Genomic DNA, 72,089 nt, shown 5'->3' on the forward strand with positions numbered 1-72,089 from the left:
CAATTACAGGCTTTTGTTTTAAATTCTCCCTCTCCCAAACCTCCAGCCACACTATCCTCACCGCAGATAGTTTTGGAGATTTAGCTGGAACCACCTCCTCTCTCACCTCCTACAGTTTTAAGTTCCCCCAAAATGCACATGCCTTTCTGTCTTAAAACCCTTCCCCCCCTTTCACCGCACTACCTCTTGGGAACAGCCAATATGGTAGCAAGTTGTGCTTTCCAGTTGCTCCCCCACTGCTTTGCTCCCAGCTTCCCCCAACTCCACAACCGGGGCAATGCTGAGGCCACAAAAGCTCTCACCCTGTCGGCACGGGTTAGAGCCAAACCACCCACCTCCATACATTCCCCCTTACCTTCTCCTTCTACCTCTGCTTTATTCCACTCCATCTCCTCCTCCTCCCCAAGCTCCACCAGCTGTTCCCCATCTCCAGGATCAGACCTCATCTCCCAATCAGTCATTCCCCCCTCCCCCTCCTGAGAGTTCAGCTGACCCTGCACTGGCTTCTGGGGAGTGTAGTTTTTCTCCTGCATTACAGCTTTCCCTGGCAGTTTGATCCCTAGAGGGCGCCCTGCTCTCCTAGCTGGGCTGAATGACCGGGGATGATGCCGGCTGAAAGAACCACTATCCCCTCTCCCTCGTACCAGCCCTCCAGAGTGCTCACACATGCAAGGTTCCGCATTAGGAGTTACGGACCAAGAAAGGGATCTGGGTGTCGTCGTCGATAATACGCTGAAACCTTCTGCTCAGTGTGCTGCTGTGGCTCGGAAAGCGAATAGAGTGTTGGATATTATTAGGAAAGGTATGGAAAACAGGTGTGAGGATGTTATAATGCCGTTATATCGCTCCATGGTGCGACCGCACCTTGAGTATTGTGTTCAATTCTGGTCGCCGCATCTCAAGAAAGATATAGTGGAATTGGAAAAGGTGCAGCGAAGGGCGATGAAAATGATAGCGGGGATGGGACGACTTCCCTATGAAGAAAGCCTAAGGAGGCTAGGGATTTTCAGCTTGGAGAAGAGACGGCTGAGGGGAGACATGATAGAGGTAAAATGAACCGAGCTTATCGTCTTTCCACCAAAACCCACTTCTCCTCTTCCTCCACTTTCTATCTCAGTTGATAACACCCTCATCCTCCCCGTCTCATCTGCCCGCAACCTCGGAATCATCTTTGACTCCTCTCTCTCCTTCTCTGTGCATATCCAGCAGATAGCCAAGACCTGTCGCTTCTTCCTCTTTAACATCAGCAAAATTCGCCCTTTCCTCTCTGAACACACCACCCGAACTCTCGTCCACGCTCTCATTACCTCTCGCCTGGACTACTGCAACTTACTCCTCACCGGCCTCCCACTTAGCCATCTATCCCCCCTTTAATCTGTTCAGAACTCTGCTGCACGTCTTATATTCCGCCAGAACCGATATACTCATATCACCCCTCTCCTCAGGTCACTTCACTGGCTTCCGATCAGATACCGCATTCAATTCAAGCTTCTCCTTCTTACCTACAAATGCACTCAGTCTGCAGCCCCTCATTACCTCTCTACCCTCATCTCCCCTTACGTTCCCGCCCGTAACCTCCATTCACAGGATAAATCCCTCCTCTCAGTACCCTTCTCCACCACCGCCAACTCCAGGCTCCGCTCATTCTGCCTCGCCTCACCCTATGCTTGGAACAACCTTCCTGAGCCCTTACGCCAAGCCCCCTCCCTGCCCATCTTCAAGTCTTTGCTTAAAGCCCACCTCTTCAAAGCTGCGTTCGGCACCTAACCCTTACCGTTCAGTGAATCCAGACTGCCCCAATTTGACTGCCCCTATCGGACCAACCGTTCACTTGTCTATTAAATTGTAAGCTCTTTGAGCAGGGACTGTCTCTCTTTGTTAAATTGTACAGCGCTGCGTATCCCTAGTAGCGCTCTAGAAATATTAAGTAGTAGTAGTAGTATATAAAATAATGAGTGGAGTGGAACAGGTGGATGTGAAGCGTCTGTTCACGCTTTCCAAAAATACTAGGACTAGGGGGCATGCGATGAAACTACAGGGTAGTAAATTTAAAACAAATCGGAGAAACTTTTTCTTCACCCAACGCATAATTAAACTCTGGAATTCGTTGCCGGAGAACGTGGTGAAGGCGGTTAGCTTGGCAGAGTTTAAAGGGGGTTAGACGGTTTCCTAAAGGACAAGTCCATAAACCGCTACTAAATGGACTTGGGAAAAATCCACAATTCCGGGAATAACATATATAGAATGTTTGTACTTTTGGGAAGCTTGCCAGGTGCCCTTGGCCTGGATTGGCCGCTGTCGTGGACAGGATGCTGGGCTCGATGGACCCTTGGTCTTTTCCCAGTGTGGCATTACTTATGTATGTACTTATGAGGTGGGTGTGACCGGCGGGCTGGATCACTCAGCGGAGGAGTTTAGAGACCAAGAGGAGCAGAGGAGCCTGGATGGCCACGTGGTTAAGATGGCGGTACGGGAAGCAAAGGGAGTTCTGGAGGAGGAAGCAGTTGGGAGTGAGATCCCTGTGGTGTTTGAGGTCAGTTAGCAGAGGCAGAAGCGGGGTTCTAAAAGCTGTTCAAACAAGGATGTAGGAGCAGAGGAGTTGATGAGGGCTGGCCAACTGGAGGAGAGAGAACTGAGGTTGGAGGTCTCGGAGAATAAAGCTGTAAAAGCATGGTTCCAGGATTTGAAGGAAGACTTTGCAGGAGTTCGGAGGGACATTCATATGGCATTGAGAGACATACATGCTGAATTGAGAGACCTGGGATCTCGAGTGGGCGAGGTGGAGGAGGAGGTAGAGACCCTCAAGAAAGAAATGGGTTCAGTGAGGCAAGTGCTCACTGATGGACAGGATGATCTCCAAAGTGTCAAGGAGCAGTTGGAAGACCTGGAAAACAGGTCCCGAAGGAATAACTTGCGCTTTAAGGGGATCCCTGAGTTGAATCTTTTTGTTAATTGCCCAGCAGTGATCCAGGAACTGTGTGAGTTTATTTTGAACCCAGATCAGAAGAGTGAAAGGCTGGACTTGCAAATTCAGAGAGCTCATAGAGCGGCAGGGACACAGCGTGACTTTGTTCAGGCATATTGTGGTCTGCTTTGCAGACTTCCCCACAAAGGAGAAGATTTTGGCCAAGGCGAGACAGCAAGGAGAAATTAAGTGAAAGAATTGCAGGATCGGGTATTTCAAGATTTGGCTTGGAGTACATTACAGAAGCGCAGATCCTTTAGGGAAGTTACTGTCTTTATGTGAGCTAAGGGGATCCGTTATCGGTGGCTGTTTCCTTTTGCCATGTGGCTAACGGTGGAAGGCAAATCACGAAGGATCAAGACCTCATATGAGGCGTGGCCCGCGTTGAAGGCTTTAGGATGTAAAGGAGTTCCGGATCAGCCAGTGTCGGATGAGCGGGTTAAGGAACCTGGAGTGGTCACGAAATGGCAGAAGGTGGTGATGCGAGGGAAGACAACTTCGAAGCCCATTTTGTGAAGTGCAGGGTAGTGGAGAAGAGCAGCAAATAACTGACATCCAGAAAAGAGGACTGGGGTAGAATAAATGGGCTGGTTTGGAGGGTCTTAGGAAGGACTGTGGTGTGTGTGTGTGGGGGGGGGGGTAGAGTGAGACGAGTTGCTTGAGGGGGGCAGATATGGGAGGGAGGGAGAGGGGAAGATAGGGGACACTAAATAGTAACATTGTAGATGACGGCAGAAAAAGACCTTCACGGTCCACCCAGTCTGCCCAACAAGATAAACTCATATGTGCCATGTTTTGTGTATACCTTACCTTGATTTGTACCTGTCTTTTTCAGGGCACAGACCGTATAAGTCTGCCCAGCACTATCCCCACCTCCCAACCACCAGCCCTGCCTCCCACCACCGGCTAAGCTTCTGGGGATCCCTTCCTTCTGAGCAGGATTCCTTTATGTTTATCCCACGCATGTTTGAATTCCGTTACCGTTTTCATCTCCACCACCTCCCACGGGAGTGCATTCCAAGCATCCACTCTCTCTGTGAAAAAATACTTCCTAACATTTTTCTTGAGTCTGCCCCCCTTCAATCTCATTTCATGTCCTCTAATTCTACCGCCTTCCCCTCTCCGGAAAAGGTTCGTTTGCGGATTAATACCTTTCAAATATTTGAACATCTGTATCATATCACCCCTGTTTCTCCTCTCCTCCAGGGTATACATGTTCAGGTCAACAAGTCTCTCCTCATACGTCTTGCAACGCAAATCCCATACCATTCTCGCAGCTTTTCTTTGCACCGTTTTTTTAACATCCTTCGCAAGATACGGCCTCCAAAACTGAACACAATACTCCAGGTGGGGCCTCACCAAAGTCTTATACAGGGGTATTAAAACCACTTTTCTTCTGCTGGTCACACCTCTCTCTATACAGCCTAGCAATCTTCTAGCTACGGTCACCGCCTTGTCACACTGTTTCGTCGCCTTCAGGTCCTCAGATACTATCACCCCAAGATCCCTCTCCGCATCTGTACCTATCAGACTCTCACCGCCTAACACATACGTCTCCCATTGATTTCTACTCCCTAAGTGCATCACTTGCATTTCTTCGCATTGAATTTTAATTGACAAACCTGAGACCATTCTTCTAGCTTCCGCAGATCTTTTTTCATGCTTTCCACTCCCTCCAGGGTATCCACTCTGTTGCAAATCTTGGTGTCATCCGCAAGAAGGCAAACTTTACCTTGTAAGCCTTTGGCAATATCACTCACAAATATATTGAATAGAATCTGCCCCAGCACCGATCCCTGAGGCACTCCACTACTCACCTTTCCCTCCTCTGAGCGAACTCCATTTACCACCACCCTCTGGTGTCTGCCCATCAACCAGTTCCTAATCCAGTTCGCCAAGGGATTGAGTTATTAATGGGGGGAGTGTTAGGCCCTGGGTCTGCGTATCATTTCCTTGGTTATGGCGGGTCTGCGGGTCTGATATTAGTGGAGGGACGGGTGTGGGGGTGGGGAGGGTAGTGTGGGGGGCAGGCAGGAGAAACAGGGTTTGGTAGTAGGTACTTGGAATGTGGATCAAATTCACTTCAGATCACCCGACCTTCAAGAAGCGACTCAAGACCTTCCTTTTTGGCAGTGCATACGCCACGAGCCCTACAGGTGCCACCCCCTTTTAGCCCACGGCTCACTCTGTGATAATTTATCACCTCCCCTCTCTTCCTGTTCCTCCTCAGTTATTTCTTTCTCCCACTTGTGACCTTGTCTACTGTACTTTGTACTATTGTACTATTGTTTGCTTGTTAACTATTGTACGCCACATTAAGCCTGCCCATGGGCGGGAATATTGTGGGATATAAATGTCAAAAATAAATAAATAAACAATCACGGAAAACATAGTAGAGTGTTTAAAGAATTAGCGAGATTGAATTGGGAGGTTACATTTCTGCAAGAGACGCACCTGAGACCAAGAGACACTCATATATTACGTCGTACACAGTATCAAGATGTGGTGACACATCAGGTGGTGGGGGGGGGGGAAGGGTGGGGGGTATAGCTATCTTAATTAGACAAAATTGTGGGTTTGTAACTAGACATGTGTTTAGGGACAAGGAAGGGAGATGTCTGGCCCTTAGAATCTGGTTAGAGGGTAAAGAAATAACGCTGATTAATATTTATGCACCAAATGGGAACCAGAGGGTTTTTTTTCAAAAGTTACAGAAGGAGTTGTTGGGATTTGCTGGAGGTCATATAGTGGTGGGGGGTGATTTCAATTTGGGCCCTGATGCCAGGCTGGACCACTCAAAAGGGGGAGGTTTTCACAGTGGACAGGGGATAACATAGTAACATAGTAGATGACGGCAGAAAAAGACCTGCACGGTCCATCCAGTCTGCCCAACAAGATAACTCATATGTGCTACTTTTTGTGTATACCCTACTTTGATTTGTACCTGTGCTCTAAGTCTGCCCAGCACTATCCCCACCTCCCAACCACCAGTCCCACCTCCCGCCACCGGCTCTGGCACAGACCATATAAGCCTGCCCAGCACTATCCCCGCCTCCCAACCACCAGTCCTGTCTCCCACCACTGGCTCTGGCACATGGTACGAAAAGTCTTCAAAACCGATGAGCATGAGACTATCTGTCTTCCCTGCGCACCTGAGCGGTCTATATTTGCATCAAATACTAAATTCATATCACCTGCTATGATCAACAGGAGGTGTCCATATCGCTGACACTCGGCCAATAAACGTGGATAAAATGTTTTATCAAAAACCACTGGCGCATAAACTGCCACCAATAGCATGTTTTTCCCCTACATATTGACCTACTGAATCTTTGAATAAGAGTTTTGATTGATATGCCAATGATTTATGGAATAGTATGGCCACTCCTCCTCTACGGCCTGCTGCTGGGGAACTAAACACCTCCCCCACCCACTGTCTTTGCAATTTTAAGTGTTCTTCCGCCGACAGCCTAGTCTCCTGTAGGCAGACTATATTTGCTGTATGTCGTTTTAAAGCAGCTAAAATTTTTGTTCTTTTCATGGAGGATGTTATGGCCCCCACATTCCATGAGACAACACGTATCGTCTGACTTGATGACTTAGCCAGGATCCCAGTGCCAATTCAGAACAGGATCATGTACATTCCACTCCTGCCCCGGGGTGCACAGCTTCCCCCCAGGGTTATCAGCACATTCACATACCACAGCCACAGCATGTTCCAACCAATTCGTATATCTTAATATATCCTTCCCCTCCCTCTTCTTATCTATCTCTTTTCCCATCCCCGCTTCCTTCCTGCCTCTGTCCCCTCCCTCCTCCCCCCTTCCCAAAAGCTTCCTATCTAGGCCATCCATCCTGCAAGCAGGTGGATAGAGAGTCCACACTTATATGCTTAAGGCCCCGCGCCCCCCACTCCCACAAACGCCACAAATGCTCAAATTATTCTGCTCATGCACAAGAACAACCTCTGAGGTTTACAGAAAACTAAATTAACATTGTTTTGTCCAAATAACATTACCAATGCTGTCCATGTTAATTTTGCCATTCCTTTAGGAGTCCGTGTTTTGATCTTTGCTTATTTCTGCTATGCACATTTTTGCATCTTCCAGCTTGTCAAATGATTTCCACCGTCCGTTTACTTGCATTTTCAAGATTGCAGGATAGAGTAACATAAATTTAGCCTTGTGCTGACTACAAACTGGGCCAAATTTGTCTCCGACGCTCTTCCAGTGCGACTGAATAATCCTGAAAAATTTGTATTTTGTGTCCATCGTATTCCAAGTTCTCGTGCTTCTGGAGGTATCCACGTAATATCTCAACTTTATGAATGTAATTATGCAACTTTACAATAGATATATCTAAGGTTAAGTTTTTTGAGCTCCTCAGTTGTCCTCTAATCCTCAAAGGCGGTAACAATTGGCCTACCATGTATTGACTTTGAGTCCAGAATAAATGAGGGCTGTGCATTTTCTGCTCTACTAAAATTTTATTTCTGAATACCCAACTATATTTTGGACAGAGTTTCGAGAGGTTGCATGGCCATAGGTGCCAACTCCGAGGGTGCTGTGGGTGCTCGAGCACCCCCAATATTTTGGGACCCGAGGCCAGGAGCAACCCCCCACAAGTGCCTGCGCGGCGCATCTCTCTCCTGTGCTGACCCCGACCGCGACGCCAACATGGACGCATTATCTTTGGTACTCAGCGGCAGCTCCTGTCACCTTCTGGCCTCCCTCGCTCTCCCCTGTGCTGACCACGATGCTGTTGACGGAAGGGCGCTGATTCTCTCTCTCTTCTTCTGCTCTGCCTCTAGCTAGTACATCGGCTGCCGTCGTCGATACTGTAACTTCTCTCTCCTGTGGCCCGCCCCCTTCAGAGGTAACTTCCTTCTTCTGCAAGGGCGGGTCACAGTAGAGGGAAGTGGAAGGCACTCACGTCTCACTTGGAGGAGTCAGAAGCGTGGTCACCCGTGATAGCTTCACTTACCTAAATAGTAAGTAGTACCCGCCTTGTCCTACTTCAGATTTTCAGATGATTGTGCAGAGCCTGGTGTTGATGAGGATTGATTACTGTAATCCATTACATTTGGGGACGTCAACTGCAACGTTCCAGGCTCTGCAGGTCATCCATAATACAGCACATGTTTGATTATAGGAGTGCCGAGATCTGCACATATCACTCCAGTTTTGAAAAAGCTTCACTGGCTAGTCTATCTTTATGAGAGATGGCAAGCTTTTTGTTGACACTGTTCCATTTGTCGGACCCATCGGCAGGTGTGGGATTGGGGCTGGCACACGAGCTTTGCCTTTTCCCCGTCCCAACATCTCCTGCAGGCTTTGGCACATGAGGGTTACCCAGTAGATTCCTTTTTGGAGAAGCTCAATTTGTAGCCTATTATCCTATAAGAAAATGTCTATTGAAAAGTATGAGTAGTTTCATTGGCATCAATTTTGATAATGCTGGGAAAGAAAGAGGGGGGAAAGAAAGAGAGTAATGCAGCTGGCTACCAGTGACATATAATATGAGGGGGAATGGTGGATTAATTTTATTTTTATTTATTTGTTGCATTTGTATCCCACCTTATCCCACCTCTTTGCAGGCTCAAAGTGGCTTACAATACATCATGAGTAGTGGAAAAATGTTAGTAAATAAACATTTAGTATAGCAGGATCTTGGTCAGCATGATGATAATAAAACAAAGTAATAGTATACAGCAGATATTAAGAAACAGTTCTGAATATAGATGGGCGAGTTGTGCATATTCACATTGGTTGATCTTTGTGGTATGCTTTATTAAAGAGATGGGTCTTCAGTAATATGCGGAAGTTCGTTCTTTCGTAGATCGATTTCAAGCTGTGCGGCAGTGCGTTCCAGAACTGTGTGCTCAGGTAGGTAAAGTTTGACGCATGCATTAGTTTGTATTTCATTCCTTTGCAGCTGGGGAAATGCAGATCAAGGACTGTGCGGGATGATCTTTTGGCATTCCTAGGTGGTAGGTCTATCAGGTCAGACATGTAAGCTGGTGCGTCTCCATGGATAATTTTGTGAACTAGTGAACATATTTTGAACGTGATGCGTTCCTTAAGTGGGAGCCAGTGTAATTTTTCTTGTAAGGGCTTGGCACTTTCAAATTTTGGTTTGCCAAATATGAGTCTAGCTGCAGTGTTCTGGGCTGTCTGGAGTTTCTTGATTATTTGTTCTTTGCAGCCGGTATATAGTGCGTTGCAATAGTCTAGATGGTTGAGCACCATTGATTGTACCAGGTTGTGGAAAACACTCCTTGGGAAGAAAGGTCTTATTATTTTTAATTTCCACATTGAGTGGAACATCTTTTTGGTTGTGTTTTTTGCGTGGTTCTCTAGTGTTAGGTGTCGATCAATGGTGACTCCAAGAATTTTTAGGGTTTCTGAATGATATTTTATGAATGAAATGGCCATTGCTGATTCAAAACTTCAGGTGGAGGGGGAACTACTGATTCTAGGGGATGCTGAGTTACAATGGGAGGAAAGTTTGGTATTGATGAATGGCAGTTCAGTGAGAAATAAAGTAGAATTACTGGTTGAAGATATTAAAGAAGGGGATTAGGGGATAGTGTGTATAACAAAGATGTGGTTGAATGAGAGGAATTTGGTACTGAAAACCAGTTTGACCTGAGGGTTTTGAGCGGTGAGAGATTTATAGGGATTATTTATAAGGATTTATTGGGGTTGGTGCAGCTATTAGAGCCAAAAGAATGTCCTTCAAATAATGGAAAAAGGACCCAAATGAAGACAATACGAAGCAACATAAACACTGGCAAGTTAGAAGCAAAGCATAAAGGCAGCTAAAAGAGAATGTGAAGAGAAACTCACCGCAGAGGCAAAAACTTAAAGTAACAAATATTCAGGTGTATCAGAAGCAGAAAGCCTGTGAGGAAATCCATGGGACCGTTAGATCATGAAGGAACAAAAGGGAGAACAAGGCCATAGCAGAGAGACTTAATGAATTCTTTGCTTTGGTCTTTATTGAAGAACATGTAAGCAGTGGCGTTCCTAGGGGGGTTGACACCCGGGGCGGATCGCCGATGCCCCCCCCCGGCGAAAGAACCCCCAATCCCCCGGCGAAAGAGCCCCCCGGGTGCACGCCGCTGGGGGGGTGCCGCGCGCCTGCCGGCTCTTCGTTTTCATGCTCCCTCTGCCCCGGAACAGGAAGTAACTTGTTCCGGGTCAAAGGGAGCATGAAAACGAAGAGCCGACAGGCACGTGGCACTCCCCCAGCGGCGTGCACCTGGGGCGGACCGCCCCCACCGTCCCCCCCTTGGTACGCCACTGCATGTAAGAGATATACTTGCACCAGAAATGGTTTTCAAGGGTGATAATGCAGAGGAACTTAAAGAAATCTCACTGAACCTGGAAGACGTACTGAGCCAAATCGACAAAATAAAGAGTAGTAAATCACCTGGACCAGATGGCTTGCATCCAAGGGTCCTGGAAGAACTCAAACATGAAATTGCTGATCTGCTGTTAGTAATCTGTAACCTGTCATTTAAATCATCCATAGTACCTGAAGATTGGATGGTGGCCAATGTAATGCCAATTTTTAAAAAGGATTCTAGGGGTGATCTGGGAAGTTATAGACCAGTAAGCCTGATATCTATGCCAGGTAAAATAGTGGAAACTATTATAAAGAATAAAATTATGGAACACATAAATAAACATTGTTTTAATGGGACAGAGCCAGCATGGTTTCAGCCAAGGGAATTCTTGCCTCACCAATTTGTTCTCTGTTGTTTTTTAAATCCGTGGATGAATAGTAAGTCATCCACAATATTGGGATTTAGTCGAGCTCTCCTTTTTTCCACTGTTCTTCCTGCAATAGAAAATGCCCTCTCCGAAGACGTGCTGGTAGCAGGAATGCACAGGATCCCCTGTGCAAGTTTTGCTAGTTTTGGCCAGCACTTTTCCTTATTTCTCCAAAATGATAAAACATCATTGTCAGCATCATCATCAGTAGAACATAAATAACTGTCAAATTTGTGAACAACAGCCTTCCGAGAAGATGTTCTATAAAAGTCGCTTAGAAAACTAATGCTGATATCCATCTTCCTTCGTTTGGAGAGGCCCAGCCCAGACTCTTCCACAGATGCAACACTTTCTGAAAGTGTGGATTGTGGAAGATCCCGAGATGTTGATGGACTTGAGTCTTCCATTTCAACTTCAAGCTGCTGGTATAACCTTCTCAAAGATTCTGTTGCCTATATTTTAACATCCTCGGTGTAGAAGGCAAGCAATGTTGTGTAGTGGATGGATCCGAAAATAAGTCTCAGTCAGGTTTTGGAAGTGCTCCTTCATGCTAGCAATAATGAATGAATCAATTGCAGTAAAATTCAGATGCTTCAACAACTGGGCACGTGTTGGAAGGATATTGCAGATTGTAGGGGTTTGATCAGCAGACCATACTTTTGTTGCTGTATCAAAGGCAGACAAGAGGTAAGTGATGTCATTTAACACGGCTTCATTCAAATCCAAAAGCAGCTTCTGCAGTTTTTTATAATTGAATTCAGTTGCCATTTGTTTAAGATGTGTTAAGTTTTTATTAATTGTGTCTAGCATTGTATAGATGCTGTTCCACCTAGTTGCCTGTTTAAGGCTAGTCTCAAGCTTCTGATGGATTCTTGAATGCTTGACATGTGTGACAATGTTTTTTGAAACCTTTATCAGACCACTTCAGTGGCGTAGCCAGAAGGCAATTTTTGGGTGGGCCAACAGGTTGGATGGGTGAGCACTAGAGTTGCCAACTTTTTTGAAAAAGAAAAAAACAGCAAACCTGATGCACCCATGCTCTGTCCCTACCCCACTCCCCATAACTTCAATGAGGGTTGCAGTGCAGGTTTCAGTGGCTGCAGGCCAATTGAGAGCTAAGGGAAGTACAATAGACTGCACTATTCAGCCCCACTGAGCCATGGTCCTCCAACACATATATGGTATTGAAGCCAAACACATTCTGCATCCAGAGAACCTCCTGGCTGTCCACCAACAATGGATACAGAGAACAGCAAGGACAATTCTCCATAAAACTCATCATATAAAGAAATTTTGTTTTCTAGTGTAATCTCAATTACAGACATATTATAAATTAACTTTAAAAAATCTATAAAACAAAAGTCACTCAGAACCTAGAGCAAATCTACCATGCCAACACTAACTTCCAAAAACAAAGATCCTACCTATGAAAAAGAAGCGCCTTAAATATTATAGTAGGGCCCTAAAATACAAATACATTTATCAGGAAAGCTGAACAAGCCAAATTACTACAGAATGCTACATGGAAACTTCATGCTAACAGAATACCTCAGTCACACACACAAGACACAAATGCCAAATACAGAATAAGTGACCACAAACTCTAGAAATATAAATTAAATGGAAACCCCAAGAAACTAGACCTTGCATGTAGTACAACACCAGAGAAACAAGAAAGAAAGGCATTTGCTCCTGTGCAAAATATAAAGATGGCACATGCCAGGGATGGTGTTAGGGGATGCAACTAGGGCAATTGTGCTTGGTTCCTTGGCCAGAGAAAGCCTGCATGCTGGAAGCTGAAGGCGCAGCCTGGTAATGGACTTTGGGGTCCTTTCCTAGATTTCTGTCCTGGACCCCAGCCATGTTTATCATCAACTTTGGCAAGATGTACACTCCAAATCCAACATATTATATTCACAACATTGAAAATAAAATATTTTTTATACCTTTTTGTTGTCTGGTCATTTTTTCTCAAATCATATTGATCCCAGTCTCTGGTTTCTGCTTCCCTCTGTCTTCTCTTAACTCACTTGCCAGGGTCTCCTATTTGACATTTCTTCTTTCTTCATGTCCATCATCCATCTCCCATCTCTGTTTTCCTATATTTCCTTGTTCAGTATCTCCCCTGTGTTCATATCCCCTCATCCATCATCATTCCTCTGTGCACCTATGCACCCCATGCCCAGCATATCCCTTCTGCGTTCCTATTCTCTCCCTTGTCTGGTATCTCTCCCCCCCCCCCCCCCCCCCGTGTCCATATACCCCCTCTCCAGTGTCCAGCATTTTCTCTCTATTCCATATCCCTGTTCCCCCCCCCCCCCCCCCCCTTGGTCAGGTATTACCCCTCTGTGCCTATGTGCCATCTCCATACAGCATCTCACATTTGTGTCCCTGTCCCCATGCTCCCACCATCTCCCTTCTGTATCTGTATACTTCCCTATGTCCCCTTTCTCCCTCCTCCACACCAATGTGTCCCTCTCCTCTCTGATCCCACCCCCTAACCAGCTTCTCTTCCTCTCTTTCCTTCCCCTTATGCATCTGGCTCTTTCTCCCTGCATCTCTCTCCCTCTGCATATCATCATCTGCATATCCAGCACCTCTCCTTCAGCCCCCCCCCCCCCACACACGTCCAGCATCTGTCTCCCTTTCATCAAGCCCCCCCTACATGTTCAGCACCTCTTTCCCTTTCATCCAGCCCCCATACATGTCCAGCACCTCTCCCCTTCACTTCAACCCTCTACATATCCAGCACTTCTCCCCTTTCCCTCCACCCCCCTGCATATCCAGCACCTCTCCCCTTCCTTCCACCCCCCTATATATCCAAAACCTCTCCCCTTCCTTCCAACCTCTCCCCTCTGCAAATCCCAAAACCTCTCTCCTTCCTTCCAACCTCCCCTCTGCAAATCCAAAACCTCTTCCATTCCCTCTGCAAATTCCAAAACCTCTCCCCTTCCTTCCAACCTCCCCTCTGCAAATCCCCAAACCTCTCTCCTTCTTTCCAACCTCCCCTCTGCAAATCCCAAAACCTCTCTCCTTCCTTCCTCCTCCCCTCTGCAAATCCAAAACCTCTCCCCTTCCTTCCAACCTCCCCTCTGCAAATCTCAAAACCTCTCTCCTTCCCTCCAACCTCCCCTCTGCAAATTCCAAAACCTCTCCCCTTCCTTCCAATCTCCCCTCTGCAAATCCCAAAACCTCTCTCCCTTCCCTCCAACCCTCTGCCCCTGGCAAGTCCAGCACCCTTCTGTTCCCTCCCCTCCCTGCCTCCCCTTACTTCTGGGCCAGCACGCAGCACCCCACTGACTTCCTCACCCTCTCCCACCCCTGCCTCAGCACTTCATTTAATGTTGTCGGCGCTGCAGTTACAATTTCCCACCCCCGCGGCGGCGCTTTACACTTTACCTGACAGCAACGCTACAGATGCAGCGCTGACGTCCGACATCCTGCTCCGGGGCCTTCCGCGTCCCGCCTCCGTAACAGGAAGTTACATCAGCGTGGAAGGCCCCGGAGCAGGACGTCGGACGTCAGCGCTGCATCTGTAGCGTTGCTGTCAGGTAACGTGTAAAGCGCCGCCGCGGGGGTGGGAAACTGTAACAGCAGCGCCGACAACATTAAATGAAGCGCTGCGGCAGGGGTGGGAGACGGTCACGGTAAGCATCTGCTTCTGGGCGGGCGCGCCTGAGCTAAACTGGGTGGGCCTGGGCCCATCCAGGCCCACCCGTAGCTACGCCCCTGGACCACTTACTTCTGCTGCTGCAGAATCAGAGGCAGAGCCATCATCCTTCAGTCCATGAACTAATACAAGGTTCAAGTTATGGCCAGCACACGATATCTACTGCTGATCCTTGAATGCAGCCTTCACCATAGGCGCCCAGTATAAGAGGCTTGGGGAGGCTAAGTCTCCCCAGCCGCAAGCCCCAAGCATCTCTCTCTCTTTCTCTCTCTCTCATCTCCCCGATGCAGCGTCTATCGTTGGTGTTAGAGCAGCAGAAAAAGCATTGCAGGCTGGGCTCCACCTCCGTGCTTTAGTTGTGTTTTGCCTTCTGTCTGTCTCTCAGCTCTGGCCCGCCCTCATTTCCTGTTTCCACAAGGGCGGGCCAGAGCTGAGAGACAGACAGAAGGCAAAACACAACTAAAGCACGGAGGCGGAGCCCAGCCTGCAATGCTTTTTCTGCTGCTCTAACACCAACGAGGTATGATAGATGACGTTTAAAATTTGCAGGAAGCCTGGAACTCGAAGGGAGGGGACCCTGGAACTGTCTGTGAGGGAGGGGGGACCCTGGAACTGTCTGTGAGGGGGGGGGACCTGGAACTGTCTTTGAGAGAGGGGGACCCTGGAACTGTCTGTGAGGGAGGGAGGACCCTGGAACTGTCTGTGAGTGAGTGAGTAAGGGAGGGGGGCCCTGGAACTGTCTTTGAGAGAGGGGGGACCCTGGAACTGTCTGTGGGAGGGAGGGGGACCCTGGAACTGTCTGTGAGGGAGGGAGGGAGGACCGTGGAACTGTCTGTGATGGGGGGACCTGGAACTGTCTGTGAGGGAGGGGGGAGGAAGGGGGACCCTGGAACTGTGCATCTGTGATATTTTGCATGCAAGTTTCAATTTTTCTAGTATTGCTGCATGCTGAGTCTGACTTCTTGAGGTAGCTTTTCAGTTCAGTATTTTGCCTTCATATCTGTTGTGTCATTTGTTTTTCATGTGTGATCAAGATGCAGTATTCTGCTAGCATGTAGTATTTGCAGCCCTTTTTGTTTTGTTTCACTAGGTTGTGCACTGGTGTTTTATAGCCCGGTGCAATTATAGGGCTGCCTTTCCACACATAAGGTAGTAGCTCGTCCTGTCCTTGGAATTAGTGCTGTTATGGTTTGGTAAGGTTATGAGTGTGTTTTTGCACAAGTTTGTGTATAGTGTTTTGCAGTGGAGAGATTGTGTGTTGGCCTTACTGAGGTAGCACCAAAACATCAGAAAGGTTGTAGAGCCTAAATCATGACACACTACCTCTTGAAAGATCTACATATGGTCGTTAATAAAAGGAGCTCATTGTGAACACTAGCCACCCTAAAAGGGTATTTTTTGGCTCTACATGAGAATTGTGATATTATGATCCCTTGTTTCATATTGTTGATGGTCTGCATTTTCCTTATGGTGGTATATTGGTGTATTAGGTCTGCCCAGTGTAATATTTATGGTACAGTAAGGTTATGAGTGTGTTCTTGCACAAAGTTGTGCATAGTGTTTTGCAGTTGAGCAATTGTGGTTAGTATATGCTTTGAGCAACCACTTTATTCTTTGACATATGATACATATCTAATATCTAAATTTAATAAAAGGTATTAATTGTGATTATTTTATTTTTACTTATTTTTTTCTGTGTGTTGTCAGACAATTATGGATGTAAGCCTCGCCCCTGGCCCCACCCCTAACCCCGCCACCTTCAGCCTCCCCAAACAGTTGGGCCACCGACCACCTATGGCCTTCACGTTAGCTCCATTGTCAGTCACATATATATTGTCCTGCCGGTAAGCCCCAAACTCTTCTAAAATGTCCTTTACTGTAGATCTGATATTTGTCCCAGTGTGATTTTCTAGCAGAGTTCTGGTGGCAAGGATTCTTGAGTTAAGATGATAATAGATGGTTCACAGTAGGCTCAGGCAGACTTTGTCATGTGACACAGAGGCATACACCCTCACAAGTGTTACCCCTACAGAATTCTTTTGCTCCATTAAAGCACTGTGAGGTTCCTAAAAATAGAACTGAGCCAGAAGAAACAGCAAAAGAAATTAAGGTGGAATAAAAAGATATGGAGGTACCCAAAGACAAAAAGCACACCCAAATAACAAATGTTGAAACACATACCAGGAAATGTAAATGGAAAGTGATGACCACAAATGCTCGCAGTCTAGGCAACAAAGTTCATGACCTTCAAGCCCTGATGTTGGAGGCAGAGTTAGACGTTGTTGCAATCACAGAGACGTGGCTCAATGGTTCCCATGAATAGGATGCAAACATACCAGGCTATAATCTGTTTAGGAAGGATAGAGAGGGTCGAAAAGGTGGAGGAGTAGCTCTGTATATGAGAAATGATATCACGGCGACCAAAATGACAGGGACCTGGGGAAAGGAAGAAGCGATATGGATCACCCTAAAAACAGAGGATAGAACCTCTGTCCAAGTGGGTGTTGTCTACAGACCTCCGACACAATTGGAGGAATTAGATAAAGACCTGATCGCAGATATTCAAAAGTTGGGAAACAAGAGAGAGAGGTGCTGTTGCTGGGAGATTTCAATCTGCCGGATGTAGATTGGAAGATTCTGTCTGCGGAATCAGAAAGAAGCAGAGAGATAGTGGATGCTTTCCAAAGTGTTTCGCTCAGACAAATGATGAGGGAATCCACGAGGGAGGGAGTGACGCTGGATCTGGTGCTCACAAATGGGGATAGCATGTCAAATGTCCAAGTGGGTGTCCACCTCGGCAGCAGTGACCATCAAACTGTTTGGTTTGATATAACAGCTAAAGTGGAGAGCAGCCATTCAAAACTCAAAGTTCTGGATTTCAAGAGTGCTGACTTCAGTAAAATGGGGGAATACCTGAGGAAGGAGATGGTGGGCTGGGAGGAAGTATGAGAAGTGGAAGGACAGTGGTCCAGGCTGAAAGAAGCTATAAATAGGGCCACAAACCTTTATGTAAGGAAAGTAAATAAAAGCAAGAGAAAAAGGAAACCGATATGGTTCTCCAAGCAAGTGGCTGAGAAAATAAAGGCTAAAGAGTTAGCGTTCCAGAAATACAGAAAAACTCAAGAAGAGGAACACGGGGAGGAATCCCGGAGGAAACTGAAAGAAGCCAAGAGAGAGAGATACGTCTGGTGAAAGCGCAAGCGGAAGAACAAATGGCTAGAAATGTAAGAAGGGGTGACAAAAATTTCTTCAGGTATATTAGTGAAAGGAGAATGACTAAAAACGGAATTGTGAGACTGAAAGATACTGCGACCCGCTATGTAGATAATGATGAAGAAAAAGCAAATTTGCTAAATAGATACTTTTGTTCTGTTTTCACAGAAGAAAATCCTGGAGAAGGATCGCGATGGACTGGAAAAAGTACAAATAAGAATGATATGGATAGAGCACCGTTCATGGAAGACAGCGTGTATGAACAACTTGAAAAGCTAAAGGTGGACAAAGCCATGGGACTGGACGGGATCCACACAGTTCCCCATAGGAGGCTCTTAAATAAACTGGATGGGCTGAAGATAGGACCCGAAGTGGTGAACTGGATTAGGAACTGGTTGACGGACAGGCGCCAGAAGGTGGTGGTGAATGGAATTCGCTCAGAGGAGGGAAAGGTGAGTAGTGGAGTGCCTCAAGGATCGGTGCTGGGGCCGATTCTGTTCAATATATTTGTGAGTGACATTGTCGAAGGGTTAGAAGGTAAAGTTTGCCTGATTCAATTCTCCTGTCACCCAATCAAAGAACTCAATGAGATTCGTTTGGCACGATTTCCCTTTGGTAAAACCATGTTGTTTCGGATCTTGCAACTTATTGGCTTCCAGGAAATTCACTATCCTTTCCTTCAGCATCGCTTCCATTACTTTTCCAATAACCGAAGTGAGGCTTACCGGCCTGTAGTTTCCAGCTTCTTCCCTATCATCACTTTTGTGAAGAGGGACCACATCCGCCGTTCTCCAATCCCTCGGAACCTCTCCCGTCTGCAAAGATATATTAAACAAATGTTTAAGAGGACCCGCCAGAACCTCTCTGAGCTCCCTCAATATCCTAGGGTGGATCCCATCCGGTCCCATGGCTTTGTCCACCTTTAGCTTTTCAAGTTCTTTATACATACTCTCGTCCGTGTACGGTGCTCTATCCACTTCAATCTCATTTGTACTTTTTTCAGTCCATCGCGGTCCTTCTCCAGGGTTTTCTTCTGTGAAAACAGAACAGAAGTATCTATTTAGCAAATTTGCTCTTTCTTCATTATTATCCACACAGCGGTTCGCAGTATCTTTCAGTTTCACTATTCCCTTTTTAGTCATTCTCCTTTCACTAATATACCTGAAGAAAATTTTGTCACCCCTTTTTACATTTCTAGCCATTTGTTCTTCCGCTTGCGCTTTCACCAGACGTATCTCTCTCTTGGCTTCTTTCAGTTTCCTCCGGGATTCCGCCCCGTGTTCCTCTTCTTGAGTTTTTCTGTATTTCTGGAACGCTAACTCTTTAGCCTTTATTTTCTCAGCCACTTGCTTGAAGAAAATTTTGCCACCCCTCCTTTCTAGCCATTTGTTCTTCCGTTTGCGCTTTCGCCAGACATATCTCTCTCTTGGCTTCTTTCAATTTCATCCGGTATTCCTCCTCGTGTTCCTTTTCTTGAGTTTTTTTGTATTTCTGGAACGCCAACTCTTTAGCCTTTATTTTCTCAGCCACTTGCTTGGAGAACCATCTCGGTTTCCTTTTTCTCTTGCTTTTATTTACTTTCCTTACATAAAAGTTCGTGGCCCTATTTATAGCTTCTTTCAGCCTGGACCACTGTCCTTCCACTTCTTGTATTTCCTCCCATCCCATCAGCTCCTTCTTCAGGTAATCCCCCATTTTACTAAAGTCAGCATGCTTGAAATCCAGGACTTTGAGTTTTGAGTGACCATCCTCCTCTTCAGCCCTCATATCAAACCAAACCATTTGATGGTCACTGCTGCCCAGGTGGGCACCCACTCGGACATTTGACACATTATCCTCATTTGTGAGTACCAGATCTAGCGTCGCTCCCTCCCTCATGGGTTCTGTCACCATTTGTCTGAGCAAAGCACTTTGAAAAGCATCCACGATCTCTCTACTCCTTTCTGATTCCGCAGACGGAACCTTCCAATCTACATCCGGCAGATTGAAATCTCCCAACAACAGCACCTCTCTTTTCTTCCCCAACTTTTGAATATCAGCGATCAGATCTTTATCTAGTTCCTCCAATTGTGTTGGGGGTCTGTAGACAACACCCACATGGACAGAGGTTCTATCCTCTCTTTTTAAGGTGATCCATATCGCTTCTTCCTTTCCCCGGTTACCTGTCATTTCAGTCGCTGTGATATCATTTCTCACATACAGAGCTACTCCTCCACCTTTACGCCCCTCTCTATCCTTCCTAAAAAGATTATAGCCTGGTATGTTTGCATCACATTCATGGGAACCATTGAGACATGTCTCTGTGATTGCAACTATGTCCAAGTCTGCCTCCAACATCAGGGCTTGAAGGTCATGTACTTTATTGCTTAGACTGCGAGCATTTGTGGTCATCGCTTTCCATCTACATTTCCTAGTATGTGTTTCGGTTTTAGTGATTTGGGGGTGTCTTTTCTGTTTGGGTACCTTCATATCTTTTTGTTCCACCTTCCTTGCTTTTTCTTTTTCTTCTGCCTCAGTTTGTTAGTTGGGAGGCGGGATAGTGCTGGGCAGACTTATACGGTCTGTGCCAGAGCTGGTAGTGGGAGGCGGGGCTGGTGGTTGGGAGGTGGGGATACTGCTGGCCAGACTTATACGGTCTGTGCCCTGAAGAGGACAGGTACAAATAAAAAGTAGCACATATGAATTTATCTTGTTGGGCAGACTGGATGGACCGTGCGGGTCTTTTTCTGCCGTCATCTTCTATGTTACTATCCAGCTTATAATCGAAAAAGAAAAACGCCTATATTTCGACCCAAATCAGGAGATGGGCGTTTTTCTCGCAAAGGCGCCCAAATCAGTATAATCGAAAGCCGATTTTGGGCGTTTCCAACTGCACTCCATCGCGGAAACAAATAAAGTTGATGGGGGCGTGTCGGAGGCATGGTGGAGGCAGGACTGAGGCATGGTTATCAGCTGAGGAGAGATGGGCGTCTTTAGCTGATAATCAAAAAAAAAAGGCGTTTTGACCGCAATTTTGGGTCACTTTTTTTGGACCCTTTTTTCTCACGAACAAGTCACAAAAAGTGCCCCAACTGCCCAGATGACCACTGGAGGGAATCGGGAATGACCTCCCCGAACTCCCCCAGTGGTCACTAACCCCCTCCCACCAAAAAAAAACCCCACTTTAAAAACATTTTTTTCCAGCCTATATGCCAGCCTCAAATGCCGTACCCACCTCCAGTTGTGATGGATAGATTTAAATATGTACAAGTGGTTAATAGACAGATTATGGATAGAAATTACTATATTCAATTAGAAGAAGATCCAACAAGTAAATTACAAAAAGAAATTGAAGAGATTGTTTATCTAGCACATGATGCTGGATATCTTACAAGTAAAGAAAAAGATTTTCTTTTGGTTTCAGCTCCAGTCATACCCACATTCTATATTTTACCTAAGATCCATAAATCTATGTCAGATCCGCCTGGACGACCCATTGTATCAGGGAATGGTTCTATTCTAGAACCTTTGACACAGTTTGTAGATTTTTTCCTTCATCCACATGTTCCTTTAATACCATCATACGTGAGAGATTCTACACATATTTTAAATATGTTAGAAGAGTTTGACAGAGACTTGGAGAATGTCATATTGGTTACTCTCGATATAGATTCTTTATACACCAATATACCACAACTGGAAAGTTTAGCAATTATAGAAAAAACATTACAAAATTGAACAACTTTACGGAGAATACCTAATTTTTTAATCATAGCTTTTGCAACATATGCCTTAACAAAGAATTTTTTTTAGTTTCAAAAAAATATTTACCAACAAATACGTGGCATAGCAATGGGTTCTCCAATGGCACCAAATGTTGCAAACATATATGTAGCAGACTTTGAGGAGAAATTTTTAGTAGGTCATCCATATACATCAGAAGTAATATTTTATAAGCGCTATATAGATGATATTCTGATTTTATGGGAAGGAGATGAACACAGACTTTTGGAGTTTTTTAATTGGCTAAATAGCTTAGATACTAATTTACAGTTTAAAATACAATATGACCGACGTCAAATTTCATACTTAGATATTCAGATTATTAAAACTCCCTACAGACTAATTACACAAGTTTTCAAGAAGCCGACAGACCGGAATACTTATCTACATTTTCAAAGTTTTCATAACCGAGGTCTCAAAATGAATCTTCCCTATTCTCAATTTTTAAGATTGAGAAGATTATGCACTACCTTAGAAGACTTTGAATTTCACGCACAAGAGATGTCCCAGTGATTTATTAAAAGAGGTTATACCATTAAAGTAGTAGAACAATGTAGAAATAAAGCAAGGATTCAAGAAAGAGATCAGTTACTTATTCAAAAGAAAGATAAGAGCAAACCAGAATTGATTTGTATTTTAAAATATTCTACAATTTCTAATCAGATAAAGAAAGTGATCCATAAGAATTGGCGTATCTTGGAGACCCACACATGCTTTCAAGAGTCCCGTCCCATTATTGCTTATTCAGGAAATAAGAACCTGAAGTAACATTTAGTGCCTTCAACACTTCCAGAGGAAATTTCAAGAGACACAGTGTTTTTTGGACATTACCCTTGTGGTAAATGTACCGTGTGTAAACATTGCATTACTTTACAAGATTTTATCCATCCGGTTACCAAAAAGATTTTTTCATTGAAACACTCTTCAAATTGTACCATGACTCATGTAATATATGTAATTAAGTGCCCTTGCGAACTTTTGTATGTAGGCAAAACAAAAAGAATGATTAAAACAAGAATAATAGAACATAGGTCCTGCATAAGTAGAAATATTGAAACAGCACCGCTAGTTAATCACTGGTACGAGGCACAGCACACGATTGATGATTTAAAATTCTTTATAATTAAACATATTAAGCAGAAATGGAGAGGCGGAAACATAGATAATATTTTATTGAGAGAAGAGCAACGTTTTATTTATACAATGAACACTGTATCACCACAAGGTTTGAACATAGAATTAGATTTGATTCCTTTTTTGTGATCATTTGCATTTTTGCACTTTCCATTCTTTTTTCCTCATTTTTTCTTTCCCCCCGTTTTTACTTGCAGTTAAATAAGAGGTCAACCTGTAGTTATTAATAATTATATATATATATATATTTAAAAAACCCCATTGTATATGTAATTTTTTGATACATGTATTTGTTTTCCTTTTTTGTCAATCTTTTGGAACAAATTTGTTTTTGCTTCATAGATTTAACATGAATATAGACAATATCATTTACAAACTATATTATGTATAAAATTTTAGTTCACTTTGAGCATTTCTATAGACATTTATTTAAAAAAAAAAATTTTAAATTCCTAAATATTTATTTGCTATTTGGCAATTTACATCGTTTGAAATATATAATCTTAACTGATATAAGTTATAATTATTTATTTAGAATATCTATCACTCAAATGAAAAGTTTTTTCAAATTAATATAGTTATTACACTGTACAGACTGTTTTTCAGGTTTAATATATTACACACATAATATTGAATATTTTGATAAAAGGAAAATTTCAAACAAATTTGATAGAACACGTTTTCTAAAAGTAATATATTTTCTAATCTATTTTGTTTACTTTATATATGGCATTTGTGTATGATAAAAAAATTTTAACGTGTGACTATGCGTTACTATGTTCCACATTAGAGACAGTAGTTTTTCACGTGTTTTATTGTTATGTTTATATCTGTTGTTTGAAGAAACATAATATTTTTTGAGTTTTTTCATTAATTCTACCATGACCTATATTTAACACATTTAACTTTAAAAGATTTTAATTTTACAAGTGTCTTTTTATTGAAATTTTTTTTTTACCCTTTACATAAAATGGTATCTGTAGACCCCTCCGAGTTTTAAATTTATTTTTGTTTTAATTTTTGTTTGTGATTCAATTTTTACATAGTGTATATTTATGCAGTTCACTCTCAACGAGGAAATGGTTACATCAAATCCGTTAGTTATTTTTGAACCTATTAGTTAGCTTCAAAATTCAAGATTCATAATTCCAATTTTTATTTACTGTTTACATTGTACATTTTCAGATTTTCAATTCTATATTATAATACAACAATTGAAATGTCCACTAATACATAATTAATTCAATAATTTATTCCGTTTTTGAAATATTTTTTTGATTAAAGATTTTATTATAGTTTTCATTTTTATATTTATATGGTGCTTTAGGATTTTATTCATACACAATAATGCGAGTGCAATAATTGGTCTATAAATGATGATATACATAGTTTTTACATTGCTAAAACCTGATCTAAATTTAACATTTGCTACTATGAGAACATTAGTCCATTTTTCAAAATATACATGATTCGAGACAAAGTTACATTGTTACTGCAAAATTCAATTAACATATAATTCTTTAGAGTAGCCATTATACTAGAGAAGTGCGAACTTGTGTTTTTTCATTGTTACCAACAGCATCAGATTTAGTATGTGGATCGTCGTTTCACAACAATTGCCATTAATCATTTATTGAATCGTTCATTATAGAATTAGAAGGATACAATCGTAAGTAATAGGTATTAGAACAGAGAAACAAATTTTCGTGTTTCTTCATTAGAGATAGCCTGCGGCCCTGCACATTGCTATTTAACATCAACTACCACTAATTATTCATTTATTTAATTATTCATTATAAAATTAGATGGACATGATTTGTGGTAATTTCCAATTGTTTATTAGAGGCAGTATATATTCATCAGGCTATTTATATATCCATTACGATTGTTTAATTCCAACGAAAGACAAAGGTTTTAAACAGTTCTTTTACAAATTATTTAATTGCCTATTTTCAACATGTAGTAGGGTTCACTTACATCTAAACTTAAGTTTATTTGAATAATTAACACACATTGGTTGAGCCTAATATACGTTGCCAATTAAGACTTTAATTACACCGAAATGACATGGCACGGTTACAGTTTGCTTTTGGCGGTAAAAATCTTTTTGAAAGATGCGGACATTACGTCAGTGGTGACGTTTTTATTACATTGAGTATCTCTATAAAATAAGATCTATACGTCATGACGGGTGATTTTCAGTGAATGAGAGGCTGATTTACTGCTACTCTAGTCTGAAGGTTTTCCAGCTACAGTTTTCCATAGCGGTACGAAGTGATAATATTCTGTACAGCGTACGTGCCGTTATTATAGACATCATGCAACTTTTAATGATAGCGAAAATAGATTAAGTAGATCCCTATTTTCAGGCTTCTTTATAAGCATAGTTTAGAACATTATATGTTGGCAAATAACCGATATATGACAGACATAATGAAAATTGCTCAGTTTTATATTTTGAGATGACACAATTGGATAGGCCCGTGAATAGTGAGACTTATAAGATCCTTTTTCACACAGACATTCATTTAGCTGTGCAGGTTTCATTTCACACATCATGCAAGTTGTATATTTCAGTAATATTGTAAGATTGTTGTGCTGGATCTCTATCTGTAAGTTACTTCACAGTGATGCTTTCAAATTTAGAATATGGCACTCAATCGTCGTGAGATGCACAATCCATAATATGCTGTGTTACATTCCGATGTAGGATTTATAACGTTAGATTTCATGGTTTAAAAATCTCTCCTCCTTCATACAGATTGTTGCAAGATTGTGCACACAGCCTTTTTAAAGGTTGAGTTATTGCAATAAGGTAACGTTTGACAGAACATTCTTCACATAAATATTGATACAACCAGAGAATATATACACGGTGTAACAGGTAATAACAAAATTATTCTAATTCTTAATAAGTATCTATTATCATGGTTTTGCACAGAAATATAAGGAAATTGAGGTTTTTAGGTTTATCATACATATGGTTCAGAGTTAGTGAGAAATAGCCATATATATATTAACTAGCATCCTAATATTATTATATATTGGTTAGATTAAAATTATTTAGAAGACGTTTTGGTTTTATTTTATATTTTATATTATGTGGATTAAATCGGTTATATGTTTTAGAATTGCATCAATTTATGAAATAGGCTGCTCAAAGTATTCTCTCTATATAATTGTCTATAAAAATTAAATGTTGGAAATGTAGTTAGTATTTTGGGGGGTAGCTTTAGAATTTAAAATATATGTGGAGAGAATGTTTTTATATTATAGATATATTATGTTTATATGAATTTAGTTAGAAGTAACTTTAGACAAACATTATATTAGGTTTCATGGATTGAGCTAGAAGCAATTTTAACATGTTTATTTTATTTTTGTGTATAACAGTCATGATATAATTCTTTATTTTAGATTATGTATTGTTATGATTGTGGTCATAACCCCTCTCAAACTTACCTTTTTCCTGGTGGTCAGCTTAGCTGGCTTCTGTTTCGTTTGTCTGTCCTGTCTGAGTTGGCTCTCTCTCTCTGTGCTGGCAGCTTCCAGCAGCATGACTCTAATTGTTTCACTTTACCACAGCTGTGTGTGTGGACTGAGTTAGCTCTACCTCTCTTTGGGTGTACTGGCTTCAAGTGCTTCAAGGTGCTGCATTGGTGTGGGTTGGGCCTCTATGGGTTTCAGTGTGCTCTCTGGGTCTAGGGAGTGTGACATCATCAGGGAGGGCCTTGATAAGGAAGTGGTGTTTTTTTCCTTCAGAGCCTTTGCAACGGTTGTGTTTGCTTTAGGTAGGGTGGTGCAGTGTGCACTTCTGACTTTGTGTCTAGTTTCCCTGCTTGCTTTTGCTAAGGTCCAGGTTAGTGTTAGTGCAGTGTGCACTGGTGACTGTGTGTTTAGCTTTCCTCCTTTTCCCTTGTAGCTCCCCTGCTTTCCCTTTGGGTTTTGGTGCTGTAGGAAGCACTGCTAGTTTGCTGTTAGAAGTACTTCTGGGTTTGGGTGCTGTAGGAAGCCCTTCAGTTTGCTGTTAGAAGTACTTCTGGATTTGGTGCTGTAGGAAGCACTGCTAGTTTGCTGTTAGAAGTTCTTCTGGTTTTGGGTTCTGTAGGAAGCATTTCATGATACCTACACTGGCTACATAGTTTGTAACCATTAGATTGTAAGCTCTCTCGAGCAGGGACTGTCCTTCCCCATGCTTAAACTTGTACAGTGCTGCGTAACCCTAGCAGCGCTATAGAAATACTAAGTAGTATTAGTAGTAGTAGTTTGCTGTTAGAAGTATTTCTGGGTTTGGTGCTGTTAGAGGCACTTCAGTTCGCTGTGAGAAGTACTCCTGGAGCTTGGTGCTTAGTGGCACCTGGGTTAGGTTAGTGCGGTGGGGCACTGCTGTAGCGTGGGGGCTTAGGAAGCTCCTTTGCTAGCTTGTGTATTTAGTTCCCTGCTCTGTTAGTTTAGGGCTTAGGAAGTCCCTTTGTTGAGCAGGGCTTAGGAGCTCCTGTAGTATAGTGTAATATATGGTAACATATATTAAATGTTTTTTTCCTGGGGCTCTGGGTGGGCTTGTTCCAGGGTTTTGGTGGATGCTGCTGGCTGGAAAAGGTTTAAAGTTTAGTTTGGGAATTGTTGATGGAGTTAGCTGAAGAAAGTGTGAGATGTTTCTTAAATATGGTTTTATTTTTCAAGGAATAAACCATGATTAAGTGGGGATTGTACTATAAAATGTTCCTTGCTGTTTTGGGTACAAATCAGGTTAATATTTGACTTTAAAATTCTCTGTATAGGAAGTTTTGCATTTACTTCTATGGGGGAGGGAGATTCTAAACAGATCAGAGAAAAAAAAACTGTCTTTCTCTGACAAGCTGATTGGTTGAGTGATGTCAGATCCTCTAGGGGGGGGGGGGGTGAGTTGCCAGGGAGACTGGAGTGAGCAGAGAGACCAGGGCTGTGAACATGGATTGAGAAAGAAAAAACGTATAGTGTGTGTCTGTGTAAAAGTAATAATAAAAGTATGGATTTTGTGAGTTTAAAGTGAAATGTGATATTGAAAAAGGGTACTTTAATATTGAAAGTGAGTGAAGGTGAGCTTTGGTGCTGAGAATGAGATGATTTGAGCTTAAAAGTGAGTACTTCAATAAACAGACTGCCTTTTTCATGATTGTGTTGCTGAATACATGTGGGGGAAAACTGATGTATTTTGGGTGGGAGAGAGCAGTACTAATAGAAAGCTGTGAGAAGTTTTAAACCAAATTTAGTTTGGTTTGGAGTGAAACAGAGGTATGTATGTCCCAGCATGCAGTAAATGGAATGGTTAAGTTCTAAGGGAATTTAAGGTCATGGAAGGTGGAATGAGAGTCTGGAGGCTCAGGTATTAAGTGGACACATGGCTGCCTACTCTTTTTAGAATAGGGGAAAACAGTTGAGACTCAGGTTCTGAGAGACTGTGATTTCTGCTGGTAGTTATACTAAGTGAAATAAACTATAAGGGTGTCAGGAAAAAGTGTGTAAGGATTTTAACTCTGACACAGGGGAAGGACTGAGAAGTGAATCTGTGATTTGAAGAAAGAAGCCATTAAGCTGTGTCTGGGGGGAAGGTGTGTTGTTTGTGAGAGTTCTGAGTTCAGTGCAAGCAAGGTTTGGAATCTGACTTCAGAATAAAGAAAATCCAGCACTGCTGTTGTCTGAGTGTGCTGTATTCTCCAGATTGATCTGATAGCTGTGAAGGGAAAAGTTATGCTTTTATGTGAAGTCTGTGAGATGGAATGTTGAAGCCTGCTGGATCATTTTAGACTAGGGAAACAACAGTGAGAAATAGGTTTTGTAGTGAGAAAACCTTTAACTTATTTTATTTCAATTAGAGAGTTTGGCCACAGTATTGAGAATTGGTTAATAGTCACCAGAGCCTGAACAAGAACAGAGGGAGTTCAAGGGTCTTGCGTCCATTTATTTTCTTTATAAGTGAGGTTTAGGGAGAAGAAATCTGGGGGAGTCATCCTCTGAAGGGTTCCAGATGAGCTCCAACGCAAGAAAGACATCACCTAAATAAATTCAACCACAGCTAAGTGACATTGCCAAGGGTGTTGAAAGAAATATATTATTTTTTCACAACATTTTAAGGGAAAACAAAGGAACAGACCATCAGATATTAAAAATCCATGAGATCCCTGCAAAAACACCAATAGTGCACACAAAGAGACCAATTTCTACATCAGGAAAGAGAATAACCACAAATATCTGATTTTGATAAAAGACAATTTAAATATGTATCTGAAAAGGTTCTTTTCCGCCTTTTTAGGTGAAACAGACAAAGTTAAGGGTATATATGTAGTTCTACATTTGAATGTTGAATATGTTATTGCAGTTTTATTAAGCTTCACACTAATTGTGAATTTGAGTTTATTTGAATGAAAATTTGCTTGCATTTGTATTCAATAAAGAAAGAGATAATTTGCAAATCTGAAAGTTTGGTCCTTCCATTTCAGGAACAAATCCTAAATTTAGATTCTTTTCCTCCTTTATTCTTTGAGAGTAAAGGACGAGGTTAGTTTATTTGTTCCACTCCCTCGGCTGTGAGTGTGTGTTCCCTGGATATTCGCCACGACTACAACCATCAGGTATCTGGGAGCACATCACTACAGTCCAGCCGAGAGGGGTGGTAACAATAGGGCTTAGGAAGTCCTTTTGTCAGTTTACTGTTAGGAACACTCCTGCTGGTTTAGGGCTTGGGAACACTTAGATCAGTTTAGGTTTAGGAGTACTTCTGTTTCCAGTCCTGGTCCCTGTGTCATCCGGTATCCGGTAAGTCCTGCCGGCCACTCGAACCCAAGGGCTCAACCCTTGGGGGGGTAGTGGCCAAGCGCAGGTGAAGCTGTACAGACCAGTCCAGTGTGCTCCAGTCCAGTGTGTTCCAGTCCGGTGTGTGTTCCAGTCCTGTGTCCTCCAGTCCGGGGGATTGCAGTCCAGTGTTCCAGTCCGGGGGATTCCAGTCCATGTGTTCCGGTTCGCTGGGCAGTGCCTGCAGTCCCTGCCGGTGTGCTTGCCCAGTGTTGGTTGGTGGGTTTTGCCTGCAGCAGCCCAAGGGCTCTGAACCTGAGAACCTGACATGTATACAAAAGGAATTGGTAAAAAAAAAAAAATATATATATATATATATATATATTTTTTTTTTTTTAATTTTGTGGATTCTTTCCTCTTTTTTCCATTTTTTTCTCTTTTCTCTTCTTTGTCTATTTTTAAAATTGAATTTATAAAATGATGTGTACTGATGGTTGTAGCTGAATTGTTTCTTATTGTATATTAATGTTGTTTTAAATTGATATGTCTTAAATTGTTATGTTTTATTTAGACTCCTGACGCAGGCCAGCTAGGCCGAAACACAGCTGTGTCAAGTCATATTACCTTAATAAATTCAAAGTTTTATCATTATTTTTGTGTCATTACTACTACTACTACTACTATTTAGCATTTCTATAGCGCTACAAGGCATACGCAGCGCTGCACAAACATAGAAGAAAGACAGTCCCTGCTCAAAGAGCTTACAATCTAATAGACAAAAAATAAATAAAGTAAGCAAATCAAATCAATTAATGTGAACGGGAAGGAAGAGAGGAGGGTAGGTGGAGGCGAGTGGTTACAAGTGGTTACGAGTCAAAAGCAATGTTAAAGAGGTGGGCTTTCAGTCTAGATTTAAAGGTGGCCAAGGATGGGGCAAGACGTAGGGGCTCAGGAAGTTTATTCCAGGCGTAGGGTGCAGCGAGACAGAAGGCGCGAAGTCTGGAGTGGCAGTAGTGGAGAAGGGAACAGATAAGAAGGATTTATCCATGGAGCGGAGTGCACGGGAAGGGGTGTAGGGAAGGACGAGTGTGGAGAGATACTGGGGAGTAGCAGAGTGAATACATTTATAGGTTAGTAGAAGAAGTTTGAACAGGATGCGAAAACGGATAGGGAGCCAGTGAAGGGTCTTGAGGAGAGGGGTAGTATGAGTAAAGCGACCCTGGCGGAAGATGAGACAGGCAGCAGAGTTTTGAACCGACTGGAGAGGGGAGAGGTGACTAAGTGGGAGGCCAGCAAGAAGCAGATTGCAGTAGTCTAAACGAGAGGTGACAAGGGTGTGGATGAGGGTTTTGGTAGAGTGCTCGGAAAGAAAGGGGCGGATTTTACGGATGTTGTAAAGAAAGAAACGACAGGTCTTGGCGGTCTGTTGGATATGAGCAGAGAAGGAGAGAGAAGAGTCAAAGATGACCCCAAGGTTTTGAGCTGAGGAGACAGGGAGAATGAGAGAGCCATCAACAGAAATAGAAAACGGGGGGAGCGGGGAGATGGGTTTGGGGGGGAAAATGAGAAGCTCTGTTTTTGATTTTATTTTTGGGTTCTATTTGTTTTATTTTTTATTTTTTCCTTGTTGATTTTTATTTTTTTTTATTATTTTTTCCCTTTTTGGTGTCATCTTCGCTGTTTTTGGCAATTGTACCCACCTCCATGACAGCAGAATGTGTTCGATCCTGTCACAGCCATTCCCTGGGTCAGATGTGGCTCTCGGGTGCAGTACAGGGTCACATCAGCATTGCATTGTGGTGGGTGTAGGGTATTGGGCTCCGTGATTTCATTAGCTTGGGTTACAGTCTCACGATGTTGGTAGTTGGTAGGCTCTTCTCCCATGGTGCTTTTCCCCCTGCCTACTGGGTCAGAGTGTGCCCTGTTGTGTTTCCTGTTGTAGTCCATGCGGTAGTGGCCATTTTTGTAAGCCAGTTTTAGTTCCCTTTCCTGTGTTAGCCACGTTAGAGAACTTAGTTCTTACCTTGAATGTGCCTGAAAGAGGGCATTGTACAGCATTTTGCCAGCTCTGACCTACTGCTAATCTCAGTACCAGGGAGACTCGTTGCCAGTGGGGCACAACCTCTGATCTGCAGTTAACTGTGAGTAAACGTAGTTATTCCAATAAAGGACGTTTTCGGAGAGATTAGTCTTCAGGTGTCAACTGGTGTGCCAATGTTATACAGCAGCAACAAGTCCTAGAGGCCTGCTTGTATGCAGGTCCCTGGAGCACTTTTAGTGGGTACCACAGTGCACTTCAGCCAGGTGGCCCCAGGCCCATCCCCCCCACCTGTAACACTTGTGCTGGTAAATGGGAGGCCTCCAAAACCCACTGTACCCACATGTAGGTGCCCCCTTCACCCCTAAGAGCTATGGTAGTGTTGTACATTTGTGGGTAGTGGGTTTTGGGGGAGGGGGTTGGGAGCTCAGCACCCGTGGTAAAGGAGCTATACATATGGGAGCTTTTTCTGAAGTCCACCGTACTGACCTAGGGTGCCCAGTTGGTGTCCTGGCATATCAGGGGGGCCAGTGTACTACGAATCCTGGCCCCTCCCACGACCAAATGGCTCGGATTAGGACGTTTTGAGCTGGGCATTTTTAGTTTCCATTATCGCTAAAAAAAAACAAACACCCAGCTCAAAAACGTCCATTTTTTCGAAAATACGGTTCAGCCCGCCCCTTCACGGACCCGTTCTCGGAGCTAAACGCCCATGGAGATAGGCGTTTGCATTCGATTATGCCCCTCCACTTAACACAAGCTTAAGAGTATAGGGAGTGCTTCATATTTGATGAATGGAAACAGGGAAGGGTGTTTCTTGAGGTGGGTCAGGGAGGGAATGTAGGGGAGGGGATCAATTGGTGAAAGCAGGGGAAGAGGGAGGGAAGATGGGGGGATGTATCTTCTATTTTTGCTTTATTATTGTTCATTTTTATACTGTAATAAAAAGATTTAAATATAAAATCAACTGTTGAGGCTTCTATGGATGGGGGCAGAGTTCACGGGGACGGGGTGGGGATGGGGACAGAGTTCACGGGGACGGGGTGGGGACGGGGACAAACTTTGTCCCCGCATCATTATCTACTCGCAGCACCCGAGGAATGGTGAGCACCATAAGTCCATGACCAGCAGCAGAGGGGAGGGGGGAGGGAGTGAGCATGAATGAAGAAGGAGGCATTGTGGCCGGTGGCGCGCTAAACTAGGTTTAAAAAAAACGTCCCCCCTCTCCAGTCCCCTACCCGCCCCGACGGTCCCTGACCAGTACTAGCTAGGCGTGGTTTAAAAAAAAAAGTAGCCCCCCCCCTCGAGCCAGGAGGAAGTAAGAGGCTTTTTTTAAGCCTTTGGTGGCTGGCTCTATAAGGAGACATTGGCATATTTTGGAGGGGCATGAGTGCTTCAGGAATAAGGATCTAGTGATTGCCTATTCGAGGAATAGGAACTTTAAAGAAACACTAGTACCATCAGCATTACCATACCAGGTAGATGATCCAATTATGGATCTCCTTCAGGGTCATAGGACTTGTGGCAGATGTAGTGTATGTTCACATGCTATAGTAAGTAAAGAATTTAGCCATCCTCACACGCACAAGAAATATAAGCTTAGACATCTATCTGACTGTAACACCAGGAATTGTTTTAGAACAGTTCTGGGAGTATTTTAAATGACATGAAGGAGTGTGGAGTGAATTAGTAAGATTTAGTACTTAAACTAAAAAGCCTGATGCGGTTTAGGGGCTTTAGAGAGGCCGAGCTGACTGAGAAGTGGTGTGGATAGGCAATGAACATAAACCCTACTAGACTGTTAATGTGTAAATGAGCTGGTGAAACGGGTTGAGTTAATAAAGTGTTATATGTGAGACCTCAGCATAAGTGCTGACTATAGTGTATTCAAATATTCCTTCAAATCTAAATGGTCTGGGAAGGAGATTTAAAAGTATAAAAATTCCCAGTGACCATGAATGGATAATCACCTATGAGAGAACATTGACTGCACCGTATTTAGGCAGCAGTGTATATGTCATATTGCTGGGAGTTATTTATTTTAATCCCAGTTCATTTTTATGTTCTCAGCCAGTTTAAAGAAAATTACTCTCAACACTCCTTGTATTTGTCAACCGTGGGAGGGAAAGACTAGGGATTCCTAATTATATGTTTTTTTTTCTGGAAGGTAGATAGGGAGTGTTATCACAGACCTAATTGAATCAGACTGTTAGCTAGAGTTTAGGGTTTATTGATGTGTTAAAGCGTAGTGTAGTAGGTGTTCAAGTTCCGGGATCCTGCTCCCTGGCAGAATTTAACCAAACTGAGGTGGCTGAATCACTCAGGAGGAGCGGCACCAGATCTACAAGTGCACCAACGTCAAGAAAGATCAAAGATTTTGAATTGAAGAAAGATCAACAAAAAAACCAGCTAAGTGCAAGCATCACGGTTTACAGTGTTGCAAGGATACTACATTTAGGAACATATACTTACCTGGGAATTGAAGCGTTTGCTCATTCTAAGTGGTGAAGTTTGATCCCTGGAAAAGAAAAGTGACATAAAAGATCAAATTCTTGGATGGGGTGTTATAGCTGAAATAAATTCTAAGAACAATTTAGTTAATCAGCAGTTATACTTATCTGATGGGTTTTGATGAGGACTTCAGTAAATGAGAATTCGTAGTTAACAATACACATGTTGTCTAGAATTTAAAGGGATAAGTTGCAGTTCATATTTGCTTCTCTTATAACATATATAAAACTGTTTATATTTTAGAATTTGTACTTACATACAATTGAACATCTTAATATTATGTTGTAGATACAGTTGTTTCTTTTTTAAAAAAATCTATTTATTGCAAGCATTTTAAGAAACCATCTAGTGCAATAAATTACATTAAGTCATCCAACATTTAATATGTAATGCTGTCAGAATTTTTTAAAAATTGAAACATCAAAGGAAATTCCTATGTCATCTTGAATTGCACACTATACCAAATACATAATTTCCTTATTTCTCTTGTATTTCCCCTAATTGGTGAGTGTTTAGCGTGGGAACCTTACACTGTGATTGAATCCTTTTACCATCTGCTTTTAAAACCTCACCCATAGGGGATCTACAAGTGGCGTCACGGACACAGGATTCGAATTTAGAATTCTACTTTAAAATTTGTAAAGGATTTAGGGGGAGGATTCTGAGTGAGGCATATTTGTTGTGAGTAACTGCATTTTTTCCAACAGATTTTATCTGGAGCAGTACAATAAAAATAAATAGAAAGTGTGTCATAGTTCTTTTCATTGGCAAGTAAGGAAAATGGAAGATTGGAAAATTGAAACGGAGAGACTCCGTTCACAGCTGGAAGATCAGGAGAAAGTGAATCAACAGCAATTTGAAATGTTGAAAATGTTCAGAGAGGAAAGAATGGAATCATCTGCACTGGCTGGGACGGTAATTGAAAAATTGAATGAAACCCAACCAAAGTATCCCGCATTATGCATTCCTCGGGACAAAAGAATCCAGGATTTTGCGGGTCACCCAGTTAAAGTGGGGGATTTAGCAGTGGAAGAGTGGGTCAAGAATACCAGGTCCGCTTTGAAGATTCTTCGGGTGCCTCCTGAGGATCAGTGGGAGGTAGTCCGTGACCATTTGAAAGGCCCAGCGGTGGAAGTAATTAAAGTGGTTAAGGAGATGGAAGAGCAAGATGTGGAAGACTTGTTTAAGAGATTGACTATGGAATTTGGGGACAGAGTACCATTGAATGTCCGTAAGAAGGAATTTTATTGCAGAAGACAACTCCCGGGGGAGACAGTGAGGTCTTTTGGATGTGACCTCAATGACAGAATGAATCGTATTTTAGCCAGGAAGACCACTGCAATCACAGATGTGGAAGAAGTCCTGAAACAACAGCTGGTCACGGGTTTAAGCAATGATAGCTTACACAGAGAGGTAAAGCGTAAGGATAAAGAATGTCCCAATTTGTCATTTCAACAGATGTTGGTGTTGGCCATAGATTGGTCCGAAGAAGATGAAAAAGTGACTTATGATAGAGAAAGAGAAAAAGGGATACGAGTTCTTCCCAGGAGAGAAGAAGGCATTGTAAGAGCAACAGTGGGAGACTGACACTACCCTGCAGGCGATTCAACAGCTAACCCAGGCTGTTGAGAAACGTGGGATAGGTATGAATCAAAGACAGCAAGAATTATTTCAAGTGATTCAAGAGCAAAAAGAAGAAAGGTTTCCCTGAACATTTCCGACTCACAGAACTGAAAATCCAGGATTTGGGGAAGAATCAGGCAGATATCAACATAGTGCGGGACAAAGACCACGGAATATGGACAGAAGAAGATCACCAGCAAGAAATGAGCGTGGATTGCTTATTTGCTACAGATGCAATGAACCAGGACACATTAGTAAATTTTGTAGAAGTGAAAAAGTTCCAGAAGAGTTTGATAAAAATGATCGTTATCGGAATGGTAGAGGTAGTGAGAAACAAATATCTCAAAAGGGGAAAAAGGAACAGGGAGAAAGTAATTTGGAGGACGAGTCCCCTACTAAATGTAAAAGTAAAACAGATAGACCGCTAGGTCCAGCAACTCCTTCTACATCCAGAAATGAAATTAGGTCAGTGAGAGTAATCAGTCAAAGTCAAACTGTCACTGATAGATCGGATACAATAGGACCCAGACCAGTTTCCAGAATTCTGATAGGTGGAGTGCCAGTTTGTTGCCTGATAGATACTGGATCAGAAGTCAGCACTATCTCGGCTAGATATGTTTACAAAAATCTGGCGGAGGGTAGACGCTTGACAGATGCCAACTGGATTAAGTTGACCACAGCAAATGGCCTTGAAATACCTGTAATAGGTTACTTAGAAGCGGACATTGAGTTTTCTGGTCAAAAGATCCCAAGGAGATGCATCTTCGTAGTTAGAGATGAAGTATGGACAAGGCATGAAGGGGAAGAAGAGAGACTGGGGTTAATTGGAACCAATGTACTGAAAGAGCTGCCAGGTTTGTTTAAAGATTTTGTACTGATCAATTCCAAGGCACCTTCAAAATCTGTGTCAGGAATCCAAGCCCAGATTGCAGAGCTACAGGAGGATCTGGGATCAGAGAAGGCCTCACGCAGTAAAGCTGAAAAGCTGAAGAAGGCAATTGAGGAAGAAACTAAAAATTTTGAAACCCAAATCCAGGAAATGGGGCAGTGGCAGGCCAGTGCTTTGGAGGAGTTGTCCGAACAATTTGAGCAAGCTAAAAGGTTTAAAATAAATCTCGAAAAGAACAAGCAGAGCTTGGAGACAGACAATAAGGAACTGGCAACAGAGGTGAAAGCCCTGCAGCAAGTGAAATCAGAGTCTGAGCACAAGAGGAAAAAACTGGATGCTCAGCTACATGAGCTTCAAACCAGGGTCGCAGAAGGAGAGAGACAGTGGGCTGATATGGCAGAAAAAGTCAATAAACTTCAGAACGAGTTGGACAATGTTTCAAGCCTTCTAGAAGAGGCTGAGGAAAAGGGCATTAAACTGGTTAAGGATGCTGCAAGTTTGGAATCTCAGTTACAAGATACCCAGGAGCTTTTGCAAGAAGAGACCCGCCGGAAGCTAAATATGAACAGCAGAATCCGTCAGTTAGAGGAAGAGGAGGCTAGAAAGAACTTGGAGAAACAGATTGCCATTTTGCAAGCATATCTGCTTGATTTCAAGAAAAAATATGACAAGAAAGTGCGGGAATTGTTATTGAAATAAGGGGACAGAGTGTTGTTAAAAATACACAGCTTCAAAGATACACATAAAATGGAAAATCTGTGAGGAAAACAAATCTACATAGTGGATAAAGTTGAATCCTTGGGAAATGTGATAAGAATTCGTTCTGAAAAAGATGGACATTTTAAAGTAGTGCATAAAAATCATTTGAAGATTTTGACAAATCCTGAAATTCATGATTTAGAGGAGGAATGTGAATCCAAAGGAAAAGAAAATGTTACAGAGACATTTGATGAAACCTGGTATTTGTTGACTGATGAAATTTGCCCATCGTTAGCATAGTCAGAAAATCTAACTGTGGAATGGAGTGAAGTAGAAGACTGGGAAGTTCCTGCTGATGAATTGAGCTATGACCATTTCCTATTTGTCCCACGATGATTTAGCAGGGAAAATAGAGGAATACCTCCTAAATTCCTAAGAGAAAATTATTATTTGTCTTGAATGGAAAATTGCAATACACTGTTAATATGAGAGTAACATTTGGGAATATGAGAAAGAGATATGTGTAGTGATATCACTGAGATTTGAACAAGCACTAGCTTTTAGAATGTGGTGCTTACAACTGTACTGCTACAGCAATACTACATTGAATTTTTGATATCATAGCTATTTGAATGGGCCTTGAGAGGTGATTTGTATTATGTTAAGGTGAAATGTCGGGACGACATTTTAAGAAGGCCAGGTGATATGTAGATGGATGGGGTAATAAAAAAATAAAAATGATCAGTGCCCCTTTACCTATAAAGGTTTACCTGCTCTGGGGTCCGGTGGATTTTGTGGGCTCAAGGGACACTCAGGTACTAATATTACCATTAATTTAAAAAAGCTGGTTATGTGTATATGTTTGGAATTGGTGTTAATTAATTTTTAAACGCTGGGTTTGTGTGCTGGGGGAATTTGGAGTGTTGGGCTTGTGCTGAGGGCTAGAGCTGGGGAGAGGGTTCTAAAGTGACATCACTCTGGGAGAACAGCTGAGCAAGCTGAGACCTGATTGCCTTGGCAATGGCTTGCTGGTCAGTTGGGAGGTGAGTGAGACACTGAGCAGACCTGTGTAAATGCTCTGGGCTCAGATGTCACACCAAATCTGTTTTAGAACAGTTCTGGGAGTATTTTAAATGACATGAAGGAGTGTGGAGTGAATGAGTAAGATTTAGTACTTAAACTAAAAGGCCTGATGCCGTTTAGGGGCTTTAGAGAGGCCTGAGCTGACTGAGAAGTGGTGTGGAAAGGCAATGAACATAAACCCTACCAGACTGTTAATGTGTAAATGAGCTGGTAAAACGGGTGGAGTTAATAAAGTGTTATATGTGAGACCTCAGCATAAGTGCTGACTATAGTGTATTCAAATATTCCTTCAAATCTAAATGGACTGGGAAGGAGATTTAAAAGTATAAAAATTCCCAGTGACCATGAATGGGTAATCACCTATGAGAGAACATTGACTGCACTGTATTTAGGCAGCAGTGTACAGTGGGGGAAATAAGTATTTGATCCCTTGCTGATTTTGTAAGTTTGCCCACTGACAAAGACATGAGCAGCCCATAATTGAAAGGTAGGTTATTGGTAACAGTGAGAGATAGCACATCACAAATTAAATCCGGAAAATCACATTGTGGAAAGTATATGAATTTATTTGCATTCTGCAGAGGGAAATAAGTATTTGATCCCCCACCAACCAGTAAGAGATCTGGCCCCTACAGACCAGGTAGATGCTCCAAATCAACTCGTTACCTGCATGACAGACAGCTGTCGGCAATGGTCACCTGTATGAAAGACACCTGTCCACAGACTCAGTGAATCAGTCAGACTCTAACCTCTACAAAATGGCCAAGAGCAAGGAGCTGTCTAAGGATGTCAGGGACAAGATCATACACCTGCACAAGGCTGGAATGGGCTACAAAACCATCAGTAAGACGCTGGGCGAGAAGGAGACAACTGTTGGTGCCATAGTAAGAAAATGGAAGAAGTACAAAATGACTGTCAATCGACAAAGATCTGGGGCTCCACGCAAAATCTCACCTCGTGGGGTATCCTTGATCATGAGGAAGGTTAGAAATCAGCCTACAACTACAAGGGGGGAACTTGTCAATGATCTCAAGGCAGCTGGGACCACTGTCACCACGAAAACCATTGGTAACACATTACGACATAACGGATTGCAATCCTGCAGTGCCCGCAAGGTCCCCCTGCTCCGGAAGGCACATGTGACGGCCCGTCTGAAGTTTGCCAGTGAACACCTGGATGATGCCGAGAGTGATTGGGAGAAGGTGCTGTGGTCAGATAAGACAAAAATTGAGCTCTTTGGCATGAACTCAACTCGCCGTGTTTGGAGGAAGAGAAATGCTGCCTATGACCCAAAGAACACCGTCCCCACTGTCAAGCATGGAGGTGGAAATGTTATGTTTTGGGGGTGTTTCTCTGCTAAGGGCACAGGACTACTTCACCGCATCAATGGGAGAATGGATGGGGCCATGTACCGTACAATTCTGAGTGACAACCTCCTTCCCTCCGCCAGGGCCTTAAAAATGGGTCGTGGCTGGGTCTTCCAGCACGACAATGACCCAAAACATACAGCCAAGGCAACAAAGGAGTGGCTCAGGAAGAAGCACATTAGGGTCATGGAGTGGCCTAGCCAGTCACCAGACCTTAATCCCATTGAAAACTTATGGAGGGAGCTGAAGCTGCGAGTTGCCAAGCGACAGCCCAGAACTCTTAATGATTTAGAGATGATCTGCAAAGAGGAGTGGACCAAAATTCCTCCTGACATGTGTGCAAACCTCATCATCAACTACAGAAGACGTCTGACCGCTGTGCTTGCCAACAAGGGTTTTGCCACCAAGTATTAGGTCTTGTTTGCCAGAGGGATTAAATACTTATTTCCCTCTGCAGAATGCAAATAAATTCATATACTTTCCACAATGTGATTTTCCGGATTTAATTTGTGATGTGCTATCTCTCACTGTTACCAATAACCTACCCTTCAATTATGGGCTGCTCATGTCTTTGTCAGTGGGCAAACTTACAAAATCAGCAAGGGATCAAATACTTATTTCCCCCACTGTATATGTCATATTGCTGGGAGTTATTTATTTTAATCCCAGTTAATTTTTATGTTCTCAGCCAGTTTAAAGAAAATTACTCTCAACACTCCTTGTATTTGTCAACCATGGGAGGGAAAGACTAGGGATTCCTAATTATATGTTTTTTTTTCTGTTATTATTTCTTTATTCATATATTTCCATATATCATCACAATACGTGACTATGCAATCGGCATTTATACAAAAGGCAAAAATAAAAAATAAAGAGAAATATCATTAACAGCCTTTCTGTCCACAAGTTTAGGAAATTTTGGAATCCAAGAATTTAGAATTTAAAGTAAAACATATAGCAATAATTAAGGACTAGTGGTTGCAACCTCTGGTTCAGACCCCAGCCTGCATTTAGGGAGGGCACACAACATTCAATTCCACTCTAGCATCTAGAAATTGTTTTAACTGTTTTGGGTCTACAAATTGAAACTGTTTACCCTCAAGCATTACACTACAATAACAAGGAAAACGTAATATAAAAGTTGCTCCCAGTGCTACCACCCTAGGGCGGAGTTCCAAAAAGGCCCTCCGTCTCATCTGTGTAGGCCTTGAGAGATCAGGAAAAATACGAATTTTTGAGCCCAAAAACAGATTTTCTAAGTGTCTCAAGGAAAGCCTTAATACGGCATTCCTATCAGGCTCCAGCACAAAAGTAACAAGCAGGGTCAACCTCTGAGTAATTATCTCCAATGAACTTTCAAGGAAAGAAGTAAGATCCATTCCTTCCCCTGCTATCGGGGGATTTTCTTCCACCACTTCACCACTCCTGATGTAATAAGCCCGAGTAAGGGGAGGCAGTGAGTCCTTATCCATTCCAAGAATGTCAATCATATATTTTTTAACCATGTCCAAAGGGGAAATTAAAGGCGAGTTGGGAAAATTAAGAAACCTGAGGTTTAATCTTCTAGTCTGGTTTTCTAGGTACTCCAGTCTTTTATGTAGGAAATTATTATCCTTAACCAAAGCCGTTTCTACAGATCCCATTTCTTGAATTTTAATATTCACAGTCTCCAAATCTAAGGTTTGCTGTGCAGTCTTTTGCGCCTGAAGCAGGGCAGCCTCAGAAAGAGTCTTTGGGGTAGATGCATCAAGCAAACGTAAAAAAATCAAAATCGTTAAAGGCCCTAACGATTTTTAAAAAACGAAGAATGCACCAAAAAAAAAAGTCACACATGCTCAGATCGGTATAGAAACGTACAATGTATCAAAGAATCACAATACACATCGTTAATCGGCCCCCAAATCATGCGCAGAGCAGCCAAGCGTTATGTTAGCTGCTCTGCGCATGCCACAAACAGTCAAAACACAGTCAAATCACAAGCACATGGCTCCCAAATCAAAACAAAAAGAAAAAAAAAGGGTCGGGAGGGGGCAAGGGCGCTCATCAGGAGCGTCCTGTACGGACGGCCTTGCCCCCCCCCCCCGCTGCTCCCCACTTTCCGCCGCTCCCCCCACCCCGAAAAAGCAAAATTCAAGCAGCCCCTGCCCCCCTCCCTTCCTCACTACTCTCTCACCTCAGCTCCGCCTCCCGACATCCTCCGTCCTGTGCCCCGCCCCCTTTTGGGGTCGTCGCCGCCATTCCCCTCCTCCATCGGGCCCCCCTCCCTCTTACCGGGCCCGTGCAGCGCCTCTCTCCTCTGTCCGAAGGCGCTGCACGGGCAAGAAGAAAGCTGATGCCTGCCTTCGCCCAGCTTCGATGGCGCGTCTTTCTCCTGCTGGGCCTGCCCCTGTCTGACGTCAGTAACCTACGTAGGTAACCGACGTCAGACAGGGGCGGGCCCAGCAGGAGAAAGACGCGCCATCGAAGCTGGGCGAAGGCAGGCATCAGCTTTCTTCTTGCCCGTGCAGCGCCTTCGGACAGAGGAGAGAGGCACTGCACGGGCCCGGTAAGAGGGAGGGGGGTCCGATGGAGGAGGGGAATGGCGGCGACGACCCCAAAAGGGGGCGGGGCACAGGGCGGAGGATGTCGGGAGGCGGAGCTGAGGTGAGACAGAGTAGTGAGGAAGGGAGGGGGGCAGGGGCTGCTCGAATTTTGCTTTTTCGGGGTGGGGGGAGCGGCGGAAAGTGGGGAGCAGCGGGGGGGGGGCAAGGCCGTCCGTACAGGACGCTCCTGATGAGCGCCCTTGCCCCCTCCCGACCCTTTTTTTTTATTTTTATTTATTTATGTTTTTCTGACGTCCTTTGGACCAATCACAGCGCTTTTAGCTCTGCTAATGCGCTGGGATTGGCTCAAAGTTTGTTTATTTTTTCTCTTAATGATTTTTCCTGGCACAGAGCTGTCCTAACGAGTGGTCCAGACCTGTCGTTAGTTTTCCTGCCTTTTTCCTGCGTAAAGGCAATCGGAAAAGGTTAGTGCATGTCGTTTCAATGGGGTTTTCACACTAATTGCTCATCTCCATTCCGTTTTCGTTAGCTGCTGGCTTCCTCGGTAAAAGCCCTTTGATGCATGCAACGGATCAAATTTTCCTCGTTGGAGAGTCATTAAAGGCTCATTTAGCTTTAGTGCATCTGCCCCTTTATGTCAGAAGTATTCACTTTTAAAGTAGTTTGCATAGAAGTGTGAATGCTGTAAACCATATCCCATAGTGACTCTAATGTCACAGTTGCTGGTCTATTCACACCACTAATGGCTGAAGAAGGGTGAGGTTGATCTTCAACACAAGCAAGTTTAGAAACTATATCCTGAGGCAATACCTTTGAAGCTGATTGTAGCAATAGTTCTCGGCGTTGAGATTCAGCCTCCGTTACTGCAGACACTCCTTCAAACAGGTTGGGCTGAGCCCCTTCGGCTTCCTTCCCTGTTAGAGCTGCCAGCAACTCCCCTCCAGGCTAGGGTGGAGCAACTTGTTCCACGGGGCTCAGGGAAGCCCCGTTTCCATTCTCAATCGACACCGAAGTGCCGAGAGTTGCAGAGGGGGTCGAAAAGCCCTGAGGACCTGGTTGCTGTCTGAAAAATTGCAAAGTTGTCTGCCTCGTCGCTGAAGAAGTCACAGGAGCTGAGGGATGTTCCTTCACTTTTCCCCTCTGTTTCCCCATGCTTAATGAGGCGACAGAGGTGCCGTAGAGGACCTACAAACAGAGCAACTTCCAGGAGCTAACACAGGTGCATCCATTCACAACGCCATCTTGGAATCCTCTATGTTTTTTTTTCTGGAAGGTAGATAGGGAGTGTTATCACAGACCTAATTGAATCAGACTGTTAGCTAGAGTTTAGGGTTTATTGATTTATTAAAGCGTAGTGTAGTAGGTATCCCTGTTCCTGGCTCCTGCTCCCTGGCCAGGGGTCATCGCGCCATCACATCTCCTCATGGTACCCACCGTTTGAAGAGGAAAGAAGGAAAAGGGAAAAGAAGACTATTATAGCAAAGTCTACAAAAATATGCTTTTATACTTTTCTATAACTACTACTACTACTACTACTACTACTACTAAAGGAAAAGGGTCATAGAGACTATTACAGAGATATAAATTGCATATCCAAAAATCAATTTTAATACAGCTGTTCTTTAATATATTTATAACCAATATTTATTGCATTTTAAAAGGAAGCATGTTGTGCAATAAATCATTTGAATCATTTTAATCTAAAGTACAGTGTGCAGTATTGTCATTCTTTAAAAAAAATCTGAAACATCAAAGGAAATTCATCTAATATCTTGAATTGCACGCTACTTACCATATATAATATAGAATTTCCTTATTTTTCTTGTATTTCCCTTAATTGGTGAGTGTTTAGCGTGGGAACCTTACACCGTGATTGAATCCTTTTTACCATCCACTTTTAAACCTCACCCATAGGGGATCTACAGAAGTATAATAATGGAATAACTTTTCATAGGTAGAGTAGTAATTTGTTATAAATCTTAATCAGTGTGTGTGACAAGGCAAGCCCCAGATATTCCCCAGTGAAGCAGTTGAGCCCAGAACTACGGGTCCCAGAAGTCCTTGCAAGAATGAGTGAGGAGAGTAGTCCTAAAAAGATGGAATGGATTCCCAGCCCCAGCAGGGGGAGCAATGGCTCGAGGCAGAGTGAGCCTGTTACTCCCTTCCCCACTAGAGGGCGAGGGAAGGATGGAGCTCAGTTTCCCTGGCTTCGCCATCAGTATATAATTCCCCCCAGCTGTGAGAAGGCGAGAGCAGATTTCCTGGAGGCTCTCAGTCACCACGAGAGAGAGGAGATGAATGGAGAGAGCGATTCCATGGAGTATGTGGAGGAAGGAAGTAGCCTGCCACTAGAGCTGCCTAAGGGAGAGAAGCCAGCTACCATGGAGTGGGAGAATGCAAAGGTTGCCATGCCCAGCACTTGAAGGCAGTGGAGGAGGCCACACCGGGCGTGGTGCTGAGAGGTGGCAGAAACTACCAACCCTGCTCCTTACAGGGTTCCCTCTGTGCTGTGAAAAGCAGGTGTTTTGTGGTATTGGTTTGATGTGCAAAGACTGGCCATGAAGATTTGTTCTGAACTGTTGTGCTATATTGGAAGTGTGCTGAACTTTTACTAAACCCTTCTGAAGGAGGGGGAAAGGAAAGCTAATGCCCTAATAGAAGACATGAGGTCTTGAGTAGCTGAGCATTTGCTGAGGGATTTTGGGACCTGGACTGTACCTTTTTTTTCTTTTGAAGACTATATTAAGAGGGCTATACCCATAGGCGTAGTTTGACAGTTTCATTTGGGGGGGGGGGGGGGGGGCAAAGAATGGGCGGAGCATATTAGCATATCATTTGCATATATACATATGCAAATGAATATGCTAATGTGGAGGAAGGAATTGAATTTACAGGCAAAATATCACAGATGCACATTTCAAAAAGCTGACATATTTCAATTAATAAATTATGAATAAAATACTTTTATCTACCTTTGTTGTCTGATCATTTAGTTTTTCTATTCGCTTTGGTCCCAGTGTCTTCTGTTTTATTCAGTGTCTTCTTTCCAGTAGGCTTCCCTCTGCTCCCCACCCCTCGCAGTCCCATCCATCTCTTGCTCCTTCCTTCTGCTCCCCACCCCTCGCAGTCCCATCCATCTCCTGCTCCTTCCCTCTGCTTCCCACCCCTCCCAGTCCCATCCATCTCCTGCTCCTTCCCTCTGCTTCCCACCCCTCCCAGTCCCATCCATCTCTTGCTCCTTCCCTCTGCTTCCCACCCCTCCCAGTCCCATTCATCTCCTGCTCCTTCCCTCTGCTTCCCACCCCTCCCAGTCCCATTCATCTCCTGCTCCTTCCCTCTGCTTCCCACCCCTCCCAGTCCCATCCCTCCCAGTCCCATCCATCTGTTGCTCCTTCCCTCTGCTTCCCACCCCTCCCAGTCCCATTCATCTCCTGCTCCTTCCCTCTGCTTCCCACCCCTCCCAGTCCCATTCATCTCCTGCTCCTTCCCTCTGCTTCCCACCCCTCCCAGTCCCATCCATCTGTTGCTCCTTCCCTCTGCTTCCCACCCCTCCCAGTCCCATTCATCTCCTGCTCCTTCCCTCTGCTTCCCACCCCTCCCAGTCCCATTCATCTCCTGCTCCTTCCCTCTGCTTCCCACCCCTCCCAGTCCCATCCCTCCCAGTCCCATCCATCTGTTGCTCCTTCCCACCCCTCCCAGTCCCATTCATCTCCTGCTCCTTCCCTCTGCTTCCCACCCCTCCCAGTCCCATTCATCTCCTGCTCCTTCCCTCTGCTTCCCACCCCTCCTAGTCCCATCCATCTGTTGCTCCTTCCCTCTGCTTCCCACCCCTCCCAGTCCCATCCCTCCCAGTCCCATCCATCTGTTGCTCCTTCCTTCTGCTTCCCACCCCTCCCAGTCCCATTCATCTCCTGCTCCTTCCCTCTGCTTCCCACCCCTCCCAGTCCCATCCATCTGTTGCTCCTTCCCTCTGCTTCCCACCCCTCCCAGTCCCATTCATCTCCTGCTCCTTCCCTCTGCTTCCCACCCCTCCCAGTCCCATCCCTCCCAGTCCCATTCATCTCCTGCTCCTTCCCTCTGCTTCCCACCCCTCCCAGTCCCATCCATCTGTTGCTCCTTCCCTCTGCTTCCCACCCCTCCCAGTCCCATCCCTCCCAGTCCCATCCATCTGTTGCTCCTTCCCTCTGCTCCCACCCCTCCCAGTCCCATCCATCTGTTGCTCCTTCCCTCTGCTCCCCCCCCCCCCCCCTTCCCTCTACTCCCCCCCCCGCGAGGTCCAAGATGGTGACTCCGTTTACCCCCTCTCTTCCTCCCTCCCTCCCTCTGGTGCAGGCAACAGTCTTCAGCTTTTTCAGTGTTCCTGGCAGCGGTAGCGATGTACACGCTGCCTTCGGTCTGCCCCGGAAGTCTTCTCTTCAAGTTCCTGTTCCCACCTATGCGGGAACAGGAACTTGAAGAGAAGGCTTCAGGGCAGACCGAAGGCAGCGTGTACAACGCTACCGCTGCCAGGAACGCTGGAAAAGACTGCTGCCTGCGGCGGAGAGAGGGAGGGAGGAAGAGAGAGGGGTAGACGGACACGCTCCTCTCCGTCCGCTACTCCGCTTGGCTTCCCTGCCCTCTCTGTCTGCGTCCCGCCTTCCTCTGACGTCAGAGGAAGGCGGGACGCAGACAGAGAGAGCAGGGAAGCCAAGCGGATGGAGAGGAGCGCGTGCGTGCATGTGTTTTTTTTTTTAAACTAATGGCGCGGCGGCGCCTCATCGTCGTTTGGGGGGGCATTGCCCCCCCTCGCCCCCCCCAGTCTACGCCTATGGCTATACCTTTTGTTTTGAGGAATATATTATGATTTATGGTATGAAATTGCCTTGATAATAAAATACTTTGGCCCTGAGACCCAGTATCAGCAGCATTCTGTCCTGGAACCCTGGGAGCCCCACAGGCTTGCTGGCTCCACCCAAGAGGAGGAAGCGGACCCCTCCTTTACAATGGCACCCCCAGATGGGACCTAGACCATGAACCATGGCGAAGAGTCATTTGCAGTGGACCATGGCTTCCCTTATCAAGGTGCAGATCAAGGTAAGCAGTACCTAGGGAGGGCCACGGCTGGATAAGGAGAGCAGCTAAGGGAATAAATGCCAGGAAGTATAGGATCCAGGCTGTATTCTTAAAGGGGCCCCGCGGAGGTTAAAAAAAACTGCACTTGGGGTTTTTCTTTGTTTGCTTTACAGGATCTTCACCACCGAAGATGAAGCAGAAGGAGTTGCTGCAGTGGATGGCAGCCCAATTTCAGAAGCAACAGGAAGGTTCACAGCAGGCTTTACACCAGGTGGTGGAGGCTACGAAGGAGCAGCAGGGACCCTTCTTAAAAGCCCTGCAAGCCCATATGCAGGTGACGGAGGACTTGATACAGAAAGTCGCAGCACTTGTCACTCCTGAGTATTCCCCTATGGCGGTAGGACCTGCTACCTATGGGTCTTTGTCTTTGGGCAAGATGGGAGAAAAGGATGATGTGGAGGACTTTATAGTGACTTTTGAGCGTATTGCAAGGGCCGCAAAATGGCCACCGGAGCAGTGGGCTGTGAGGCTGGCCGGCTGTTTAACTAGGGAGCCTTGGACTATGGACAGGTTATTGCTGCCATTAAAAGTAGGCTGGGGTTAACCAAGGATTATTACCGGAGACTCTTCCGGGAGACAGCCCTAAGGGGGGAAGAGAGACCCCGGGCCTTAGCACAAAAACTCAAAGATCTGGCTTGCAAATGGTTGGAGCCAGATAAGAAAATGGCAGACCAGGTGGTAGAGGAGATAGTGGTGGAACAATTCCTCTTCGCTATACCCAGTTCTGTGCGAGAGTGGCTTATTAGGCAAGGAACTCGCTCCCTAGAGGATGTGACTAGGGGAGCAGAGTTGTATTATGAAGCAGGGAAACTCCCCCTTAATCCCTTTTCCACTCGCAGCAAGGGGCCTTTGGGCCAGATAGTCTCCCCAGCCCGGGAAAAGGAGCGAGAGCAGGGAAGGAGGACCCCGGAGCCCCAGCCAAGAGGGGGAAGGTGTTTCCAGTATGGGAAGGGGGGTCATTTCCTTCAGGATTATAGAGAAAAAGTAGGATTCATGGGTCAAATAGGAAGGGACCAGGAATCCTTTTTCTTCCATGAAGTCCAGTTGGAGGGAATCTCAGTAAAGGTTTCGCTGTTACCCTTGCCCATCATAAAGTAACCCATGTCTAGCATGGCCATGGACATCATTGGACCTCTTATTAGAACCCCGAGAGGATTTCTATACATTTTGGTCATTATGGATAGGGCTACACAGTTCCCCTGGGCCATACCCCTACATAATACGAAAGCTAATGGGATTGCCAGTGAGTTAGTGAAACTATTCTGTGAGGTGGGCTTCCCAAGGGAGGTCCTCATGGACCAGGGTTCTAATTTTTAAATCATACCAGTTAAAACAGCTCTGGGAGGCCTTTGGCATTTGGCACATTACCACCTCAGCTTACCACCCCCAGTCTAATGGCATGGTAGAGTGGTTTAACAAGACCCTCAAAGGTATGTTAAGGACGGGATTGAACCGTCAATATGAGGATTGTGATCAATTACTTCCATTCACTCTATATGCCTGCAGGGAGAACATTCGGGCTTCATTGCGGGTGTCCCCGTTCCAATTAGTGTATGGGCGATTACCCCGGGGAATTCTTGATATTATACAAGAGCAGTAGGTGGAAAAAGTAGATGACCCCCGGACTGTAAGCACATATTTAAAGCAGGGGCGTAACCAGGTTTTTAATATCAGGGGGAGCAGACTTTTGTAAAGTAGGCGCCAGTGCGAGGCTGAAGGGCCGGGAAAGAGGAAAGGGTTAAAATCCTCATAGGCATATATGTGTGGTCAGTGATTCAGTTGTTTGGGGGGGCTAAGATGGAGTGAGGTGGGCCTAGAGTGGGGTTAGGGCAGGGCTAGGTAAAATCCTTAGGGTGAAGGCAGCACCTATGTCAGCAGCAAAGGAACAGTGGGGGCACGTTTGAACACATTAGTGAAGGACCCCTTCCCTGTGTCTCTGGTGCACCTGCACTAGTCATTTCCTCCTAGTATCTCTATTAGTGAAGGTATTTACACTGAATACACTTCAGGGAATTATGTGCCAAAAACAACCATATACTGTACCACAATAATACTAATTATTAAACAGATTAGTATTTACAGTAATCTGTAAATATATGTAGGTACTTTTAAAATTTGTATCTCCCCCTCCCTCTCCATTCTTACACCCTTGTAGCCCAGCATCTCTCTGTCCCTCCCCTCTCCTCCACCAATATGGTCCAGCATTTCCCTGTCCCCTATCCCTTCTCTTCCATCCCTATGGTCCAGCAATTCCCTTTCTCCTCCCCCCTTCCTCCCTATGGTCCAGCAACTCCCTATCCCTTCTTCCTTTCCCTCCACCCCTATGGTCCAGTAACTCCATATCCCCTCTACACCTATGGTCAAGCAACTTTCTGTCCTCTCTCTGCCACTCCACCTTTATGGTCCAGTAATTCTGTCCTCTCTTCCTTTCCCTCCACCCCTATGCTGCAGCAACTCCATGTCCTCTCTCTCTCTTTCCCCCCCCCCCTTATGGTCCAGCAGCTCCCTGCCCCCCCCCCTCTCCCTTCCCACACCTCAAAGCGAAGCTTCAGTGTTCATCAGGGCAGCAGCTCGGAGAGGAGAGCCTAAGGAAATCCAGCCTGGTGCAAGAGAACTGGCTACTCATATCCCAGTGCCTTGCACCTTTCCAGGTTGTGTAAGTGGCAAACTGCACAGTAAAAATAATAGCCTGCTAAGCATGGTTTAGCCCCTACACAACCCAGGATGGAGCACCGCATCAAGGTTTGTGTACCTGCATCTCCTGTGAGTCCAGCATCTCTTCCCTTTTCCTACTTACTCTCTCCATACGCATATGGCTATCTTCTTCCTCTCTCCCCGGTCCCCTCACCTGTAGTCTGGCATCTCTCCTATCCCCCTACCCCTGCAAATATAGCACCTGTCCCCTTCCCTCCCTCTTCCCCACCCCATGGGTTCAGCACATCTCCCTTCTCCCCAATGAGTCCAGGACCTTTCCCTCTTCTTCCCTAAGTCCCCCTGGAGTCCAGAACCTCTCCTTCTGCCCTCAGCCCCCCCCCCCCCCCGCATGAGTCCAGCAACTCTTCCTCTTGTTCCCTCAGCCCCCCATAAGTCCAGCAACTCTTCTTATTCCCTCAGCCTCTCCTGAATCCAGCAACTTTATCTTTATCCCTCAGCCTCCCCCCTCCGTGAGTCCAGCACCACTTTCTCTTTATCTCTCACTTTTTTCTAGCCCTCTCTTGAGACCAGCACTGCTCCTTTTTCCCTTAGTCCCTACCCTGAGTCCAGCACCTTCTTCTTCCCTCAACCCCCCCCCCCCCCTTCTCACCTTCCCAAGTCCAGCACCTCTTTGTGTATTTGTGTATCTAAAATGTAACCTTCTACAAAACATGAAGTGAAGATGTGATTCCATGAGCCCCAATGAAAGGAGAGTTTAATTTTACTTCCATTTAATTTCTATATAGTCCTTCAACTTTATAATACCTGGCTTCCCAAGGCAGATTACAACAGTTAAGATGAACCCATCAAAAAACAGGATATCCTTACTGAAATTTCATCTGTATTGTATAGAACAGTGTAGAAAAATGAGCAAAAAATACAGAGTTTTAACTGCTGTTTCTACCAGCTACACTAAATTTTTAAAGCTGTTATAGTGATACTCAATTTTTATTTCATATAATGAGCTAGATAAGCTCACTCACCATGGCTATCTTCTATTTTTTATCCAACTTCCTTGGCTGATACCGTCTTCTGTTCTCAATCTAACTTTCTCCTCCCCTTCCATCCCTCAAACCTGCTTTCTCTAGCAGCCTCTCCCTGCTGCTGGTTCCCTGCAGTAATAACAGGCTGCCTGAGTCGATGCTTCTCTTTGCCACGTCCCACCCTCGCATACACAGTTGTGTCAGAGGGGCAGAGCAGAAGGAAGCATCAGACTCTGGCTCACTCAGGCAGCCTGTGATCACTGCAGGAAAACAGCAGCAGGGAGGGGCTGCTAGAGAAAGCAGGTTTGAGGAACTGAGGGGGAGGGGGGAAGAGAAAGCAAAAGTGCTGGTGTTAGTCTGCTAGGCTCTGGCAGGGGGTGTGTTTGAGGAGAGAAAAGAATAGGGATAATCGTTGTGGTACGATGAGAGAAAGGGGAGAAGAAGTGCAGCAAAGTTTAAAATAAAATCCATGCTGCTGTGTGGCAGCTCAGCAGCAGGCGAGGCAGGCGCTGTTTTCGTTTGAAATCTGATTGGGGGAGCGGCCTCTCCCCTTGCGCCCCACCTAGCTACGCCACTGATTTAAAGGAGTTGCGCACTAGATTACACCGCCTCTCTGATTATGCACAGGGTAATCTAGGCAAGTGCCAGGAGACACAGAAGGAATACTACGACCGGGGTACTAAGGTCCGAAATTTTCAGGCAGGGAATAAAGTTCTAGTAATGATTCCCTCGGACCCCCATAAGTTCACCTTCCAATGGCTCCTTGTGACTCTGGGCAAGTCACTTAACCCTCCATTGCCCCATGTAAGCCACATTGAGCCTGCCATGAGTGGGAAAGCGCGGGGTACAAATGTAACAAAACAAAACAATGGAAGGGTCCTTTTGTGATAAAAGGGAAGGTAGGTCCCTGGTCATATCGAGTCAAGAATGAGACAGGGAAAACCCAGACGTATCATGTAAATGTGTTGCGTCTGTGGATAGAGCGGGAAGGAATGGTGGCTGCCTTGGAAGAGGACCTGGGACCCCAACAGTGACCTCCAGGAGAGGGGGCACCAGTCATTGGGTCTTTCCTAAATCTCCAACAGAGGCGAGCTGTAGAGACCCTGTTGGAGGAATTTCAGGACGTCCTTAATCCCCTTCTGGGGGAAACTCATGTAATTACACACTCCATTCATACAGAGCCAGGGAGGATTGTTCGTCAGAGGCCCTATAGGGTGCCCGAGGCCAGGCGACAGGAAATTATTAGACAGGTACACGAGATGCTGAATATAGGGGTAATAGAGAAATCTAACAGTCCCTGGTCCAGCCCAGTAGTTCTTGGGCCAAAATCAGATGGATCCCAAAGATTCTGCTTTGACTTTAGGAAGGTTAATGCTATCTCTAGATTTGATGCGTACCCCATGCCCCGCATCGACAAATTACTGGATAAGTTAGGGCGAGCCCAATATCTGACCACCCTTGATCTTACTAAAGGGTACTGGCAAATTCCTTTGACAGAAGAAGCCAAATCGAAAATGGCCTTTAGTACGCCTTTGGGTCTGTTCCAATTCAAAAGGATTCCTTTTGGCTTGAATGGGGCGGATGCATGCTGCCAACGATTAGCAGACCAAATTCTGCGGTGGCATCAGGATTACGCCGTCGCCTACATGAGTGACGTGGAGGGGCGTAATCAAACGAAAACGTCTATCTCCATGGGCGTTTATCTCCGAGAACGGGTTTGTGAAGGGGCGGACCGAACCGTATTTTCGCAAAAAATAGACGTCCATGTTTTATTCAACAATTTGTGAGCTGGGCGTTTTTGTTTTTCAGCGATAATAGAAAATGAAAGCGCCCAGCTCAAAAACGAATAAATCCAAGGCATTTGTTCGTGGGAGGGGCCAGGATTCGTAGTGCACTGGTCCCCCTCACATGCCAAGACACCAACCGGGCACCCTAGGGGGCACTTTTACAAAAAAAAAAAAAAAAAAGGTAAAAGAGCTCCCAGGTGCATAGCACCCTTCCCTTGTGTGTTGAGCCCCCCAAATCCCCCTCAAAACCCGCTGCCCACAAGTCTACACCATTACTATAGCCCTAAAGGGTGAAGGGGGGCACCTACATGTGGGTACAGTGGGTTTGGGGGGGTTGGACGACTAATAAGCATTAAGCAGCACAATTGTAACAGGTGGGGGGGGGGGGGGGTGGGCCTGGGTCCACCTGCCTGAAGTCCACTGCACCCCCTAACAACTGCTCCAGGGACCTGCATACTGCTGCCAGGGAGGTGGGTATGACATTTGATGGTGAAAATAAAAAGTTGTGAAACATCATTTTTTTGTGGTGGGAGGGGGTTAGTGACCACTGGGGGAGTCAGGGGAGGTCATCCCCGATTCCCTCTGGGGGTAATCTGGTCATTTAGGGCACTTTTTGGGGCCTTATTCGTGAAAAAACAGGGTCCAGGAAAAGTGTCCTAAATTCTAGCTACAAACGCATACTTTTTTTCCATTATTGGCGAAAGGCGCCCATCTCTGTTCGGGTGATAACCATGCCCCAGCCCCGCCTTCACCATGCCTCCGACACGCCCCCGTCAACTTTGTACGCTTCCGCGATGGAGTGCAGTTGAAAACGTCCAAGTTCAGCTTTCGATTATACCGCGTTATTCGTTTTTGTGAGATAAACGTCCATCTCCCAATTTAGGTCGGAACTTGGGCGTTTTTCTCGTTTGATTATAAGCAGGCTAGTGATTTTTAGCACTGATTGGGAATCCCATTTGCCACGGGTAGGCAAGCGGGGCTGACCTTTAACCCGAAGCAGTGTGTATTTGCCAGTAAGGAAGTGAAATACTTGGGGTACCGGGTGGGGTCATCAAACCCCTGACCGATAAGGTGCAGGGTATTGGGGATTTCCCCCTACCAGCCAACAAAAAGCAATTGCATAGCCTTCTAGGGCTCATAGGGTATTACAGGCGATTTATCCCTAGATTTGCAGAGATTTCGCGCTTCTTGACAGACCTGCTCAAGAAGGCCCACCCCAATACGTTAGTATGGGGAGAGATAGGGCAACAGGACTTCAACACTCTTCAAAATATCTTATGTAAGGAACCCGTTTTGAAAGGGGTAGATTTTGGGAACCCTTTCTCCTACAGACAGATGCCTCTGAAAGGGGGCTAAGGGCAGTCCTATCCCAGGAGTTTGGGCAGGAGGAACACCCAGTCTTGTTTTTAAGTAGAAAATTAACACCCACAGAAGAACACTATACCGTAATAGAGAAGGAGTGCTTAGCTGTTAAGTGGGCAGTGGAAGCCTTGAAGTATTATTTGCAGGGCCGTCCATTTACCCTTATTACAGATCATGCCCCTCTAAAATGGCTGCAGCAGATGCGGGGGCACTACAGCTGCCTTACTAGATAGTATCTACTCCTACAGGCCTTTTCTTTTACCGTACAGCACCGGGCTTGGAGGCTCCATGGGAATGCTGATACCCTATCGCGAATTGCAGACTCTATGGAAAAGCCACGGTGGGCTTCTGAGAATCGCAATTTCTTGAGGGAGGGGGTCATAGGCGGTTGGTGGCCCAACCGTTTGGGGAGGCTAAAGGGGGCGGGGTTAGGGGTGGAGTCAGGGGTGGAGCTTATATCCACAATTGACAACACACAGAAAAAAAAAATAAAAGTCACAATTAATACCTTTTATTAAATTTAGATATTAGATATGTATCATATGTCAAAGAATAAAGTGGTTGCTCAAAGCATATACTAACCACAATCGCTCAACTGTAAAACACTGTGCACAAATTTGTGCAAAAACACACTCAGAACCTTACTGTACCATAACACTAGGCAGACCCTAATACACCAATATACCACCCATACGGAAAATGCAGACTGTCAGCAATATGAAACAAGGGATCATATCATCACAATTCTCATGTAGAGCCACAAAACACCCTTTTAGGGTGGATAGTGTTCACAATGAGCTCCTTTTATTAACGACCATATGTGGATCCTTCAAGAGGTAGTGTGTCATGATTTAGGCTCTACACCCTTTCTGATGTTTTGTTGCCACCTCAGTAAGGCCAACACACAATCTCTCCACTGCAAAACACTATACACAAATTTGTGCAAAAACACACTCATAACCTTACCAAACCATAACAGCACTAATTCCGAGGACAGGACGAGCTACAACCTTATGCGTGGAAAGGCAGCACTATAATTACACCGGGCTCTAAAACACCAGTACACAACCTAGTGAAAAAACAAAACAAAAAGGGCTGCAAATACTACACGCTAGCAGAATACTGCATCTTGATCACACATGAAAAACACATGACACAACAGATATGAAGGCAAAACTGGAAAGTTACCTCAAGAAGTCAGACTCGGCATGCAGCAATACTAGAAAAATTGAAACTTACATGCAAAATATCACAGATGCACATTTCCAAAAGCTGATATTTCAATTAATAATTTCAGAATAAAATTCTTCTTTCTACCTTGTCTGCGCATTTTATTTTTGTAGTCACGCTGGTCCAGTGTCTATTTTCTGTTTTTCCTATTTTTGCAGTATCCCCTGTCCGTTTGACATTTCTTCTGTCTTGTCCACAATTGATCTTCCATCTGTGTCCCTACTGGTCCCGTCCAGCATCTCCATTCTGTGTGTCCCTGTCCCTATGTTCCATCTGCCCTCTCAGTGTCTCTGTCCTCCCATTACATTCAGCATCTTCCCCCTGTGTCTCTCTGTGTTGCTCTTTCCTGCATTTCATCCTGTTTGTCCCTCCCCACCCTACCCTACCCTACCTCATTGAGTCCAGCAATGCCCCTGTGTGTCCCTTTCCCTATGCTTTCTCCATGCCCTACATCTCTTCTCGGTCTCCCTGACCTTCCTCTGTCTTTCCTTCCTCCTGCACTCTTACTCTGGGGCCTGAATGCCTTCCTCTTTCCTCCACCCATGGTCCAGTATTGCTCTCTCTTGGGTCTCCAATATATCCCCCACTTTCTTCCACTCTGTCAATCCTCACTCTCTCTCTCTCTCTCCCTCCCCCCCCCCCCATATCTACCCTCTTATTCTCAGATCTAGCACCTCTCCCTCCCTCCACAAATCCAGCGCTTCTCCCCTTTCCTTTCACCCCAACCTCACGGCCCCAACTCCCGGTGGCTCTGATTCTCACTCTCCTCTCTGTGGTCCGATGGTGCAACTAATTTGTCTTTACTAAGCTGTACCCTCCCCACCCCTTCCATCTCAACTTCACTCATCATCAGAACTGGGGGTTCCGTGCCTAGCTGGGGGTGGGGAAAAAAAAGTTGGGCTCACAGCTTCCTCCTCATTTGCATTCTCAAACTCTCCAGCAGGGGATGGCCTGGAGAAGGGATTGTTCACTCTCGCTTTCTCTCTCACACATTCCCTCCCCCTCCGACTGGGTCACACACACACCGTCTCTTTTCACCTTCTGTGCATTGCCAGGCTGCCTGAGCTCAGATGAGGAGGAGCGGGCTTCCTGCCCTTGGCTGTTTCACACCAGCATCCTGCGCTTTTCATTTCCCAAATCTTCAGAAGCTCTTAACCGGTTGGTCCTGCGGTGGAGAGGAGAGATAGAATAAAGAAAAGCTTGATCGCTGAGGGTAGCAACACCGAAGCGATTAAGGCAGGCTGCCTCGGTCTTCCCAGTGATGCCTCCCGCCCACGCGGAACAGGAAGTTGCATCAGAAGAGGGCGGGAGGTATCATTGGGAAGACCGAGGCAGCCTGCCTTAATTGCTTCGATGTCACTACCCTCAGCGATCAAGGCAAATTAGCAACACCAGATTCGATCAGATGACCGTCAAGACAGATGCCCGCACCTGAAGCCTAGTACAGAGCCTGGAGATCGTGAGGGGGGACACACCGATCGCTGCAGTAAGAGCTGGTAGGCTGGGTTTAGTTGCTGCTGGACATTTGGAGCAAGAGGCAGGCGGGGAAGCTCACAGCTGGGCTGGGGAGGCTTAGCCTCCCCAAGCCTCTTATACGGGGCGCCTATGGAGGGGGTGTGTGACAAGGCAAGCCCCAGAGATTCCCCAGTGAAGCAGTTGAACCCAGAACTATGGGTCCCAGAAGTCCTTGCAAGAATGAGTGAGGAGATTAGTCCTAAAAAGATGGAATGGATTTCCAGCCCCAGCAGGGGGAGCAATGGCTCGAGGCAGAGTGAGCCTGTTACTCCCTTCCCCACTAGAGGGCGAGGGAAGGATGAAGCTCAGTTTCCCTGGCTTCGCCATCAGTATATAATTCCCCCCAGCTGTGAGAAGGGGAGAGCAGATTTCCTGGAGGCTCTCAGTCACCACGAGAGAGGGGAGACGAATGGAGAGAGAGAGATTCCATGGAGTATGTGGAGGAAGGAAGTAGCCTGCCACTAGAGCTACCTAAGGGAGAGGAGCCAGCTACCATGGAGTGGGAGAATGCAAAGGTTGCCCTGCCTAGCACTTGAAGGCAGTGGAGGAGGCCACACCGGGCGTGGTGCTGAGAGGTGGGAGAAACTGCCAACCCTGCTCCTTACAGGGTTCACTCTGTGCTGTGAAAAGGCAGGTGATTTGTGGTATTGGTTTGATGTGCAAAGACTGTCCATGAACTGTTGTGCTATATTGGAAGTGTGCTGAACTCTTACTAAACCCTTCTGAAGGAGGGAGAAGGGAAAGCTAATGCCCTACTAGAAGACCTGAAGTCTTAAGTAGCAGAGCATTTGCTGAGGGATTTTGGGACCTGGACTGTACCTTTTTTTTCTTTTGAAGACTATATTAAGAGGGCTATACCTTTTGTTTTGAGGAATATATTATGATTTTTGGTATGAAATTGCCTTGATAATAAAATACTTTGGCCCTGAGACCCAGTATCAGCAGCATTCTGTCCTGGAACCCTGGGAGCCCACATGTTTGCTGGCTCCACCCAAGAAGAGAAAGCGGACCCCTCCTTTACATGTGTCATTTGGAGGGTCTGGTTATAGAGACACCCTAGCAGGTGTTATATTCCTGTAGAGACTTTTTTTCTCTTGGTAAAGGGCCACTAAAACAGACATGTTAGAATCAGGTGTTCAAATTATCAATGTATTTATTTATGACATTTATATCACACATTTAACATGAATTAAATTGAAACCTTTTTTTCCTGTGCCTAGATCAAAAGAAAAAGATGGCATGTGGGATGGGATCACTGCTCCTTTTGTTTTGTGGATTGCAGTGCTATATTCTAAAAATGCACTTGCCGTTTGTATTATTTTAGAGGTAGAAATTGAATGAGGGAAGGGCTTCGAAATCTGTTGGTTCAGGTGTCTTGCTATGTGAATATCTCGTATTGCTATTACACAGTGGCATTTGCTTTGAACTTCATTTTAGTTTGTTTATCCAGTTCTTACATGAACATGGTTTTTCGTTTTAAACCCTGAGGTTTATCCTAAGGGTGGTTACACAATTAAGTATGAATTGTGTTGTTTCTGACTTAGCTTGTTGTGGACTGTTAAGAGACTACTTACACAAATTAATGTTAGTCTATTTTTTATGAAAAAGAAAAATAACAATAGTTTGAAAATGTTAACAAGGGGAAATGTGGTGCGACAGAAGCTGATCCAGGAGTACTTTGCCAGAGTGTCATGGCCTGTGTAGTCAGCTACCACATGTGCAGTAAAGTATCATATATGTAATGCAATTAAGGTAGATAATGGGCTAAACCAAGAAAACATATATGTACAGTGTTTTTTTTTAACCACAACTTATATTTCATTCAGAAGAGAGACCATCTCTATGAAAGGGTTTAAATATTCATTTATTTAATGTAATGCAATAAAAAGTAAATAAGAGACAAAACCCTTGTGTTGTTTAGTGTGCGCAATATTGCATATACCTTTTTGTGTTTTAAACAGTATAGTAGTTCTCCAACAAAAATCTGGTGATCTTTGTGTTACTGTCACCTTTTATTGAAGGTGGTGATCAAGAACAGAATACAATAATGTAGAATATATACAGTGGGGGAAATAAGTATTTGATCCCTTGCTGATTTTGTAAGTTTGCCCACTGACAAAGACATGAGCAGCCCATAATTGAAGGGTAGGTTATTGGTAACAGTGAGAGATAGCACATCACAAATTAAATCCGGAAAATCACATTGTGGAAAGTATATGAATTTATTTGCATTCTGCAGAGGGAAATAAGTATTTGATCCCCCACCAACCAGTAAGAGATCTGGCCCCTACAGACCAGGTAGATGCTCCAAATCAACTCGTTACCTGCATGACAGACAGCTGTCGGCAATGGTCACCTGTATGAAAGACACCTGTCCACAGACTCAGTGAATCAGTCAGACTCTAACCTCTACAAAATGGCCAAGAGCAAGGAGCTGTCTAAGGATGTCAGGGACAAGATCATACACCTGCACAAGGCTGGAATGGGCTACAAAACCATCAGTAAGACGCTGGGCGAGAAGGAGACAACTGTTGGTGCCATAGTAAGAAAATGGAAGAAGTACAAAATGACTGTCAATCGACAAAGATCTGGGGCTCCACGCAAAATCTCACCTCGTGGGGTATCCTTGATCATGAGGAAGGTTAGAAATCAGCCTACAACTACAAGGGGGGAACTTGTCAATGATCTCAAGGCAGCTGGGACCACTGTCACCACGAAAACCATTGGTAACACATTACGACATAACGGATTGCAATCCTGCAGTGCCCGCAAGGTCCCCCTGCTCCGGAAGGCACATGTGACGGCCCGTCTGAAGTTTGCCAGTGAACACCTGGATGATGCCGAGAGTGATTGGGAGAAGGTGCTGTGGTCAGATGAGACAAAAATTGAGCTCTTTGGCATGAACTCAACTCGCCGTGTTTGGAGGAAGAGAAATGCTGCCTATGACCCAAAGAACACCGTCCCCACTGTCAAGCATGGAGGCGGAAATGTTATGTTTTGGGGGTGTTTCTCTGCTAAGGGCACAGGACTACTTCACCGCATCAATGGGAGAATGGATGGGGCCATGTACCGTACAATTCTGAGTGACAACCTCCTTCCCTCCGCCAGGGCCTTAAAAATGGGTCGTGGCTGGGTCTTCCAGCACGACAATGACCCAAAACATACAGCCAAGGCAACAAAGGAGTGGCTCAGGAAGAAGCACATTAGGGTCATGGAGTGGCCTAGCCAGTCACCAGACCTTAATCCCATTGAAAACTTATGGAGGGAGCTGAAGCTGCGAGTTGCCAAGCGACAGCCCAGAACTCTTAATGATTTAGAGATGATCTGCAAAGAGGAGTGGACCAAAATTCCTCCTGACATGTGTGCAAACCTCATCATCAACTACAGAAGACGTCTGACCGCTGTGCTTGCCAACAAGGGTTTTGCCACCAAGTATTAGGTCTTGTTTGCCAAAGGGATCAAATACTTATTTCCCTCTGCAGAATGCAAATAAATTCATATACTTTCCACAATGTGATTTTCCGGATTTAATTTGTGATGTGCTATCTCTCACTGTTACCAATAACCTACCCTTCAATTATGGGCTGCTCATGTCTTTGTCAGTGGGCAAACTTACAAAATCAGCAAGGGATCAAATACTTATTTCCCCCACTGTACATCATAGCTATCAAAAAAAAAACCTACTTCCCAAAATGTACAATCAAGATGGTAAACCTGAACACATAGCACGGACAATATTTTTTGTTTTAAAAAACAGGGATACAGTTGATCTTCAAGGTGTCCCACGTCAACTGTCACGCAGGACTGCCTGATCTGGCTGTTTCACCGCACCTTGAAAAAAAAGTTAGGAGTGAATGTTGCAAACAGAATGGTGGAGCCAAGATGTTTCCTGTGAGGGCACAAAAACACATGTATTGGTGGATCTTGCATTGATTTCTGGAGGGGGGGGCACTGTGACATACCAAACTATTCACAATGTTCCGTATCTGAGGACAGAACTTCTCGAGGGTACGACAGCACACGGTGACAGAGGCTAGCTTGTTGTCCTGGCTGTGAAGAGAAAAAAAACCCCCAAGGATTAAAATTTTACATTATGGGTAGGTTGGGTGGGTGGGAAAATATGAATACACTAGGCATGGGAGATACTTACTATTGAGAGAAGGGCTGGGACCCAAGGGAGGGAAAGGGAGGTGGCTGGTAATCCTGGCTGTGAGGAGAAAAAAAACGGGTTAAACGTGCATATTATGGGTGGGTTGGGTAGGTGGGAAAATATGAATACACCAGGCATGAGAGATACTTACTATTGAGAGAAGAATTTGACACAAGAATGGGAAAAAAAAGAACACACACATTGGACACATTATGTCAAGGGGGAAATAATATGTGAGTGTGGGACAGAAATATAGAGGGATTGATAAGGACACCTTCCAGACCAGGTGGCAGTTTTCTACAAGCAGTGGAGCAGACAAAAGAACAACCCGAAGTGGTGAATAGTTCTTTGATGCCTGGAGGAGGCCCCCCTGCTACTTCTACCCCAGAGTTAACATTGAGTAAAGGACGGGGATTCCCATCTTTTTCAAACCTGGGGCCTACCACCTCGAGCTGGACGAGAAGCGAAAAACCAAACATGGTGACATTGGACACCCTATGGGATGCGATTCAGGAGCTGACCGGCTCTCTTCTCCAGGTAACTAAAACATTTACAGAAGAAACGACTAGTTTGAAAAATATCTATATACCTTTATCTGAGACTGTTCAAAAACAGGAGGAAAGACTTCTGAAGCTAGAAGGCGAGATAAAAACTTTGCAAACTTTTGCAGGGCCAGTCACGAAAGAAAGAGAGATTGTGAACAGGACATTAGAATACCTGGATAATAAAGCTAGAAGAGTAAATTTAAGATTGCTTAATTTCCCGAAATCTCCTATCTTGATATGCTAAAGAAATATTTTAGTGAAATTTTGGCTATCCCGAAAGAAGCATATCCTCCAATTACCAGAGCTCAATACATTACAGGAAAAGGAACTTTAACACAATCTCAACCGGGACTGAATTTAACTGAATTTCTTGAAAGTTCCCTTGAAGTAATAACTGAGCGTACTATTCTTTTGGTATTATTTGTGTTTGAAACAGACAGATATAATATATTTCGTTTATATTTCAAACATATGAAAGCACTGTTCCTCGGAGCCAGTATACAAATATATCCAGATTTAAATAGAGTGACTTTGAAACGAAGACGGGAGTTTCTGGGTTTAAAGCAGAAGACTCTTACTTTGAATGGAACTTTCCTATTGAAATTTCCCTGCAGATGTTTCCTTTCCTTTGACTCTGTTAATTACATGTTTACTGACCTGAAGAAAATGCATGACTTTATAGTTTCCATTTCCAAGGAAGAAGAGAACCGATCTAACCAGAACAATCCTGTAGGCTAATGCTGTTAAATTTGATTGTGGGTTTAGTAGTTCTCCTGCTCTAATGTTAAAGTATTTCCTATTTTTATTTTTTTCATTATGTCTTGCCCCACTTTACTTTATTTTATTGTGGACTAACTAAATGGAAGTGTTTACCTCAGGAGGTTATCTCCTAGATTTATTTTTTCCTTTATGTTGTAATTCAATTACTGTGATTACAGTCATGTTATGTGATTGTTAATTTGGAAAATTATAAATAAAGATATTAAAGAAAGATAAGAAAAATGTACCATTTGCACCGTGGGAATTGCCTACGGTGTCATCCCGCAAGCCTGCAATCCTCAGCTCCCTCAACTCCTGACAGAGGCCCTGAAAGAGCATCTTCATCTGCTGCTGCTCCTCCTGAAAATACCTTTTGGCTCTCTGCTGCTGCTCCTGAAAATGCCTTTCTACTCACTCATGCAACTTCAGGAGATAGTTGTTCATCCCTTTGTTGGTGTTCTGTGACTTCTCCAACAGTGCATTGCCCACCAGGTTCTGCTGCTCACTCTGTGTGTGTTACACACGATCCACATCTGTTCGCATAAGGCATCTGTGGAATGCTGTAGATGACCTGCCACCCCTGAAAGTAGTTTGTTGACACCTTCATTCCACTTCTCCTGAATCTCTCACAGCTGGTACAGATCCAGCCATGCCTCTGTAGGAGGAGGTGCTGGAGGGCAATTATGGTGTGACTCAATGGCAGAAGATGGGGTAGCATCGACGACCTGAAGGGTCACAGTTTCCTCTGCCGCTATCCTATTTCAAGATCCCCACAACACACATGCCGCCCCTCTGTACGCATCTTCTTCTCAGTCGTCCTGACTGCTACATGGTGCTCTAGGCTCTGACAACCCTGTGTCCCCCCTACAAAAACATTCAAAAGCCAGTTGAATAACGACCAGCTACCCCACCCACCACAACTACAGTTCCATTCCAGCACCCCCACGGCACATCACATTACTCACTGTCCTCTCTGTCCTCAATGCTGGTACATGGGGTCCCTTGAATTGGTAATCTTGTGGGAGCTTCCAGATGTTCCCCTACAAAGACAACCACAAGGCAGATTGATCACAACCAGCAGCACACCATTGTTCTCGCCACCACCTACTCACCTGCACTACGACAAAAACAATTCGCCTTCCATTTCATCAACGGCCTCCTCTGATGCGTCAACACCACCATGCAGGCCCACTAGCTGCTCGAGGCCAAGGATGGGCAACACAGCTTCCTCCAGTGGGGTCATATTCAAGGCGCAGTGAGGACCCCCTGTACCCTTTGCATGCTTCCACTGCTTTTGTGGCTTAGATTTGACAGGACCCCTGAAATCTTGCCACCGATGCTTGCAGTGCTCCATAGTGTGCCTCTGCACACCAGGGGCACTCACTTCCTTCGATATCTAATACAGATTTGATTTTTCTATCCTATGGAGATCCACGACTTTTAAAAAAGGCAGCCAAACTCTTCACGAACATGATGCACCAAAACTTCAAGCTCTTCCTCTGTGAATTTTGGTGTATGCTTCTGTTTCTGAGTGGCATCTGGGCCACTGTTTCCTTCTCCTCCTGTCAGGGCACACCATGATCCTCCATATCTTCCTGAAAAGAAGATCTCAGATGTTAACAGGAGCAAGAACTGCACCTCGAATACTGTGTGCAATTCTGGTCACCACATCTCAAAAAAGATATATGGAATTAGAAAAGGTACAGAGAAGGGTGACAAAAATGATAAAGGGGATGGGACGACTTCCCTATGAGGAGGTTGAACCTTCTGTAAACCCTACTAAGTTAACTGCTTTTACCACATTCTATGGCAACAAATTCCAGAGTTTAATTACATATTGATTGAAGAAATATTTTTCCAGTTTGTATTAAATTTACTACTTAATAGCTTCATTGTGTGCCCCATAGTCCTAGTATTTTTGGAAAGAGTAAACAAGTGATTCACGTCCACTCCTTCCATTCCACTCATTATTTTATAGATCTCTATCACATCTCCCCTCAGCCATCTCTTCTCGAAGCTGAAGAGCCATAAGAGGGGCATAATCGAATGGCACCGGCCAAATAGATGGCCGGCCATCGCTATTGCTGGCTCCGTGAACAGAGGAGCAAACCGTATTTTCAAAACGAGATGGCCGGCCATAGATATACCATTATCGCGGTTGAAGCTGGCCATATTAAATCCAGCCAAAGCATAGCAAAAAGGCCGCCATTAAACATTCAATTATCATAGTTGAAACCGGCCAAATCACGGCCGGCCAAAGTATACAAAGAATACGGTAGTGGTGAGAAATACACTGTTCCTTAAATGTTCCCTGTATCTGGATGATCGCAACTACATGCACTGTACTTGCGAACATGCAGCTACGGGAAATATATTGTGTATGAAGTTTGCATAGTTGATAATGATCCATATATGAAAACTCCCATATAAGGGAAACTCCGCACGTAGGCCCCGCACGCGCGATGGCCATGCGTCACAGCCGGCCATGCGTGGAGGCATTATACATGGCAAGACGTGCACGTACTGACCTATCCATATATGTAATGGTGAACCATATATGGAGCCTTGCGTGTAAGGTCGGCCATCACGCATGGCCGGCCATGTAAGGCGAGGCACGTTTTCTATTATTCAATTACAAATATGGCGATGAGAAGGGAGCCCAACTTCTTTGTTGCAGAGAACCTACTGTTGGTAACCCTGTGCCTAAGGCAGAGGCGTGCTCTATTCCCCAGGCACCACCACCTGCCCCCCAGGAATCGGTGTATACAAGCCTGAGGTGAGATCAGAAACCAGCTAGAGAGGTAGGTGTCCCCCCCCCCCTCCTGCAGCTATACATCTAAGAGCTCCTTCAGCAGTGTAACCACAAACTAGTCTGCATTCAAGGGTAATCACTGATATGTATACATTCCAATTCATTCATAGAATCCAGGTAGTAGAAAGAAACAACATTCCCACATCCCTACAATACTGCAAACAAATATTTTTCTGTCCTCACGTCCACCTCTATGACATCATCTGTACCAATGTTATGTCCCCCCCCCCCCCCCCAAGAACTGTTCAGAATGTCTTCTATTTGATGTACAAATGATTATTTGTGTGCTGAAGGCAAGAAGGCCCATCCCCTGACGCCTGGTTTATAAACTTACATCTTGCAGAAGATTTGGCATCAGGAGGGACTTGGAGTCCCTCCGCCGCAGGTACCGCCACATCCGGCTGGAAAGGCCCGACATGATCCGGGCCATGAGACGCCGGATCAGAGATCAGCTTAAGTATTATAAACAGGGCACCTGTACTCACTTGTAAATGACTTCATAATGCATATGTCCTGTACAATATCAGGTTCCAAGTGGCTAATAGGCAGCTAGTACGTCAAAACACCTCTGTCCCAGATCAAGGCCTGAGGTTGCCGCTACCCTCCTGTGACTGTGGCTGCAACTTCCAACTCACCTCTTCTGAGATGAATGAGATGACATGCCTCACTTCTGTATCCCCCTTTTCTGGGATAGTCGTTCATGGTAGTGCTGCCTCAGGTCCTACTCTTAGTGGATGTCATTGCCTCATATTAAAGTGCTACTACTACTACTACTACTACTACTACTACTACTATTTAGCATTTCTATAGCGCTACACAAACATAGAAGAAAGACAGTCCCTGCTCAAAGAGATTACAATCTAATAGACAAAAATAAAGTAAGCAAATCAAATCAATTAATGTGTACAGGAAGGAGGAGAGGAGGGTAGGTGGAGGCGAGTGGTTACAAGTGGTTACGAGTCAAAAGCAATGCAAAAGAGGTGGGCTTTCAGTCTAGATTTAAAGGTGGCCAAGGATGGGGCAAGACGTAGGGGCTCAGGAAGTTTATTCCAGGCGTAGGGTGCAGCGAGACAGAAGGCGCGAAGTCTGGAGTTGGCAGTAGTGGAGAAGGGAACAGATAAGAAGGATTTATCCATGGAGCGGAGTGCACGGGAAGGGGTGTAGGGAAGGACGAGTGTGGAGAGATACTGGGGAGCAGCAGAATGAGTACATTTATAGGTTAGTAGAAGAAGTTTGAACAGGATGCGAAAACGGATAAGGAGCCAGTGAAGCAACTTGAGGAGAGGGGTAGTATGAGTAAAGCGACCCTGGCGGAAGACGAGACAGGCAGCAGAGTTTTGAACCGATTGGAGAGGGGAGAGGTGCCTAAGTGGGAGGCCAGCAAGAAGCAGATTGCAGTAGTCTAAGCAAGAGGTGACAAGGGTGTGGATGAGGGTTTTGGTAGAGTGCTCGGAAAGAAAGGGGCGAATTTTATGGATGTTGTAAAGAAAGAAACGACAGGTCTTGGCAATCTGCTGGATATGAGCAGAGAAGGAGAGAGAAGAGTCAAAGATGACCCCAAGGTTTCGAGCTGAGGAGACAGGGAGAATGAGAGAGCCATCAACAGAAATAGAAAATGGGGGGAGTGGGGAGGTGGGTTTGGGGGGAAAAATGAGAAGCTCGGTTTTGGTCATGTTTAATTTCAGGTGGCATTGAGACATCCAGACAGCAATGTCAGACAAGCACGCTGAAACTTTGGTTTGGATGCAAGGTGAGATATCAGGGGTAGAAAGGTAGATTTGGGAGTCATCAGCATAGAGATGGTAGTAAAAGCCATGGGATGAGATTAAGTGATGTGCTTCCCCCCCCCCCCCCCCCCCCAAACAAAAGAAAACCCCAAAATGGTCAGCCAAGCAGAGTCACAAATCATTATGCAAACATGCTGCTCGGCAATGACTGTGGTCTGCCTGTGTACTCTCAGTCAGACAAGCATCCAGGGTTCCCTGTCATGTCATCTCATGCATCTCACAGCCCATCCCCTGCCTGAGGCCAGCCAGCTCCTGCACTTATGTTATGTAAGCTATGTTGGATGTACTGATCTCAAAGACAATCTTGTTGCATACACAGGGAGCCAGCGGTGGCAGGAGGAGGAGGAGGAGGAGGGCCAACAGGAAGAGGCGCAGGAGGCGCCGGAGGAAGAGGGCCCAGAGGAGGAGGAGGAAGAGGAGAAGGAAGAGGAGGGCCAGGAAGAGGAGGCCTCCCCTGAAATGTCTCCCCTTGAAGGGGAAGATGAGGGGCCCACACCCCCTGCCATCTCCACCCCACCCCTATCCCCACCCCCACCCCCATCCCCACCCTCATCCGCAGCCCCCTCCCCACCCCATCCCTACCCCCATCCGCAGCCCCCTCCCCTGCTCCATCCCCACCCCCATCCCCTGCCCCAGCACTGCGCCTCCTTCAGCAACTGGTTGAGGGCCAACAGCAGTTGCTGAATACTGTGATAAAGTCACATCCAGGACAGTTGGGTTAAGGCAGCTTCAGTTTGAACTACAAGTCCCAGAAGGCATTGCAGGCAAGGAGCCAGGGGGTGAGATGGAAAACCCGGACTGGACTCCTAGCTGCAATGGGGGAGGACATGGGTGTAAGCTAACAGGAGGTGTAGATTGGCGGCCACTAGGGGGAAAGGGAGATAGGAAACCCTGTGTGTAGGACCCTGATGGCAAACCTATGACACGCGTAGCCATTTTCTGTGACACGCGGCCGCATGTGGCCGCATACAGAGAAGCAGCGGAGTTCCTTGCTGACACCCGGGGCGGATCGCCGATGCGCCCCCCCCCCCCCCGGTGCAGCGCGACCTCCCCCCCGGCGAAATCACCCCCCCCCCCCCCCGGTGCATGTTTACCCGCTGGGGGGTGCCGTGTGCGCTCCTATTGGCTCCCTCCCTGCTGCTCCCTCTGCCCTGGCTCCTGCACGGCCGTTAGGGGATCTTTGACCTCACTTCCGGCCGGCAGAGCAGAGAGCAGAGAGCAGCGGAATGCCGTGGGGGACGCATCTCTGAGGGCCCTGTGATCACCATTACCAGCAACCATCATCCAATCTACTGTTCTGGGATGTCGTGGATTTGTAATTGACCATCATTACTGAGATAGGTGAGGGGGAGGCTGGGAGAGGCGAGGGCATGTGCTATGGGTGCCGTTTCCCGCCATTAGAAATAGCGGCAGCCATCTTAATTTACATAAGGTGGTCAGTTAGGCTAGTTAACCCCTAATTGCCTGCAATGCTAACAGGCTATCTATAATTCTATCTTCTGTCTCTGCCCCCCTGATGGAGAACCCAAAAAATATAAACCAAGGTTAAGTAAAGGAAGTGGTAGTAGCAGTAGCCGACCCTTTCAAGAGACATGGACCGAGATGTATGGCATTATAGAAAAAAATGGCAGATCATTTTGCGTTCTATGTACTGAAACGGTAGTAAGCAGAACGTGGAATGTAAATAGACATTTTGAAACTAATCATTCCCAGCTCTTGAAAAAAAGTGAGGATGAAAGGAAGGAATACATTTCCAGGCAGCTACACTTTTATAAGAGCCAATCTAAGTCCATCCTTAAATTTGTAAAAGGTTCTACAAATTTAACATCTGCAAGTTTGAGCATTGCTCACTCCATAGCTCAGCATGGAAAAGCACTCAGTGAGGGAGAATTTATTAAAGAAACTCTCCTAAGATGTGCACCAGTTCTATTTCACGATATGCAGAATAAAGATGCAATTATTAAGAGAATATCTGAGTTACCACTCAGTAGAAATATCAATTGAAGATTTAGCCAATGAAATTCAGCAACAAAAAAGTCACTAATAGGCAGATTAGTTAAAGAATTCCCCCTCCCCCTCACTTATCTTAGTTCACGGCACCCCACACAAGTTAAATAATATCAAGACCAACAAAAGAAACCGACTGACAGATGAACAAAGAAGTCACTAAGCAGGTAAGTTAAATAATTAGTTTTTGGTTTATTAAATACAGTTTTATATTACAATTATACATTTTTGTTATTTAAACTATAAATATCACGAAATTATGGTTTTTTTCTCGAAGTTAACAAAAGAGGTCCAAAAAATTCCACAAAAGTCCAACACAGAAAAGAAACAAGTGGAAAAACAACTTCAAGGGATCAATCCAAGACAAGAGATAAGATGCTCCAAAAAAAAAAAAACTTTATTGTGGTCCACAATAAAGTTTTTTTTGGAGCATCTTATCTCTTGTCTTGGATTGATCCCTTGAAGTTTTTTCTCGAAGTGACACACCACCCGAGTTATGCTCGGTTTTTTGGCGAATTTTGACACACCAAGCTCAAAAGGTTGCCATCACTGGTGTAGGAGCTCCTCATTAGGCTCATGCTCAACTCAGCTGGTATGGGTGTGTAGAGAAGCTAATGAGTGAAGAATGATTGGTTGTGAAGGCAGAAGCCAGGGATGGATGATTGGTTGTGAAGGCAGAAGCCAGGGATTGATTAGGCAGGTGGGAAGGAGTCTCATTAGTTCAGTTCAGGAGAGAGAAGGAGAGAAGTATTTGCAGGCTGAAAATCCTTGGGCAGGGAGGTCCCTAAAGTACTGAAGCAGGCTGAGATTCCTTGGGTGAGAGGAAGTCCAAAAGGTATTGAATTCACTATGAAGCTGATGCAGGGGAAAACCCTTGGGTAGAAGGAGTCCCTAAAATATTGAACTCTCCTGAAGGTAAAGAGGATAGAAGGTAGAAAATGCTGCTTGGTGACTGAACTGTGATGATGAACTGAAAGAACTGTTTGTCTTGGGAATTGAATTACTATTTATTGTGCACTGGATAAAGAGCCCAGACTGAAGCCTGTATTGAATCCTGGTATGTGCTATGCTGCTGTTGGAACTGTGTACTAAAAACCTGCATGGAATAAAAGTCCTTAAGATTGAAGTTACTGGTGGAATCTATTTCTTCATTGTGCCGGGAGCCTGTGGCTGGAGGAGTTTGTTCTATTCTTGGCTGCACAAGAGAGGCGCCTGGTTACAATACCCAAAAACAGTTGCTGCAGGAGGTGTCAGCAATGAGGCAGGAGATGGGGGCAATGTGGCAGGCTAATGAGCACCACCATAGGGCAGAGAGGCTGCTCCTGGTGGTGCTCATTAGCCTGGTGCATACGGCCCTTCAGGGAGGACAACGTGGGCACCTGTAAAGGATATTTGGGGGGAGGGGGGAAATGAAAAGTGTTATGTTGGGGTTCTGTTAATATACTTTATTTATATTTCATATAACAGTGTGTGTGTCTGTTTGTGCACTACATCTTATCAAATGCTGGGGTTTATGTGAGAGGAGGCAGCAATATGGATTGCATGACAGGTGAACTGTGACAGATAAACTTTGGTACATAGGTGTGATGTGTGGCCATACAGAAGGCCACCTGTTCCAACCAAACTGCATGGCAAGGGTGGGTGGGCGTTGTTGAGGAACACAAATGCCCATCCAGGCTCTCCCCCCCTTACCATACAGCCCCACAGCACAGAGTTGGGTAAATAATAGGTATGTTGTCTAGCACTAGTGATCTGCCAAGTAAAAACTAGCAGATACCCATAGGTAGCACATAGACAATGTCTGCTCTGTGATCGCCAGACACCCTTACCCACAACCAATCCTCATTGGTGAGGGCAAGGAAGGAGCTACAAACAGCTGGGTCATCTTTTCACATTGAGCAATGGTATATAGTGCTGAGGAGAAAAGGGAAAACAATGGTAAAAACATTAGATGGATGTTTACTTCATCACAATTGCAATAAAATACAACAGGTACAGAAGGGCACATAAATATATATTGTTGATTTTATTTTGATTACAGCTTTTTCAGTAGTAGCTCAAGGTGAGTTATATTCAGGTACTCTGGATGTTTCTCAGTGCCAGGAAAGCTTTAAGTTTGCATCTGAGGCAATGGAGGGTTAAGTGACTTGCCCAAGGTCACTAGCAGCAGAAGTGGGATTTGAACCCACAACTGCTGGATTACAAAACCAGTGCTCTAACCACTAGGCCACTCCAGCCAAAGGGCTGTAGCCACCTGCAGGTAATTTGGATTGGAACTGTAACAAGAAACCCTTTCTCTCACTATGACTTAAGGGCTCAGTAGGCACCTACCTGTGGACATCTTGAAAATAGTTTGCAGGCTAGAATGTAGAAATGTTGTTGTTCCATACTTATGGAGGATTGTAGGACCATGGGCGTAGACTGGGGGGGCAGTGGGCGTAGACTGGGGGGGCAGGGGGGCAGTGCCCCCCAAACGACGAGGCGCCGCCGCACCAGTAGTTAAAAAAACAAGCAGGCACGCGCTCGTCTCCGTCCGCTTGGCTTCCCTGCCCTCTCTGTCTGTGTCCCGCCCAAAAGGAAATGACGTCAGAGGAAGGCGGGACGCAGACAGGGCAGGGAAGCCAAGCGGACGGAGAGGAGCGTGTCCATCTACCCCCTCTCTTCCTCCCTCCCTCCGGCGCAGGCAGCAAGCATACTTCTTCAGTTTTTCTGTGTTCCTGGCAGCGGTAGCGATGTACACGCTGCCTTCCGCTCTGCCCCGAAGCCTTCTCTTGAAGTTCCTGTTCCCGCATAGGTGGGAACAGGAACTTGAAGAGAAGGCTTCCGGGGCAGCCCAAAGGCAGCGTGTACGTCGCTACCGCTGCAAGGAACACAGAAAGGTTGAAGAAGACTGCTGCCTGCGCCGGAGGGAGGGAGGAAGAGAGGGGGTAAATGGAGTCCACAATCCTGGACCTTGCGGGGGGGGGGGGGGGCAGCAGAGGGAAGATGGATGGGACTGGGAGGGGTGGGGAACAGAGGGAAGGAGCAAGAGATGGATGGGACTGGGAGGGGTGGGGAGCAGATGGAAGATGGATGGGACTGGGAGGGGTGGGGAGCAGAGGGAAGGAGCAAGAGATGGATGGGACTGGGAGGGGTGGGGAGCAGAGGGAAGATGGATGGGACTGGGAGGGGTGGGGAGCAGAGGGATGGACCAGGAGATGGATGAGATTGGGAGAGGTCAGGCACAGCAGAGGGAAGGAGCAGAAGATGGATGGGACGGAGGGATGGTGAGCAGAGGGAAGGAACAGAAGATGGATGGGA

This window comes from Microcaecilia unicolor, chromosome 10 (assembly GCF_901765095.1).
Source record: "Microcaecilia unicolor chromosome 10, aMicUni1.1, whole genome shotgun sequence".
In the NCBI taxonomy this organism is placed as follows: domain Eukaryota; kingdom Metazoa; phylum Chordata; class Amphibia; order Gymnophiona; family Siphonopidae; genus Microcaecilia; species Microcaecilia unicolor.